Raw genomic sequence first — 72,089 nt, forward strand, 5'->3', positions numbered from 1 at the left:
GAGACTGTGACCTTATTAGCATAACAGAGTGACTGTTAACATCACCATAATTTGACTGAACCAATACCCTAAAATTTAAAATCTTTCATAGAACAAAAGAAACAGTTCATGTTAAAGCAGCAAATGATTTTCTTACCTGCAGTGGGCTTATTATATGTTATGCGTGTGTGGGAAAGACCATCATCCGCCATGGAGATGTCTAAAGGCTGAAGTTCTAAGGAACTGCTCTATATCACATTCTATAGAAGACTGTCCATGATGTGGGCAGAAGCTGTGGGTAAGAATTTGTAACCAGATCCTCTAGTGTGCTGTATTTGGTGCATTTCTTTATTTTTTTCTAAATTAATATGAAACTAATGCTAACTCAATCAATCTCAGTCATTATTGGGTCTGACAGAAATCCTAGCATTTTTAACACTGTTCACAAAAACAAGTAATATGTGTTCTTTGTCCCAGGCTGCATGGGCTCTTCATGACAAGCTCTGTTTCCTTAATCCCATCCTTGGAACAAGGGAATATCTGCCAAGGAATGATGTGCCAAGATACGGCCTGGTAAGCATGCCATGCCATCATCTTTCTGGGGCCTTGCCTTGAATCCAGGGTACTGCTGTAAGGCAGAGTACAGTGTCTCTGAGTGCTATCACTAAGTGGGTACCATGACCTTTGACCTTTTTCCATTATCAGGATTCCCCATTTTCACCTGGCTTTTGGTTGTTCTTCCCTAACTTCTCTCTTTCCCAGGACACCATTCAGTATTAAATAAAAATTTTATCTAATTCTTTTGGAATAAGCTTCAGCCCTAGGCCCCAACAGACCAGACTGAAAATGGAATCACCCATGCTGAAGTTCTATCTCATCAAATCAAAACTATATTGCTGTCTCATCTTCTAAGAAACCAGGAGAACTATACCAGCCAAATTTCCCAAATAGACCAGCTTCAACTACATGATAAGGAAGTTTCCTCTTTTTAAATCCTTACAAAATGGAAGACAGAATACCTTGATATTAACCAATCAGTTATTTTTGTATTGTTCTGTCTCATTGCCTTACAAGGAAAGTAACTCTGACATGACCAATCTGATCTTCATTCTGTGTTTCTGTTTCTTTGGCCCTTTTCTATCTATAAAACCAACCTCTTCTGTTCAGCTTATTAAAACATATTTTGTTTGATGGAATGAGTGTTGCCTGATTCTAGAATCCCAATAAAGCCAATTAAAGTCTTGAAACCAAATTCATTGTAATTTTGTCCTTTGCAATAAGGTTTGATCAAGTAATTCAGGTTGTCAAAGCAAATGTAACTCTGATTTCATTAGCTTCTGTGTTTTTGCCTGCTAGAATTCTTGGGGCAGGGAAATCTAAAACACTCAACTACCTACTTGGAATCAGCAAAGAAAGCAATAGGAAGAAACCAAAAATCTCAAAAAAAATCTTCTTGCTACATCTCTGCTTGGAAATTGTTCTGTCTCAGCCAAGAGTACAAACTTCCTATTCCAATGTCCCCCACTGACAGGATGGATCCTGGGTCTCTGTCCAGGGTTAACAACTCCCTTTCACAGACAAAGATAAAGGAAAAGGATTCCCCCCAAACACAATCACCTTGGCATGGCTAATATTTCCTGTAGGTTCTTTAGTATTAATCAGAACCTCCCAGACCTCCCATCCCAGAAAATTTGAATCTGTTATTGATAAAAGATCTAGAATAATTTTTTTTAAAAAGTAAGACTTTAAATTTTAGAGCAGTTTTGGGTTCCCTGTAAAATTGGGGGAAAATACATAAAATTTCCACATCCCTTCTACCCTTATCCCTACCCACAGCCTCCTCCACAACCAACATCCACTGTGGGAAGCCATCTGTGAATTACATGAGGGACTTCTCGGTAAGGTAGCCAGGGAGATTTAGGTTTAACATTGCAAACTATCTGTGGTCTTCCTGCGGCTATAGGGTACTCGGGCAAGAATTCACCCCTACACAGAGTGGTATAATTGTTAACATTGAATGAACCTACATTGACATCATTGTCACCTGGTCCGTATGTAAGGGTTCACTCTCAAGGTTGTACATTCCATGGGTCTGGACAAATGTGCAATGACACACAGCCACCATTACAGAATCATGGAGAGTAGTTTCTCTGCCCTGAACTTCATCTGTGCTCCACCTAGTCATCCCTCACCCCATTTCCCCCAACCACTGGCAAACAACAATCATTTTACAATCACCATACTTCGGCTTTTTCCATCATGTCATATAGTTGAAATAACACAATCTGTAGATGTTTCAGATTGTCGTCTTCCACTTAGTAATATGCATTTAAGATTCCCTCCCCATGTCCCTTCAGGGGTTGATATGTCATTTCTTTTTGATGTAAGATAGATGAGGCTAGACACCTGAGGTAGGAAGCAGATTTATTTAAGGAAGCAGGTTTATCTCTGCAGAGAGGGGCTAATGCTTAAAAATCTCTGGACCCCAAGTCTGGAAATTCTTTTCAATTTATACTCAGTGGGGTGGTTACATGACAGTGGGTGGGTACAAAACAGTTACTCTTTGTCCCATATTCTTAGGCTAGACAGAAATTTCAAAATTTTTTACAACAGAAAACAGAGCAAGTATCTTTTGCACAGGAACAAGCTTGATTATAGACCTAGCTTTTACAATGAAGAGAAATGTGGCCTTTACAACAAGAGGAAGCTTCAAATCACATTGAGCTCTCTGCTGAACTCCTGTGAAATCCTGTTGACCCCCTTTGTAAAATCTTGGTGATAAGTAGTGTAATTATGGGGAAGGTCTTTGGAAAAGCTTAATTGTGGTATGTCTTTTAGTGGAGGTACCTGGTAGTTGCTTTACTTTCAGTCCTGAAAAATACTCTTATTATCTAGATGTACCAAAATTTATATATCCGTCCACCTACTAAAGGAAATTTTGATTGCTCCCAAGTTTGGGCAATTATGAATAAACCTGTTATAAATACCTATGTGCAGGTTTTCTGAGTGGACATGAGTTTTCAATTTCTGTGGGTAAATACCAAGAAGTACAATTGAAATTGTTAGGTGATATGATAAGGCTATGTTCATTTTTGTAAGCAACTGCCACACTGTCTTCCAACTGTTTGCATTTTGAAACCAGAACAAAATCTACTTAGTCCCAACTAGATTTCCAAGCCTATCTTTCCATCCTCAGAGGTCCTGATGCAGAAATTGAGAGTTAGTTCTCAGGATTTAAGAGGACAAGCAGTTGGGTAGCTGTCTTGTGAATGGTCTGCCTTGTCAGAGCCAGGCATTCATTTCTCACTATTCTTGCCTTGACATTTCCTCTTCCTGATTATTATAAGAAAATTGAAGAAATAAAGAAGCAAACAACCCTTCATGGCTTGCCTGAAGTTGGACAATTAAGGAATTTATGGAAGGAAATTAATGAAATCTAATAAGCAAAGGGCTCTTAATTGCTATTCTAAGTCCCTATGAGCTTTACCTTGAAGCTGGTGCCAAAACTTTAAGGACCAACCATCTTCACTTCTTCCTCATCCTTTATTATCTACTTTAATTGGGCTAAGTTCTCAAATGGGTCATTTTTCAGCAGGGAAAGGATGACACATTTGGGCGGCATGTCATGAGCAAGAACCCTGTGAAGAAAGAAACTGATCTGTGAATGAAAGTCACTCGCCATGTTGAAATTTCATTTGTTACTCCCAAAAGGCTTTGGAAAAGACATGTAAAAATTCAAGGAATTCAGAATTACAGTGTTCAGGATCTAATTTCACCAAATAAAAAGTTTGAGGAGATACAGCTGTGAGCGCCAAGGTTATAATTTAACTGTTTACTCTAATAATTCGCATTCTGTTTTGATTCCATCCTCTGCTTTTTCATGATACTGATTCAAGACAATAGTTGTATTGCAAAATTAAGGGTAGTCTCAATTTCCATATGCTTCTAAAAACTTATATTGGAAACTGTTCTTACAAAATAGAAATTCCCACCTTTTCCCCTTTAATAGTGCAATTTGCAGTTTGGACCATTTCAAATATCGATGATCTTGAAAATTCCATGAGTGATTAGCCCATCAACTAATTTCTTTCTCCAGTAACTTGTCTTTTTAATTTGCTGACATTGTTTTTGTAGGAGTGGATTCACCAATTGTTAATAAAGTCCTGATCACCTGCAAAAGAAGTCCTGACATGTTGTGGAAAAATACATCTTAGGAGACATAAAAAAGTACAATAATTTTTCCCCTTTACTTTGTATTTTCCCCCTTATTTTGTATTACTTACTATGTGTTTTCCCCCTTACTTTGACATCTTTTTGTTTTTTCTTTCTAACTAAAAAACCCAATTAAAGTAAATTCTAGACTTTGCAGTAGCTTCAGAAATTGGATTTTATATAAGTAGTTGCAGCATAATTTTTCAGCCAAAGTAATCTAAATCTATTCTGAAATTTTGATTTCTCCAACTGAATTCTTTTAATTTACAAATTTATCAAGTATTTCTAAATGAGTCCACGTTAAGCAAATACCCCTGGGAAATCTGAACCGGTTGTGAAATTTGGATTTTTAAGTAAAAATTCAAGTGAGAAGTAAACAGTTTACTTGGCTACATGACATTGCCAATAAACCAGAAATACTTCCAATATGATCTGAAATATTTCACAACTTGGTGAACAGGGTGTAACTTTTTAGTAATAGTTTTAACATAAAGGATTAAAAAACCCAAGTTGTTAACTATTTGGGACATGTCATCAGTGTAGCTACAGAACTATCAGAATGAAAGTCACATGAATACAGATTGGATTTTCCACTACTGAATCCAATGTCCAGTAGTGTTTTTCATAGTGAAAGTCGGTGACATCATTGGAAGAAAATCGTAACATAAATAAACAAAACAAAAACCCTGACTGAGAACCCTTATTCACAGACAGTTGCACCACCTTTGCCCATTTGACAAAGCCACCAACCTTCACAAGGTCCTCAAGTTTAAGATACCTGTGCACTGGAAGCGAATAATTCTTATGTGGGACTTATCATTTTGATTACAAAGTATTCTGCTGATCAAACTCAAATTTCAGCTCTAACCCCAAAGATATGTGTCCATCCTGAAGACCATTGAAAAACACCTAGCGATTCTATGATCCTAGAAGAGGTATGAGTATTATTGTCATGTACACAGGACAAAACAGATAAGAAGGAATAACAGGAGTTGAATGGGAGGAGGAGGGTAAGGGGAAATATCAGAATGAGTGATTTCTTAATAGAAAAAGGTGATTTTAAAGAGTGATTCAAAAATTTATAAATAAAAGAGAAATGGAAAATATCAGAAGTTCTTGAAATGACTACTAATTTTATGCAGATACCCTATTATTATTCATCAACTATTCATTTGTCTTTGTGTATTGCAAAACAAATACTTGATTGCACTTTGACTTTATTTTCTATTCACTAGTTATTTTTAGTTATACATGTCAGCAGAATTAATTTTGATATAATTATATAAGCATGGAATAGAGCTTATTCTAGTCAGAGTCCCATTCTTATGGATGTTCATGGTATGGGATTCATTGCACTCTTTTCATATATATGAGAAAATTATGTCAGATTCATTCTACTGTCTTTCCTTTTCCTATACCCCCTTCCTCTCCCTCCATTCCTCATTGTCTAATCTACTGCATTTCTTTTTAAAAAAATATTCTTATTTGTGGATTGTCACAAGCTGTCCATGGGCTGTGTGTGGACTGTTGCTCATAGTAGCCTCCTGAGAAGATAGGTCTAGCATTGAGAACCCCCTGTAGCACCCCCTCAGGGATTGATTCCCTGATGCAGGTGAACCTTCCCCCCACCCCAAGCTCTGCCTAAGATCCCACACAGCACCTAAGATGGGTGTGACTGCCAAGATGTCAATTAATCTAGCTGACACAAGACATCAGGAAGCAAGACTCCACCCTGGAAACCTTATCCCTGCCTTTGATGTCCCCATTAAAAACCAAAGTGGGCTCACTCTCAGAAAGTGTGGAAATGTGGAAGCAGGACCCTTAAGGTCATAGAGCCTCCCGCTCTTGATTCCAAATTTTTTTCTGTGTCATGTGATTTTTTTGTTGTATTTCACAGCCAGCTCACTACACGTAGGGGAACACAGTATATCTTGCCTGGGGGGCGGTAACCGGCAAGAGTGGATGGACATAATACCTTTATTTAATTTATTTATATCTGATGTTGAGGTTCGAACCTAGTGCCTCACATGTGCTAGGCAAGCACTCTAGCACTGCACTACAACCCCAGCCCTAATCTACAGCATTTCTATTCTTCCCTTCACCCCCTTATTGTGGGATTATCTTCCACGTATCAGAGAAAACATTCAATCTTTGGTTTTTTAGGACTGGCTTACTTTATTTAGAATGATAGTCTCCAGATCCATCATTTGCTGGCAAATATCATAAAGTCATTCTTTATGGCTTAGTAATACTACATTGTATGTGTGTGTATATATATATATGTAAATGTGATATATATATCACATTTGCTTTATCTATTCATCTGTTGAAGGGCAACTAGCTTAGTTCCACAGTTTAACTGTTGAGAATTGAGCTGCTATAAACATTGATGTTTCTGCATCACTGTGGTATGATGACTTTAAGTCATTTGGCTATATGCTGAGGAGTGGGAAAACTGGGTCAAATGGTGGTTCCGTTCCAGGTTTTTTAAGGAATCACCATACTACTTTTCAGAGTGGTTGTACCAATTTGTAGTCCCACCAGCAATATATAACTGTACTTTTCCCCACAAATCTTCTCCAATATTTCTTGTTACTTGTATTCGTTTTTTTTTTAATTTTTTATTGTTGGTTGTTCAAAACATTACATAGTTCTTGATATATCATATTTCACACTTTGATTCAAGTGGGTTATGAACTCCCATTTTTACCCTGTGTACAGATTGCAGAATCACATCAGTTACACATCCATTGATTTACGTGTTGCCATACTAGTGTCTGTTGTATTCTGCTGCCTTTCCTATCCTCTACTATCCCCCCTCCCCTCCCCTCCCCTCTTCTCTCTCTACCCTCTCTACTGTCATTCATTTCTCCCCCTTGTATTATTTTTCCCTTTCCCCTCACTTCCTCTTGTATGTAATTTTGTATAACCCTGAGGGTCTCCTTCCATTTCCATGCAATTTCCCTTCTCTCTCCCTTTCCCTCCCACCTCTCATCCCTGTTTAATGTTAATCTTCTTCTCATGTTCTTCGTCCCTACTCTGTTCTTAGTTACTCTCCTTATATCAAAGAAGACATTTGGCATTTGATTTTTAGGGATTGGCTAGCTTCACTTAGCATAATCTTCTCTAATGCCATCCATTTCCCTGCAAATTCTATGATTTTGTCGTTTTTTAATGCAGAGTAATACTCCATTGTGTATAAATGCCACATTTTTTTTATCCATTCGTCTATTGAAGGGCATCTAGGTTGGTTCCACAGTCTTGCTATTGTGAATTGTGCTACTATGAACATCAATGTAGCAGTGTCCCTGTAGCATGCTCTTTTTAGGTCTTTAGGGAATAGACCGAGAAGGGGAATAGCTGGGTCAAATGGTGGCTCCATTCCCAGCTTTGCAAGAAATCTCCATACTGCTTTCCAAATTGGCTGCACCAATTTGCAGTCCCACCAGCAATGTACAAGTGTAGCCTTTTCCCCACATCCTCGCCAGCACTTGTTGTTGTTTGACTTCATAATGGCTGCCAATCTTACTGGAGTGAGATGGTATCTTAGGGTGGTTTTGATTTGCATTTCTCTGACTGCTAGAGATGGTGAGCATTTTTTCATGTACTTGTTGATTGATTGTATGTCCTCCTCTGAGAAGTGTCTGTTCAGGTCCTTGGCCCATTTGTTGATTGGGTTATTTGTTTTCTTATTGTTTAATTTTTTGAGTTCTTTGTATACTCTGGATATTAGGGCTCTATCTGAAGTGTGAGGAGTAAAGATTTGTTCCCAGGATGTAGGCTCCCTATTTACCTCTCTTATTGTTTCTTTTGCTGAGAAAAAACTTTTTAGTTTGAGTAGGTACCATTTGTTGATTCTAGTTATTAACTTTTGTGCTATGGGTGTCCTATTGAGGAATTTGGAGCCCGACCCCACCGACTGTAGATCGTAGCCAACTTTTTCTTCTATCAGACGGCGTGTCTCTGATTCGATATCAAGCTCCTTGATCCATTTTGAATTAACTTTTGTGCATGGCGAGAGAAAGGGATTCAGTTTCATTTTGTTGCATATGGATTTCCAGTTTTCCCAGCACCATTTGTTGAAGATGCTATCCTTCCTCCACTGCATGCTTTTAGCCCCTTTATCAAATATAAGATAGTTGTAATTTTGTGGATTGGTTTCTGTGTCCTCTATTCTGTACCATTGGTCCACCCGCCTGTTTTGGTACCAGTACCATGCTGTTTTTGTTACTATTGCTCTGTAGTATAGTTTGAAGTCTGGTATCGCTATACCGCCTGATTCACACTTCCTGCTTAGCACTGTTTTTGCTATTCTGGGTCTTTTATTTTTTCATACGAATTTCATGATCTTCTTCTATTCTCTCTTTAGGGTTCTGTAGTTTTCATTGTATAAGTCTTTCACCTCTTTTGTTAGGTTGATTCTCAAGTATTTTATTTTTTTTTTTTTGAGGACATTGTGAATGGAGTGGTTGTCCTCATTTCCGTTTCAGAGAATTTGTTGCTGATATACAGGAATGCCTTTGATTTATGCATGTTGATTTTATATCCTGCCACTTTGCTGAATTCATTTATTAGCTCTAATAGTTTCTTTGTAGACCCTTTTGGGTCTGCTAGGTATAGAATCATGTCACCTGCAAATAGTGATAATTTAAGTTCTTCTTTTCCTATTTTGATGCCTTTAATTTCTTTCGTCTGTCTAATTGCTCTGGCCAGTGTTTCGAGAACTATGTTGAACAGAAGTGGTGAGAGAGGGCATCCCCGTCTTGTTCCAGATTTTAGAGGGAATGCCTTCAATTTTTCTCCATTCAGAATGATGCTAGCCTGAGGCTTAGCATAGATTGCTTTTACAATATTGAGGTATGTTCCTGTTATCCCTAGTTTTTCTAGAGTTTTGAACATAAAGGGATGCTGTACTTTGTCGAATGCTTTTTCCGCATCTATCGAGATGATCATATGGTTCTTATTTTTAAGTCTATTGATGTGGTGAATAACATTTATTGATTTCTGTATATTGAACCAGCCTTGCATCCCAGGGATGAATCCTACTGGATCATGGTGCACAATTTTTTTGATATGTTTTTGTATCCGATTTGCCAGAATTTTATTGAGGATTTTTGCATCTAGGTTCATTAGAGATATTGGTCTGTAGTTTTCTTTCTTTGAAGTGTCTTTGTCTGGTTTAGGTATCAGGGTGATGTTGGCCTCGTAGAATGAATTTGGAAGTTCTCCCTCTTTTTCTATTTCCTGAAGTAGCTTGAAAAGTATTGGTATTAGTTCGTCTTTAAAGGTTTTGTAAAACTCTGCTGTATACCTATCTGGTCCTGGGCTTTTCTTAGTTGGTAGTCTTTTGATGGCTTCTTCTATTTCCTCAATTGATATTGGTCTGTTTAGGTTGTCTATATCCTCCTGACTCAATCTGGGCAGATCATATGACTTCAGAAATTTATCGGTGTCTTCACTATATTCTAATTTATTGGAGTATAAGGATTCAAAATAATTTTTGATTATCTTCTGTATTTCTGAAGTGTCTGTTGTAATATTGCCTTTTTCATCCCATATGCTAGTAATTTGAGTTCTCTCTCTTCTTCTCTTCGCTAGCATGGCTAAGGGTCTGTCGATTTTGTTTATTTTTTCAAAGAACAAACTTTTAGTTTTGTCAATTTTTTCAATTGTTTCTTTTGTTTCGATTTCATTAATTTCAGCTCTGATTTTAATTATTTCTTGCCTTCTACTTCTTTTGCTGTTGTTTTGCTCTTCTTTTTCAAGGATGTTGAGATGAAGTATGAGATCATTTATTTGTTGTTTTTTTCTTTTTTTAAGGAATGAACTCCAAGCAATGAATTTTCCTCTTAGAACTGCTTTCGATGTGTCCCATAGATTCCGATATGTTGTGTCTGTGTTTTCATTAATCTCTAAGAATTTTTTAATTTCCTCCTTGATGTCTTCTATAACCCATTGATCATTCAGTAACCTATTGTTCATTCTCCAAGTGATGTATTCTTTTTCCTTCTTTCTTTTTTCGTTGATTTTCAGTTTCATTCCATTATGATCAGATAAGATGCATGGTATTATCTCTACTCCTTTATATTGTCTAAGAGTTGCCCTGTGACATAATATATGATCTATTTTTGAGAAGGATCCATGTGCTGCTGAGAAAAAAGTGTAACTGCTTGATGTTGGGTGGTATATTCTATATATGTCAATTAAGTCTAGGTTATTAATTGTGTTATTGAGTTCTATAGTTCCTTATTCAACTTTTGTTTGGAAGATCTGTCCAGTGGCGAGAGAGGTGTGTTGAAGTCTCCCATGATTATTGTATGGTGGTCTATTAGACTCTTGAACTTGAGAAGAGTTTGTTTGATGAACATAGCTGCACCATTGTTTGGGGCATATATATTTATGATTGTTGTGTTAGTGTATGGTTCCCTTAAGCAGTATGTAGTGTCCCTCTTTATCCCTTTTGATTAACTTTGGCTTGAAATCTATTTTATTTGATATGAGTATGGACACTCCTGCTTGTTTCTGAAGTCCATATGAGTGATATGATTTTTCCCAACCTTTCACCTTCAGCCTATGTATGTCTTTTCCTATCAAATGCATCTCCTGTAGGCAGCATATTGTTGGGTCTTGTTTTGTGATCCATTCTACTAGCCTGTGTCTCTTAATTGGTGAGTTTAAGCCATTAACATTTAGGGTTATTATTGAGATATGGGTTGTTCTTCCAGCCATATTTGTTTATTTCTGTTACTAAACATGGTTTGTTTTCCTCTTTGATTATTTCCCCCCCCCCCCCTTTACTGTCCTAACTCCCACTGTTGGTTTTCATTGTTATTTTCCATTTCCTCTTCCTGTAATGTTTTGCCGAGGATGTTTTGAAGAGATGGTTTTCTAGCTGCAAATTCTTTTAACTTTTGTTTATCGTGGAAGGTTTTAATTTCATCTTCCATCCTGAAGCTTAATTTCGCTGGATACACAATTCTTGGTTGGAACCCATTTTCTTTCAGTGTTTGAAATATGTTATTCCAGGATCTTCTAGCTTTCAGAGTCTGTGTTGAAAGATCAGCTGTTATCCTGATTGGTTTACCCCTAAATGTAATCTGCTTCCTTTCTCTTATAGCTTTTAAAATTCTCTCCTTATTCTGAATGTTGAGCATCTTCATTATAATGTGTCTAGGTGTGGATCTCTTATGATTTTGCACATTCGGCGTCCTGTAGGCTTCTAGGATTTGGGATTCTGTCTCATTCTTCAAGTCTGGGAAGTTTTCTCGTATTATTTCATGGAATAGATTGCTCATTCCTTTGGTTTGGAGCTGTATACCTTCCTGTATCCCAATGACTCTTAAGTTTGGTCTCTTTATGTTATCCCATATTTCTTGGATGTTCTGCTCATGGTTTCTTAACAGTCTTGCTGAGCTGTCTATGTTCTTTTCAAGTTGAAATACTTTGTCTTCATTGTCTGATGTTCTATCTTCTAAGTGTTCTACTCTGATGGTAGTATTCTCAATTGAGTTTTTAAGTTGGTTTATTGCTTCCTACATTTCTAGGATTTCTGTTTGTTTGTTTTTTATAACCTCTATCTCCCTGTATAGTTGATCTTTTGCTTCCTGGATTTGTTTGTGTAATTCATTGTTGAAGTGATCTTTCATTGTCTGATTTTGCTGTCTAATGTCTTCCTTGAGACTCCAGATCATCTGAAGCATGTATATCCTGAATTCTTTATCTGACATTCCATCTGCTGCAGCTGTTACCTCTTCTAAAGTTGAGTTGACCTGCATTGCTTGTGGTCCTTTCTTTCCTTGTCTTTTCATACTGCTTGCGTTTCTTTCTGCTTGGTGAAACTGTTGTGTTTTTGAAAAATTTTTCCCCCTATATATTTATATTGCTCTTGTATAGTTGAAAAGTCTCCCTTGCAGGGTCGGTCGCAGGTCTGCCTCCTTGCAGCCACGGGCGGCCGCTCTGCTCTGCCCTTACTCCAATTGGGGTGTTGTGACTACCACGCCGGCAGGTCACTGGGCCTGTTCCGAGCGCGGACGGCAGCTCTGCTCTGCCCCTACTCCAATTGGGGTGACGTGTGTACCACGCCGGTAGGCCACCGGGCCTGATCTGCAGGTCGGTTGCAGGTCTGCCTACCCTGCAGGCGCGGGCGGCGGCTCTGCTCTGCCCCCCCTCCAATTGGTGTGACTTGTCTACCACACCCGCGGCCCGCTGGGCCTGTTCTGGGCGCGGGCGAAGGCTCTGCTCTGGTCCTACTCCAATTGGGGTGACGTGCCTACCACCCCGGCTGGCCGCTGGGCCTGTCCAGCTGGTCGGTCGCAGGTCTGCCCACCTTTCGGGCACGGGTGGTGGCTCTGCTCTGCCCCTACTCCAATTGGGGTATCGTGACTACCACGCCGGCAGGTTCGCTTGGCCTGTTCCTGGCGCGGGAGGCGGCTCTGCTCTGCCCCTACTCCAGTTGGGGTGACGTGTGTACCACGCCGGCAGGCCGCTGGGCCTGATCCGCCGGTCTGTCGCAGGTCTGCCTACCTTGCAGGCGTGGGCGGCGGCTCTTCCCTGCCCCTCCTACCATGCCCGCGGACCACTGGGCCTGTTCTGCTGGTTGGTCGCAGGTCTGCCCACCTTGCGGGCGCAGGTGGCGGCTCCGCTCCGCCCCCTCTCCAATTGGGGTCACACCACCACCACTCCGGCGAGCCGCTGGTCCTGCTCCGGGCGCTGGAGGCGGCCCGGCTCCTCCCCTCTGGCTCGGCGACAAAGCGAGAGAGACTCGGGTGTCTGTGACTCACCCTCCCTACCAGGAGACCAACTGTTTCTGTCACCGCTGGTATTGATGAAGTTCTCTCCTCTGCCACTTTCTGATGACATCAGATCTCTGCCATGTTGGTATCCTATGTGAATGGCAGCATTTCGTTCCCTTTGCCGGGTGACCAAAGCAATGGGTGAGTCCTGACCGGCCCTCACAGGCCCCGTCTCAGTCCTGTTGATTATTTCCTTTGCTAGAAGAAAGCTTTTTGGTCTGATAGCATCCCATTTATTGATTACTGATTTTACTTCTTATGCTTTTATTAAGAAAAGCATTTTCTGAGCTGATATGTGGGAGTGTTGAGCCTGACTTTTCTTCTAGGTGCAGGGTTTTCTGCTCTAATACATAATTCCTTGATCTACTTTGGGCTGAGTTATGTGCAGGGTGAGAGATATGTTAATTTTTCGTTCTACCACATATGGATTTCCAGTTTTCCCAGCACCATTTGTTGAAGAGGTTATCTTTTCTCCAATGTATGTCAGTGGTGCCTTAGTCTAGTATGAGATTATTTCATTTTGTGGGTTTTTCTGTGTTTCGTCTATTCTGTTCCACTGGTCTTCTTGCCTGTTTTGGCACTCTTTGGGGATGATGGAAAGGTTTGTGATATAGTCTTTCTTAAAGTGGTCAACTCTGAGCTTTTGAGAAATCATCATTGAGTTAACACATGTTGACATAAATGAACAGTGAGGTTGACCTCTGAGAATCAACCACATCCCATTTTCCCTTCAAGGTGAGCCATTCAGGAAATGGTTTTCATTTCCATTTGGGAAATAGTATTCAGTCCTATGGTCTGGAGCAGAACTCAGAAGATATTTTCTGCAAAAGGACCATTAGTGAACCTTTAAGATTCTGGAACATTTGGCTGTTACCCAATTCCTCCAAGTATAGTACAACAGCGGCTACAGATCATATGAAAAGAATGGGTATAGCTGTGTTCCAACAAAACTACCTAAATATCATGTGGCAGGTTGGATTTAGTCTGTAGGTTATAATAATTAGCTATTCTTGGTCTAGAGACCCAGGAACATTGAATACTTCTTTCTCATTAGCTTACCTTCAGAAAGATGAGATTTTTCCCAAAACAGAAGGACAGAGTGTTAAATGCCTTGCATAGGGCAAGAGAAATCAACTATGGCACAGAAAACACAGAGATCTGTATATCACCTATTCCATTTGGCAAAAAAAAAAGAAGAAGAAGAACTTGTTAGTAAGATATATGGAAAGATATAGTATGAAAATGGTAGAATCACAGTGATTATATTCAAATCAGAAAGTTTTTTTTTTTAAAAAAAGAGTAAATCCAAAAAGAATTAAGAGAAAATCCAAAGATAATTAAGAGTAAAAGTTGAAAGCCAGTATCAATATGCATTTAATGCCCAATGTAAAAATAACTATTTTATTTCTGGATAAAAGTCTGGATGTGTACAAACACAACAGAAACTTGAACTCAGACTCTTTAGTAGGGTATGAATTATAGAAATAAGGAAATTCTAGTTACTTGCAAATTTTGATGTAAACATACCAAATATTAGTTATCCTTATTCATTTCACTTCCTTTGTAAATAAAATTTATTCTTAGTCATCATAAAACAAAATTCCATGGCCATAAAATATCCCTCTTCCCTACAGGAACCCAGGAAGGAACATGTTGTTGACAATGTGTTCACAAATAAGGAAACCCCTACCCAAGTTTAAGAGAAAGCAATCTAAAATATTCCCACCTTGATGTCTTTGCTCCATGTTCACTTTGGCTGGAACACCATTCCTTCTCCTCACTCCTCACCCCCAACATCACACAAACTACATACCTTCACCTTCAGGGCCCATGGAAGCCCTCTTTCTTCACAAAGTTTTCCTGGACATTTTTACTTTCTGCTTTTTCTAACTGCAAGTAAAATGCAGGTGCCCATCCTACACACTCCCAAATGTCCACAGAGCTGGGTTTGACCACCATCACCTCATGGCATCTTTGACAATCAACTTTTTATAATAGCTATGTACGTCTATGATTTCCTCCTACGTTCCTTAGAGCAGGTAGGTATGTATTATTGTGCTGCTGAGGATCATTGTGTTTTGAGCAGTTGATTGAGCATAAACAAATAATGAATACATAGATGAATGTCTCCCTGTCAGATGTATAAAGCTGTGTGATCTATCACATCAACATTATATGTCATTCTCCAAAGACTAAGATTAAATCCTAATTGTCCAACTATGCAACTTCATTCCATAGTACATTTACTTATTTAGAAGGTACATATTTGTCACACACATCAAGCAATATTTTTTTCACTGCTGTGATAAAATACCTGAGAAAATCAACTTAAAATAGAAAAGATTTATTTTGGTTCATGTTTTCGGAAGTTTCAGTCTGTAATTGCTTGGCCCCATTGTGGTGAGACAGAACATCACAGTGGGCAGGGCATGGCATAGCAAAGCCCTTCATTTCATGATAGTTAGGAAAAAGAGATCGGGGAAGAGAGGAGAAGGAGGAGGAGGAGGAGGAACTGAGGACAAGATTAGTCCCTAAGGGCTCACTCCCTTCAACTAGGTTCCACCTCCTATAGTTTCCATCACTTCCCAATAGTTCACTCAGTTGAATCCCTTGATAGCTTAATTCATTGATGAAGCTAGAGCCCTCACCATCCAATCATTTCCCAAAGCCCGCCTCTAAAGAGTCTTCAACACATGAACCTGGAACTCATTTCAGTTCCAAACTGTAACACGTGGGTTTTGTTTCATTGCAGACTCGTTTTAAAGCAGAAATTGTCACCATTGTTACAAGAGCAGAAACAGCAGTATTATTGATATTAGAATCAGTAAAGGTCAACACTTATTAACTAAAGCATGTTTTAGGAAGCTTACATGTTTTACCTCACTAAGTTGCCATAGCAACACTATCAAGTAGGTCCCTTATATCGTTATTTTATGAACAAAGAATTGAGTCTTAAGAGTAGAAGTAAGTTATCTTACATAAGGCATTAAAGACAAGAGGGTGAAACATTGAGTCAAATCACTTCCCTCTCCCATCTCCTAATCTCACTATAATAATATTCATCAAATTTAAAACTAATTATTAGCTTTATACAAATAACTGTTATGCATCCTCAAGTTTTTAAGATTTCCCACTTGCTCCTGTGGATTTTCTCAATATTCCCTGTCCTATTAATAAAATATATTCTTCATTTCTTTTGCCCCAACTGACTCTAATATGGGGCTTTATAGCTTTCGCATCCATCTATTACAGTGTATAAAAATGTCGAACTCAAATGGAAAGGATTCTTGGTTTTTATGGATATCAGATATAGTCAAATCTGAAACATGGGGTGAAATAAAGTAGATCTGTAGTGAATATAAAAAGGGGTAAAATAAAAGGGGTAAGGTTCAGTGGTAAGGCATTCCTGAGTTTAATCCCAGTACAAGAAGAAGGAAGGAAGGAAGGAAGGAAGGAAGGAAGGAAGGAAGGAAGGAAGGAAGGAAGGAAGGAAAGAAGGAAGGAAGGAAGGAGGGAAGGAAGGGAGGGAGGGAGGGAGGGAGGAAGGAAAGAAAGAAGGAGGAAGGAAGGAAAGAGATGGGGGAGAAAAGAAGGAAGAAAGGGGAATATAAATATGAATTCAGTGGTTGCCACCTCTAAAATGCTGGTTGTTGGGTGAGTGAATTTTGAGTTTCCTGTGCAGATACTTTAAGGAAACCCACAGTGCAAACACAGGCATCCTCTGCACACAAACTGAACTTTGCTTCCCAAAATGTGACATTTTCTATTTTCTCCACTTGCTCTACAACTTAGAAATACGAACAAGATAGGTTGTTCAGCCTTTCCTTCATCACCAACCTCTTTGTGAGAAGATGACAGGGACTCTGGTTGTCACTGTCGCCTGCAGTGGTTAGGACAGGGTGATTGGACCAGGGACTCCAAACACGGAGCTCTGCTTCATCCTTCAAGATCTTTCCTTTTCTGAGTTCCAAAGCGGCATTACACTTGTTAGGTTCATGAGCTCAGAAATATTTGAGAGTTTTTGTCTTTCGTTGAAGTTGCTCTTTAAGTTTTTAGGAGAAACAGAAATAGTCAAATTTCCCATTTCAGAGGTCTCAGCAAAGTCTGTGACCCAGGGCTCTCTCTCTAAACATGAGCTCTCAAGTTTGTTTTCTTGTAATCTGGCTCTTAGGCAGGTACCAACTATAAACGGCAGTGATGGGTCTGCCTCGGAACATGCTCTCAAAGATTTTCGAACTTTCATCTTGCCATGTCTGTTGGAAGACTTTTGGCTCCACTCGGAAAGCCAGAAACCCCTAAAGCATATCTGAGAAAAATCCACAGCTGCATACATCTGATGACAGTCTTAATCTGATTTTCCAAAGATAGGGAGCTCAGTGTAACCCAAACTCCATGATGTCGACCACACTGGACCTTTACTCTTTAAAACCAGTGGGTATTCCGGAGAAGATTTAATCCATGTGTTCCTGATCTACTTACAGTTATCTCATGAAAATGCTATTTGCATAAGTGTTTCCAAAGTTTCATGAGCTTTTTATTTCTCAGTTCTCTCAAATGACTTCTGGTGGGAGTCAAGCTTTGCCAAGGAAACATTACTCCCAAAGTCTAAGTTCTTTTTAAAAGCAAAACTGTAAACTTCAAGAAGCTACTTCAACTATCACTTAAAGTAGCCCTTATTTTCAGCAACAACATGTTTCATCATTAAAAATGCTGTAGAAAAGAGCCTTTCACCACTTCACCCTAGTTTTTGCCAGTCATCCTACTTCCTGTACTTTCCTGCTTCAGTCCACAAAGTCCCTGATCTCAAGATCTTACGGTCTCATAATGACGTTGGACACAGGCACAAATATTCCTACAGTGGCTGAAGACCTTACATTGGCTCCCTTCTGTATCTAATTACAATTCATCAACTTAATATTCAATATCTCCCAAGCAACCTATCACCTTTCCCCCTTACACACAAGTGATTTTTTTTTTCTTTCAAACTCTTCTTCCAAGTGCATGTGTCTTTTTTATTTCACTTCCCCGGAACACCTGGCATATTCTCTACTTTCCTTTGGCATTCTATTTTCATTTCGCCTCCAAAATTCTATCAGGAATTTTACCAATGCCTTTCCCTTTTATGTATGTATGTATAGCTGGGTAAAGAGGAGTGAAGCTCGTGTGTGTATCTGTATCGGTGTGTTTGCTTCCATACCCAGAATTCTGCCTTATCAGAAAGGAGGTACCTATCTTACCTCTGAGAGAAGGAAAATCAGTATTTCTTGGGTTGCTAAGTAAGATACTTCCAGAATTTTCATCAAGCTTTTCATGGTGGTCTGCCAAACCCTCTGATGAGAGGAGAAAGTACAATGGGCCTTTTAGAGGTAGAAAGACCTAGAGGGAACCCGCAGATCCTTGAGGACAAAGAAGAAGCAAGGTATATGGCTAGCTTACACTTTAAATCTAAAGCACCAATGTGAAACTGTAAGATGAGTCATCTCTATACCCATACCTGAGCATCAACATCACATCTCCTGTCTTTGGACTATCATATCAGGATGTCACCCAGTGACAGTTGGAATAAGAACCCTTGTGCCTATTTTGAGGTTGTCTTTTTTTTACCCCAAGTTGAAACCAAGGTATAGTAGAGATCCCAAAGTATATTTAATATAATTCTTTAATTCCTTCAATAAAAATATATTGAGTGATGCTAGGGATTAACTCTGTACAGCCTAATGGGAAATTTATTTACACACAGTATAAAGCTTGCCCTCAAAAAAATATTCAGGCGTCTTAAATTCAAAAACACAGATCCTCAGAACTAGAAAGAATCCAAAGCATGTTACTGTCTCATCATTTAAATAAGGAAACTAAGGTTTACAGAGTTTTGGGTATGACTAGCTTCAGTTAAAGCTCTGTCTAGGACTCAGGGTTCCTGATTCAATTTTCTGTTTTTTTCCATTATCTGATATTTGGAGAGTTTACCATGTTTTGTACTCCCCACCCCCCTCCGTTCCTAGCTAGATTATAGGTCTCTTGGAGATAGGGAAGTGTCTCGTTTCTTCACATTCAGCCCATCTAAGTATGTTATGTGTAAATGGGGACAGATTTAACTCATCAGTAAATGCTTGTGGATGAACAAGGAAGTTAGTTCAAGGCAAGATTAACATGACTTGCCACGTGAGTGAGAAAGGCTGGAAAACTCATATTTCTTCCTAGTCCTGCTCTGGTTTTTGGCTTAGGAGTTGGAGTGAAAAAGATTGAGAGGCTTAGTTGACTCAATACAACAGTATAAAGTTGTACAACTCAAAATGCTAATGTAAGTTTAATTTCATTAAAGGAATTGCAGTGCCCCATCTTCATGAGGTTGTAGTATTCTGATCTAAACCCGTATAACTGCCCATACCTAGCTATCATATTTTAGGGGAGTTTTGGTAAGAGTTGAGCTTGTATAATTGTCTTTAAGATCTCATATATGTCTTATTCAGTTTTGTATACTTCACCTAAGAAAATGCTTTTCCCCAAATGGAAAGGGAACAAAATATGCCTAAAGGAGAGAGACTGGAACGTGAATTGTTCAAATCTCTGGGGCAGGAAGGATGGCTGAAGGCACTGGGGGAGGCAAGGGCCTTTGACTCTTGAAGGTCTACCATGTAGAAAGGGGTTATTTCACATGTTGTCATAGAGGATAGAACTAGTAACAAACAATGGGTAAATGCTGCAGATGCTACAGGAACATGGATTTTAGATCAACACAAAGTAGAGTTTTTTAGTTTTTGGTTTTTCAATTAGAAAGTTATTGGAAAACAGAACTGGTTGTCTCTGGAGATGTAGCATACCCTATTGCTGAAAATGTTGGAGCAGGTCTGGATGGCCCCTTGTCTGGGATTTGCTGAGCCTGATGTTCTTCCCAGTTCCTTAAACCTTGGAATTTAGTAATGATGATGGTGTGGCTCTACCAGTGGCATATCACAAAGCCTTGCCACCTGTATACCTTATTTCTTCCTTGGCACTCAACTCTGTTGGCGATGTCTTAGCAATCCATAACTGTCAATGGAAACTGAACCTCATCTGGTTATTGAAGCATATATCCTCACTTGCTTATCCTGAAAAAAATGATTTTACTATCAGTGTGTGTTCTTTATCTCTGCCACCCCATGCCAACCCAGGATGGCTTCAAGGCAATGAGGCAGCACCACCACGGAGTGCTTAATATATGTTCAAATCCTTGCTTCAGCACTTACAAATGTGGCCATTTTCTTAGCCTCTCCTGGCTTCTTTTCCTGAACTGTAAAATATCTATCTGAGCAATGCTATTACATCGCATTATCTGTCTCCACAATGCAATTGAGAATTAAAAGACATAGTGCAAGGGAAGTGCTTGTGCTCAGTACCTGAGATTGAGTAGATGATCATGGAGTGTTACAATTATATTCTATTGTTAATAAAGGAGATGATACACTTATTTGAATTGCTTTGATTTAAGAAGACAATGCCATTTCCAGGCACTCCTTTCCTGGGGCTAGATGTATTTAGATCCCACCCTGATGGAAAGAAAGAGACATCATTGGCAATGAATAGCCAATTTAGAAGCTGCAGATGAAGTAAGATGAAATGTGACCCCCTGCCGGCTTTTTGAAATGCAGATTCATCAATCTCTTTGATGTCTCCAAGCCACTTCCAGGGAACATCTTTCAGCATATTATTTGCTTTCTTAACCACATCTCTTTTCACCGAGTTCAACATTCCTGTAGGATTCAAAGGATCTGGGTACATTCTTCCAAAATGAATTCAGAAGGTAAGTCAAAGAGAGGAGAAAACATCTCTGAATAAGATCCAGGTTCAGACTGGGGTTGGGAGGAGGTGGGGGCTACTTTGTGACTCAAAGGGCTAACAGTAAATTCAGCCTCAGGATTTCCATGTGCCAGTCTGCTCTGCCAGTGGCCTGATGACTAACTTGGCCAAGCCACCCACCCAACTCCTTTGTCTGCCTAAGTGGGGATGATGGCACCCTGAGCCTGCTGAAGGGGAAAAGGGAGGGACCACACTGGGAATCAGAGGGTCTCCTTAGGAAAGCAAGAATTGAAGGAGTCATCACTTTTAATGTATCCTTTTGCTGTTTTAGGGAGCTCATATTAACAGTAGAATATTTTTCTCTTAAAAGTTAAGCACTTCAAAGAATGCATTTTCAAATTTATAATCAAGACCCTATGCAAATCAAGTTCACTGTGTTCTGGTTACTTTAGCCCTCCACATCTTGAACCATGGTTTTGCTACTTGCTTGAGTCCAGTGAGAACACACTCGAACAGAAAACACATACACACACACACACACACACATACACACACACAATAGGTGACATAAAACAGGATTTCCTTTGCAAAAGGCAGTAAAGGACAACAAAAGCCTAGCATTCATGTTCAGCTGGTACCTCAAGGCTCTGGAAAGCCATCCAGGGTGGATGGAGTCTCATCTGTTTACCAAGAACCCTGAAAAGAAGCCCCCCACACACATACACCAGTCCTACCCTTGAAGGACAACATGATGCATTATGCTAATGCATTGAGGGACATCCCATTTCTAGGGGGCTGTGACGCTGGAACAAAGCCCATGCTGTTCTGGCCAGCCAATCTGCAGATGTTGCATTCCTAGTACACTCTAGAGATATTCTTGAGAGCTTCAAGAAAGGAGAGAGAACTGAGTTGATTCAGGTCCAAGACCACCTGGAGAACTGTCTCACACTCAGATGCGAAATATCACATACCAATGAAGCTCTCAATACCTTCTCTGCTCTCAATACCTAATACTGTGCTGGCGGCATTTGAAGTATACATCTCTGTTCCTGTGTCTTTTTTACAGCCCTGTAGGCTCCTTAAGGAAAGAAACTGATTCTTATTCATTTCATATCATCAAGGTAGAAATATACTGCTGGGAGCCATTAGCCAAGTAGGTATGACAATTTCCTTGCCAGCATACCCCATGTTGCTGACATGTTGCAGTGACATTGAATGTAGGTGACCTTGCTCAAGGACCAAGGCAGATTAGGGTGTTCCCGGTTTTAAGATAATCCTGTTTAGGGCGTTCCCAGTTTAGGTTCCAGGTTTAAGGTTTAAGATTATTCCTGCTGGGAATAGGGCGTATCCTGCTGCCTGAGTTCCCCTTGAGTTCTCACGGGATTCAGACAGTATATTTTTGGAGATAGAAGCCCAGTGGAGGGGGATTTGGGCAGAGAACGTGGATTTGGGCAGAGAACGTGGATTTCCCCAGAACGTGATTGTAGACGGCTGGTGTGAGTTCGGGAATAAAGAGTTGCTGTTTGAATCTACAAGCTGTGTGGTGGCTCGTGATTGTGTGCCCAGCCAGACTGCGGCATTTGTGCCCAGCCAGACTGTGGCCATATACATCAGATATACATGTTGGATTTCTTGCAGAAAACCATACCCAATACAGGAGACCAGAAAGCTAACATTAGAATTGTATAGATTCTGCAGGACACACACCTGTAATACCAGCGGCTTGGGAAACTGAGGCAGGGGTATCCGGAGTTCAAAGCCAGTCTCAGCAAAATTGAGGTACTAAGCAACTCAGTAAGACCCTGTCTCTAAATAAATACAAAATAGGGCTGGGGATGTGGCTCAGTGATTGAGTACCCTTTATTTTAATCCCTGGTACAAAAAAATATATATATATATATATATATTGTATGGATTCCCTTAGAGTCAAGCTGTATGTTTGAACCAACTTCTACTACATACAGGCACCCAAGTGAGATCTGAAATACACAAATATCTTGAAGCCAAGTCATACTCCTGCTGACAAGCAAGCGCAGTCATGAAGACACGTGGCTTTGCTGAGACAGAGTCTCAGTTCCTGTGGTCTAGCTGTGTGCATGCCAGTCGAGAGCCTGTACTTCCCACACTTCTAAGTTTAAGCACCTAATTCTCTGCATTCAGTAGCTTTCTGATGGAATTAATTCAATGGTTTCTTTTACCTGCAATTGAGCTCTGATCCATCAAATGCTCATCAAATGTTTACAATAAATGCATAGAATAAAAGATTCGACCCACATGATCCACCTTCAATCAGTTACATCTGGGTTCCTAAGATCACTTGTTGGTTTTTCAAAGTAGATGACTCATTAATAAGTAGGGAAAATTTCCCAGAAATATCGCTATTAGAATTTTAGAATGCAGTAAAAAGAAATTGCTATAAAATACCCCTAGGATAGAGATGTGGCTTTTATTCACATAAAAAAAAATAGATGCAGAGGCACATACCTATGTAATCCCTGCTACTCGGGATGCTGAACCAGGAAAATCACAAGTTCAAAACCAACCTACACTAAAAGAAACCCTGTCTCAAAATGAAAATAAAAGCGTGCTGGGGACAGAGCACCTTGAGTTCAGTCCTCAGTACCACACACACACACAAAAGATTACCACTATTTAGAAAACCCGCCTAGTGGCTTATTCTTTTCACTTATTGCCAACAAAAGTTGAGTTGCACTGTATTTTCTAAATGATCATAAAACTGCAGGTGAGAAAAGGTTACTTACTCAAGTTTTACATTCTGAAATAAAGAATTTGTATGGAGTTGGAACTAGAAAAACTGAGTGAGGAATTCTTTCAATCCTCATATTTAGATCAAAGGCTTGACTTTTGAGAATATATATTTAAAATGTTTATTCTTGTGAAGTGAATCACAGAAAAAAAAAAAAAAAACCTCTAGAAAGAACCCTTGAGCTTCACTGGATAATTCTATGGCTTGGACAGTAAACATTGGCCTGAGCCTTTGAGGCAAGCTTGATTCCTCCTTTGGGGATAAGCAAGGAAGCAAAGAGTATTCTTCTGAATTACTCTGGTGCAGAAACAGCTGCTGAACTCCTCAAACTAACATTTCTATAAATTATTGTCTTCTTGAAATTGAAGCTTCTTAACTGGAGACTCCTGCCTCTCTTTTTTTTTTAAAAAAAAAAAAAAATCCTCTCCCTGAGCAAATGCTGTTTTTCAACTCTTAAGGCTAAATGATCAGTGCTGTCTCAATTTATTCAAGGATTAACTTGGCTTGTCAAGATGCTTCTATGATGGATCCGTGTATTGACTGATGAGAAGAGCTGTGGTCTAACAGGGGGCTGGAAGAGGGCTCACTTGCCCTATAGGAGATGGAAGGATTAGTGAGCCCTTTCTGTGATCATGAAACCAAAATCATCAGTGCAGCTTTTAGGTGATCTCACCCTGTTGTAACCAAACATAATGCTATAATGAAAAATATAATAAAGCAGAGTTCTGGGCTTAAAGTAATGCTCCATCTTGTCTAAACTCCTTGGAAGAAGCATTCATTCTTTCTTTCTTTCACTCTTTGCTGCAACAGATATTTAGTGAGCACCTATATTGTTACCAGGCTTTGCACAATTGGTACTGAGTATTCCTGAGTGAACAAAAGATATAGTTATTGCTGTCATGGTGATCAAAATCAGGTACAGCAGAACAGACAAGCTAAACAAATAGGTATAAAATAGCAAATACCAAGAAGTGCTTACAGGAAATAGAGTCCATGGGGAAGGAAGAGGGGATAATTTAACACTTCTCTTCTGAGAGAGAGTTTCCACTGTCACCTGGCTGTTGAGAGATAGTGATGAGAGAAGGAGGAGGGATGAGGGCTTGTTTTGTTCTTGGGTGAAGCAAAGAGAGGGATGGGAAGGAATCTTATCCCCTTCCTATGAAAATGTCACCTTGCTGTGATGTTCCCAAGACTGCCTTGAAATAATTAATAGAACTTGACAGGATTCTTTTTTTGTTTTTATTTTTGCCATTAATTCGCCTTTTTTTCATTTTATTAACATACAATTATACACATTTATGAGATAAAAATACACTGTTTTATGATATGTATACATCACTTAAAATCAAGTGGTATACATAACCCAGGAATAATGTTCAGTCATAAACAAGAATCCTTTTTGATGCCAGAGATAAAAATTCCAACTAAAACGTCTTAATCATTCAGAAATTCGAAAAACGAGATGCAAAGTTGTTTCAAGGGTGACCCAGAGATTCCATGATATCATTAAAGTTCCAGAAATATTCCCTCTTCTTTTTTCTCCATCAATAGTATGTTGGAACTTTCTACTTCAATATCTTTTCATTTTTTTCTTCTGATTTTAAAATAAATTAAAACACTTTTGTGTCCCTTAATAGTATCCTGGGCCGTATTAGTCAGCTTTCCATCACTGTGATAAAATACCTGCGATAGTCAACTTTTAAGAAAGAAATGTTAAATCTTTGTTCACAGTTTCAGTCCATGATAGGTTGCATCATTGCTTCTGGGCCTGTGGCAGTCATCATGGCATGTGGCAGAAGAAGTTACTCACTTCATGGCATTCGAGAAGCAAAGAGAGAGGAAGGGGCTGGAGTCCCAATGTCCCTTTCCAGGGCATATCTTCAATGACTTAAGTTCCTTGTGCTGGACCCTCCCTCCAAAGGTTCCCCAACCTCCAAGTAGTACCATGAACTGGGGTCCAATTATTTAATGCATTAGCCTTTGGAGGACATTCCATACCTAAATTATAGCATGGGCCCTTGGCATTGTACATTTGTGCCTAATTGACATATCTGAACAAGCAGAGAGGATACGTTATAAGTGGACATATCCACGTGGCCTAGTGATTCACTGTCCCATGGAAAGAAGAATGATCAGAGCAGAGATAAGCAGAGACAAGTCTCTTTAAAACATAAGGCCCATATTAGGGGTCCCTCATCCCTTAAGAGTATTACCGTAGCATTATATATCGTATACATTCAAATGAACACTGAATATTTTTATTATGAGGCACATTGAATTGATATCTGATTTGCATTTGTGTTATAAAAGTCTCAATCTTGTTACTCCTTCCTAAAAAAAAATAGCTGATCCTGAAAAATAAACAACTTCTAGGGAATCAAAATAGCTTGCAACTTTTACATAATAGCTTTTCCAGCTTCTTTGCATCAATATTCAAAAGAAAAAAGAACTAAGGCTTTAGTTTCAGATTGGAAACTCTGCTCCACTCTTCTCCTGATAAATTAGACAACACAGCACTGGCAAAGAAGGGCAGGAAGAAACAGGAACAGATGTGGAGCACCTTGAGCATTCTCTCTCACTTTCAGTGTACATAGTACAGTTCAGTTATTTAAGGTCGGTTTCTGTAAGAGCCCTAGTGTGCTTTTCCACCTTCCTTTCAAATACTTTGAATTGCACAGTACTCCTCTCTGGAAAGGGACTGGGAGCATGAACCGGTCAGTTACTAGAGTACCCCAGGCTAGGTGAGCTCATAGCAGGAATGGATCTCTCTGTACCAGGAGCCTCTGAAGTTCCCGCCCTCTCCTACCATCTCTCCATACCCTCCTCATTATAGCCATATCATCCTGAAGCCTCCTCTTTGTTCTCTGCTTTCACCCCACTCTATCCTCTAAATGGATCATTTCCAAAGCCAACTTCCCAGTTAAGGCCCTCTGACTCTCACCTGAACTCTTGCAACAGATTCATTCCCAGGATCTCTTGAGTCCCCTGACTCTACTTCCTCCACTTCTTGCATTTCCATACTGAATAGCAATAAGAGGAATCTCCCATAGAAAGTGTTATCTGTACTGCCAGGTACCCCTCACAAAATGGAGATGGGGACAATATTTCCGTAGATAGTAGCTATATACCACACCTTGTACCTGTTGATACAGTCCTTTCTCCAATTGTTTTTAGGGTGTGCAACACTTCAAAGGTTTTTCTCTCCCTTGGCCAGAAGATACTCTGTATTTTCTCATTGCAGGGTAAAAAGGAGAAAGTACAGAGCCCTCTTTTGTAGTGAGATGCAGAGCCCCATCAAAGAATTTCACTCCCACTTTATTTCCTACCTTAAACATGATGGCAAACAATATTTAGATGTTATCAACACTATGTCGGGTCATCATCTGAACATTTGAAATGCCAGTAGTCACACTTCTACAGCAGACACTCTAGCCTAGCCCAAGCCTTCGGTTCAGTGTCCACTAGGAATTTCTAGACTGTCAGTTTAGAAAACTAAAATACTCTCCCGTTTTCCCACCCTGATCTACAAACAGTTTCACCTTCCATGATTTCAGTTACAGTCAATCATGGTCTAAAGTAATTAAGTGGATCATTTTAGAAATAAATAATTTATAATCTTTAAATTGCCTGCCATTCTGACTGTGGTGATGAAATCTCATCCTGTCTGGGGCCTGAATCATCCTTTGTCCAGTGTAGCCCGGCTTTATGTACTTTCTGATTACTAATCACTTAGTAGACAGATCAGCGATGTCATGGTATTATAGAGCTTGTTCAAGTAACTTTGATTTTACTCAATAATGGCCACAAAGTACGAGAATGGTGATGCTGCAATTGTATTACAGTATATCACCATAATTATGCTTTCATTGGTTATTATTGTTAACCTCTTACTGTACCTGATTTATAAATTTAAACTCCATAGAGACAACTGCAGCATCTGACTATTAGTTTTCTTAAGACAGGGTTTTGGTAAAGCAGTGGGATTAACTATCTTTGGCCATTAAAATGGACCATAACGATATATTTTATTTTATTTGGGACCATGTTCAGAAGTCCCAAATATATATAGGATTTGTCAATATTCTTTATTTCTCTCGTGGAACATGCAAATAACTTACATGAAGGACAAAGAGAAATCTATACCTATATTAAAGAGAAAAAAGTGGTTATGGATCCTTGCCAGATTATCATCAGGACCTCGTACTTGAGAATTTTCCTGGGAATTCCCAAAGAACAATTGTACACAGAATTCTGATCTGTCTGCAAGCATATAAATTGAGGTGAAATTATGCCTACAACAAAAGGATTCCTTACAACACACACAAACAAAATCACAAGAACCTTTTCCATGTCATTTATTCATATGTCATTTCCGGATCATTAAATAAGAGATGAAGAAACTGAAAAGAGAAATATTTGTTCTAAGCCACCACTGATAACATAGTCACCAAAAGTGAAATTATGATGACAAAGGACATTGGTATGTTGGTAGTCGTTGCTTAATTATATTTCACAATTTTTGTTTCTTTTTTCCTGTTTTCACTAGCGCATATACTTATACATATTATGGGATTCATTTTCACATAGTCATCATTGCATGGAATATAATGAGCTCCATTTTGGTCCCTGGTGTTTCCTCTTTCCCTCCCTTATCCTTTCTCCTGCTCTCCTTATTCTTTTCTACTGTTCTTCCTTCTATTTATTTATTGGTTTCTTTTTTAAATGGGTTCTTTATAGATACACATAGAGGTGCTGTTCACTGTGGTATCGTCATATATGTACATAGCATAATTTGGTCAATTTCATTCCACAGTTCCTTTCTTGCCCTGTCCTTCCTCTTCCCTTTCAATCCTCTTTCTCTACCCCATTGACCTCCCTTCTGTTTTCACTGGGTCTCCCTTTCTCCCTTAGTTTGCTCTAGTTTCCATGTATAAGAGAAAGCATTTGATCTTTGACTTTCTTTTTTTTTAAAGGATATTATTTATGAAATACTATCATTCTGGATACATGATATTACCAGTGTACCAAACTCACAGTGATGTTAAACACAGAGTGATTATAACAAAAATCATGGACATCAGTTAATAATCATGTATCAATACTGGTTCATCAATTATAACAAATATACTGTACTATTAGCAAGAATTAATAAATGGGGGGCTGGGGATATGGCGCAAGTGGTAGTGCGCTCGCCTGGTGTGTGTGGGGGCGCTAGGTTCGATCCTCAGCACCACATAAAAATAAAATAAAAGATGTAATATCCACCAAAAACTAAAAAAATAAATATTAAAAAAAGGTGTTCTCTCTCTCTCTCTCTCAAAAAAAAGAATTAATAAATGGGAAACTGACGGGTGGGAATAGTGTGTAATATCTGTTCAATTTTCTGCAAATGTAAAACTACTCTGAAAAATAAAGCCCATTGCTTTAAAAATATAGTGTAAAGAACTATGAAAGTTGTGAATAAAAAATATGACACACTCATTTCAACTATGTAGACATGGTATTTTGTATAATTTGCTTCCAGGTGTACTGATGGTAAATCAGCACCTAAGAAGAACATCTTATGTCATTAGTGAATTACAAATTAAAATTATAAGAGATATCAGCATACGCCTATTAAAAATGATATGACTCAAAATACAACATAAAATACTGGTGAGAATGTGGAGAAACAAGAACTTTTTTAAGTAAAAGAAATATAATATTACAGTTTACATATCCCTTGCCCCTCCCATTTCTATTTCTCTACTCTGTCCCCAAAGGAAACCATTATTATTTGTGTGCATCTTTTCAGTTTCTCCTTTATACTTTTACATTCATATATGTATATGAGCAATTAATCACATCCAAGTGACTTTCTTTTTAAAATTTTTTTTATTAGTTCATTAAAATCTTGCACAATAGTTGGGTTTATTTTGACTATATCATAAATGCAAAGAATTTCATTTCATTCCCCATCCCCACCTCCTCTCCCCCTCCCTCCTCCTCTTCTCCCTCCTCTACTAACTTTCTTTCTTGTATATATGCATAAATGTGAAATTGGTATCTACTTTTGTTAAATTCATTCCACTTTCTTCTCCTTTCCTCCTTCTTCCCTCTTTCTCATTCTTTGTCTTTTACTCCACTCATCTTCCCTGTATCTTAATGATATCTGATCCCCTCCTTCACTGTCTTCTTTCCCTTATTTTGCTCTAGCTTCCATATTTAAGAGAGAAAAAAATCAACTCTTGATATTTCTGAGTCCAGCTTATTTTATTTAGCCTGATTTTCTCTATGCCCATCAATTTGCCAGCAAATGCCATGATTTCTTTCTTCTCTATGGCTGAGTAAAACTCCATTGTGTAAACATACCACATTTTCTTAATCCATTCATCTACTGAAGGTTTCTGGGTTGATTGCATAATTTGGCTATTGTGAATTATACTATTATGAACATTGAAGTAGCTGTATCACAATTGTGTGCTGATTTTAGATGTTCTGGGTAAATACTGAAGAGTAGGATAGCTGTGGCCCTTGACTTTCTGAGTCAGGCTTATTTCATTTAGCATATATTTTTCTTTGGAGACAGAGCTAAGTATCTGATGACCCTATTCATGTTTTTATGTTTGACCTTGCCCACATGGCATGTGAAAGCCTTTATCCTGAACTTTTCTACAATTTAATTTTTTCTTTACTCTTAGACTTTCTCAAACTCTGTTTTACTTTCAAACTCATTTCTGAATGATTTTCTTGCTTGTCTTGTTCTCTGTCCTATTCACACCCAACCTCACTTCATTCTGCCCATTCACCTGAAAAAGTCTTACATCTGCAGGACAGAGATTGGACATCAACTTCTCAGTGTGTACTTTTCTGCTTCCCCCTTGGTTTACTGAACTCCCCTTCTTTCATACCTCCTTTGTACCTTTGCACATGCCTCCATTCAAGCACAGATAACATGGAATGATTGATAACATCTTCACTAGCTTGCAAATTTCTTAAGGACCAGAGTTGTCACCACTTTTAGTAATAAGTATGCAGGTGTTGAACACCACATGGTTGAAAGGATCATTCCATTCCAACCTTTACCTATTCTATGTCACCTGACCTCACCATCCCAGAATTCTCCTTTGTATCCCCATTATCCTATAGCAAATTGACTTCCATAGCATTCACTTATCTTCTGCTTTGTGCATAGTACTTTTCAAGAACATGTACAATAAAAAAAAAAATCTCTTGATTTTCAACCCTTGTAGTAGATATATCACAAATGTCTGGACAATATGGCCATTCCTAGTCTTGTACATTGCTAACCAATGGTTATTTAGCCAATATTTGTTCAACTTAATGCTATTAATGTGATAGAAGGGATAGCAGGGTCTGGTTTTATGGATGTGTATCCTTGGCACAGTATCCTTGCTATTGGGAAAAGTATTTCTATGGATCTAAGGCCCTGTGGATCTTGTGTGGCTCCCCCTTTACCTGATTTCATAAATTGACACATTACCCATATGTGCTGAAACTATTAGGGCTGTATTTGCAATCACAATGGTGAAAGCCATTTGAAAAAGGAAAAAAAGAAGCCAACATACAGAGATAGAGCCAAGAGAGAGAACTGGTGAGTCCTAATAACATCATTGAAACTCTAGATTCTTCTATGAACCAGGTCTACCCTGGGTTTTTAGTTGCAGAAGCCCAAACTATTACCCTTTCCCTTATGTTAAGTCAGCATTCTGTCATATGTATTTTTCTCCATAGACGCCAAGGGAAAGGCAAAAGAAAGCATAGATGAAGGATAATAAAGCTAGGTTTTCAATCTGTCTTTTATCACTTTAGATTTTTCATCTTGGTTATTGTTAAGGTTTCTAAGATATAAGCAAAGAAATCCAACTCTAACTGACTAAGTAAAAGAGAAGTATATTCAAAAGATATTGGAATACAAAAGAATTAAAAATCCCTCTTCACAGATAATATGATTTTGAAAAAGCCAAAAGGCAATAGAAAGGAGGGTAATAGTAGATATTAATGAAACTGGTCTTGACAATAAGGATCAGGTCCTCATTCCCTGGTTGTAGAAGATTAAACACCTGAGGAACACAGAGCCAAGAGCAAAAAAAGTTAATTTTATCTAAGAAACAGAAGAGAGAGAGAGAGAGAGAGAGAGAGAGAGAGAGAGAGAGACAGAAAGAAAGATAGACTCTCTCCTCTGGAGAGGAAGGGGTCCAGAGTTGGTGCCCAAGGGAGTGGGGGTGTCTTGCACCTTTATAGATTTCAGGTTTCCTTTCTCCTCATACCCCGTCCTCCCATTCTGCCTACATGGCGGCCAAAGTGCTAGAGGAGAGCTCAGGGAGTGATTGCTTGTGTTGGAAATTGTGATCCTTCCCCTGTCAGGAGGCTGTTAGCAACTGGGTGATGGGGAGGCTATCTACCCATTTCCTTGTCTTTAATAATCAGCTCCCTGTCCTTTGCCCCAATCTCACTGAGATATATCCTAAAGTTTCTATAATTAAAATGGTATAGTATGGGTGCATGGAGAGATAAACAGACCAACAATATAGAAATGGACTCAAATACAAGTGAAAACAGTATACAGTAAATTATCTCAAATCAATTGAGAAAATTAGGTTTTCAATAAAGCATTTTTTAATAAGTGGACAACCATGTGAATAAATAGATTGTGTCTGTTCTTCCACCATACCAATAAATGAAAAAATTCCAAAATATGCAGATACTTACAAAGTTGGTGTATTTCTCCTACAACCTGGAAGCACATAAATTTTTACTGTTGTTCAAAATTCAGAAGCAACATAAGAGAACATTTATGCATCATTTTACTGCATAAAATTTATAAGGAAAATAAATTTTATAGGACCAAGAGAAACAGCACTAGTAAAGTGAAATGACAAAATAACATCAAATTTCTGCAACTCATACAACAAATAATTACAATGACAGAGAATACCTAGAAAGAGAGGAGAAACACAGCAACTCAATAGAAGAAAGCATGGAAAAATAGGCACATACAGTTCACACATACACACATAAACACACACACACACACACACACACACACACACACATGAGACATGGGGCTCTTAACCATATGAAAAGATGCTAGATGTGATTCATAATAAAAGAGATGAAAATAAACCTACTCTAAGATATGATTTCTTACCTATCAGATTGGCAAAAATTCAAAATCTTGACAATGTACTACATTGTTAGTAGGAATGAAATAAGGTAATATCTCAACAGAGAGAATTTGACAATTCCTAATAAAATTACATATGCTTTTACCCTTTGGCCCAAGAATTTAACTCCTGAAAATCTGTTTTACAGACACACTGGCAAAAATACAAAAATAAATAAGCATGTGGGTGCTCATTGTGGTTCTACTTGTAAATACCAAAGATTCAAAATATTTAACATCTACCACTGAGGTTCTGGTTGACTAAGTTATGGCAAATTCACACAATGCAGTATTATGGACTTTAAAAAAGAATGGGACTATCTCTACAAACTGTTATGAAGTAATCTCCAGAGTGTTCACCAAATGGAAAAAGTAAAATGCACAAAATATGTACTGTATGCTACCACTTATCTAAGACAGAGATGTATTTTTACACACACACACTTTTTAAAAATATATTTTTATTATACACACACTTAAAAAAAAATATGTTTACATATGTTTCAAATTATATATGACATTTAAAAAATTATACATATAAAATTTATATATATACACATATATATACATATGTATATGTATATATATATATGTATATATATATATATATCATTTTTAAATGTAAGATAAACATAAACAAAAATTGTTAAATACAGGGTCAGGTTGAGACAAAGATGAAAGGGTCAAGACTATAACCTAGATTAAATGTGTTTTGTAAATTTGACTTTGGAGTTATCAAATATTTTCATGTACAACCAAATTAAATTTTAAAGAAAAAATTTCCTAAAGAACAAAAGGAAACTAAAACAAGTAAACTCAACTTGATTGGTTTGTGGCATAACTGTACAAAAAGAAACTAGTTTAAATTATTATAAAACACAAAACTCTCTCTCTCTCTCTCTCTCTCTCTCTCTCTCTCTCTCCATTAATCATATTATTGGCAGGATCATTGATACTATTACTCTACGTTTCATAGGAAAAAAGGAAGAAAACATGCAACAGATTGAATTAAGCAAAATTTCAGTGGTCTTAAACTTGAATGACAAGTATTAGTATGATTTCAAATTTATCCTTTGAAAAAAATATATTGACTGCTTCTGCTCACTGAAAATATCTGAAAACAAGTCTCAGCCCATGTTCAACCATTATCCCCTAAATACTATGAAGAAATGACTGACACCAGGTCTGGAAAGAAAATGTAGAAGATGAGCCTGGAACAACTTGTTGTACCATGGAGAAAAGATATACCAGAAATCACTGAGGATGCATCAAGGGGACTGGGGCATCCTGAGGAGGCTCTGGCTGGCCTGTCATGTGCCAATTTAAATATCAATAAAGATAACTGCAGTGGATTGACAGACATGGGCTATGCTCAAGACTTTTAATTCATAATGACTACAGGGAAAAAACAACAATAACTTTTGACTACTGAGTTAACTAATTATGTTGAAAACTGGCAAAGAAAGGGAAAAGATTAAACATTTTTCCTTGTATGGCAGAGCCCTCAAGGCAATCAAACAATTTATGAGAAAAGTTTTCTCTTTATGGAAAGTTCAACTAATAAATTAAAATGGACTGAGAAAATTATAATATCACCCTTTTATTATTCTTAATTAAAGGATCGATCCAATGATCATTAATTGCTCCTATCATCATAAGAAGGGACACATCTTGACATTACAGGTCTTAGCAGAGGCTCCCAACACCACCTATGACATACAGGCACTAAATAAATTAGAACTGATTCTGATTGAGCCACAAGATATAACTAATAATAATTTACAGAAAATGCATGGGACAAAAAAGCATGAGCCCACAAGAATCCAATTGTGAGAAATGCTACAAGGAAACAACTTAATTATTTTGACTGCAAAGAAAAAAGAAAGACCAAGAGGAATGGAATATACACATTAAAAGATACTGAAAAGAACTATTGGCCAGTTGCAATACACGGAACTTATTTTGGTTCTGGCTGGAATGTATTTTTAAAAACTTTTAATGATTATAAGCTAATGAAAAAAATTTGAATATCGATATTCTGTGGTACAAAGGAACTATTATTATTAGGTGGGATAATGATTATGTATTCATTTTTTTAAAAAAATGTTTATACAGTTAGGAAAGAAAGTCAGAATATCAAAGAGAGATCTGCACTCACATGTTTATTGCAATCCTGCTCCCAATAGCTAATAAGCAGAATCAATCGGGGTACAAAAGAAGTATGGAATATTTACACAATGGAATACTAATCAGCCTTGAAGAGAATCGAATCCTGTCATCTGCAGCAACCTGGATGAAACCAGAAGATATTATGTCACATGAAATAAGTCAGTCACAGAAAGACAAATACCACATGTTCACATTCATAGGTAGAAGCAAAAACAGTTGAGAGTAGAATGGTGGTCTGAAGAGACCAGGAAAGGAGAACAGAAAAGGATATATAATGGTTACTGAAATACAGTTACATAGGAAGAATAGGTTCTAAAGCTCTACAGCAAATTAGGGTGCTGTAGTTCACAACAATTCATTATATATTTTATAAAGAACTAGACAAGAAGAGTGTAAAGCTTCCCCGGCAAAGAAATGTTTAAGGAGAGGGAAATGATAATTACCCTGATCATTACACATCGAATACACGTGTTTAATGATCACACTGTACCCATAAGGATGTCTTATGGGTATGTACCAATTTTTAAAAGAATCTATTTTAGAGAGAAAGATTTTAAATTTCCCAGATTAAATAAGATGAGGTATGAGATTTGTTTGAAATACCATGAGTCAGAGTAAAAGTGAGTACACATAAGGCCAGGTGGGCCATGTGTTGATAACTGTTTCCAAAGGTAATGGATCTATGAGGGCTTATTATACTATTCTCCATACTTTTGCATATGCTAACTCATCTGCTGTAAAGCTTTATTGGAAAAAATCCTGGATAGCTAACGGAGTGTTAGAAGGATCATAGAACCAAAGTATAAGATCCAGCTTCCAAAGACAACTGAAAATGAAGTATCAGAAAAACTTCAGTAAGGAATCATAACCTGCAGCTGTCACCAAGCAGCAGAATCTGCTGAGAGAGAGAGAGAAAGAAAGAGATGGAGGAGGGTGGGGAGAGTCAAGGGCAGAGAGGAAAATCACACTCTTTACTCCTCTCCTTCCTTGACAAGGAATACCTGGAGCAAGTGCCTATAGTTACTGGTGTCCCTGACTCAGTCAGGCTAGGTGAGGACCCACAGCAACCCCCTAGCAACCACCAATCAGCATGAGACAGGGAAAATACCTGGGATGCCAGATGACCCCCCAGTAGTTTATGGTGATTGATAACATGTTGGGAAACCATGTAGTTCAGCATGTACTCCCCTCATGGCTTAAAACAATCAGTTCAAACGAATCCCACTCTTGTACTAACCAATCACCCCTACCCAACTTGTTCCCACCAGTGAATGTGCTAATCATGTTTTAGAGTTGTTTTATGATTTTCCCGCCATGTGTGATGATTTGCTAAGAGATGCTATGATGTATGTGAAGTCCCTGCCTTCCCCAAAGAGTGTATAAAACTGCTGCAAACCCTGGGCTCAGGGCCTCTCTGCGTCACCAGTTGCTGTGTGCACGCGAAGGACCGAGCTAGCTCGCAATAAATACCTCTTTGCTGCTTACATCGATCTTGGTCTCTGGTGGTCTTTTGGGGGTCCCGAATTCGAGCATAACACTTCCTTCCTTCCATCTTCTTGTCTTACTTCTTTTATTACTTCGTTTGGTTCCCTAGGATAATATTGTATCTACTTAAGGCACATAGAGTAAAAAAAAAAAAAAAATTGAAACTGAATTGGACGCATATTCTCATGGGAGAAAAAAGTTTTCTTTTCTCTTCTCATACACCTGGCGTTGCAGGAAAAGAAATAAGCATTTGGAAATGCACATCTGTCTCTGCCACAGGTGTGATCTAAAGCATTCCCACATGTAGCAAATCCTCAGCCTTTCATCAGTGTGATTGGGATATTCATCGTCCAATAAACCAATGCACAAACTCCCTGTTTCATTTCAGTCGGTATTTCTAATGAAAACACACCCCAGGATAAAACAGCACTGTGCTTCCAGCAGCCTCCTCTGAGTCAGGTGGCCCTTCATCCTGAAGGCTGTGGGCTGAATTGACTCAACAATGGCGAGCCAGCTTTTATTTCTTTTCTTCTTTCTACCCATTCATACCCTCAGCCAGAGGGAGGGAGTTTTGTGTCTGAAGGTGACCACAGCTGGGCCAATCTCTCCCACTGCCAGTCTGAACAGTAATTTTGGAAGGGCCCTGGGATGTCTGACCTCATGACTATAGGAAAGATTTGTGATTAATGATGAGTTTTATCTTTGGACTTCAAAGATTGACTCATGCAGAGAATGAGCAATCTATAGGTCAGATATCCTACATCCCAGTCATTTTCGCCTTTCAGGCAAGAATGTAGAGAACTCAGCACTGACCAGCTGTAAAAGTCATCTATCCAGTTTAGAGGAAAGCCTGCTTCATGCGCCCCTAAGAGGAACTGTTTAAAATAATTTGGTGCAATTTCCCCATGAGTTTATACTGAAAAAAAATGTATAAATGGAAAATTTAACACCTAAATGATCAAGATTTGTATAGCACAACTTTTCTCTCTCTCTTTTTTTCCTTTTGTAGATCAGTAATTTTGTAACCACTTTAAAAAGTCTACCTATCTTTTATTCAGCAATTTAACAAATATTTGTCAATGGTATGCTGTGCATAAGATACTCCACAAGGCCAGAGGATTTTTAGAATAAAAATACCTGGTGTATCTTTCAAGGATTCTGAAAGTTATAGTTAACATTGCTAATAATAACCTCTAGTGCATTTATGAATCTCTATTTTTGTAGTGCTTTAATATGTTCATTTTAACAATTCTTGTAATTTAATGTGATAACTCCTTTTTTTTTTCAACAGAAGTTCATCACATTATATAATCTTACCTTCCAAAAGAGAAGAATAAGTTCAAGAAATAACAAAACACTCTTCCCACTTCAGACATGTTGTACCATCAGGTAGGATGAATGTAAAATTGCACTGGCACATTGTCATCAGATGTGTGTCACATAGTTGCCTTCTATTTTGTGTAGTCAGAGAATACCATAACTCGAAAAATCCACACACCAATCTTCTGCATAACCTTGGCCTAGTTTTCTGTTTCCTTCATGTGCACAGATAGAGAGGGCTTGGATCACATGCTTGATGTAAAGTTTAAAAATCTCAGTCTTTCCCCAATGATCAGAAATATTTACCTCACTCCTTTCTCCCTCTAGTAGCATTCTTGAATTGACTCTCACACCTGTTCATCCTAGAAGGCAATAAATAAATAAATAAATAAGCAAGCAAGCAAAATGTACTCTAAAACTCCCTCTTCTTAACAAGGTCTTCTGTTTGAAAATTCTGAAATGGTCCCTGTTGTATTGTATCACCAGCTGTGGCCTTTTATCTCCTTATGGAGTAATGCTGACATCTCACCAGGCAAAGCCATTGTGCTTATGGGTACCATAAATATCTCCCCTAAATCCTACATGATAAATTTCCCTCTGATTGGTAAAGCAGATACTGTGCTTTGCAAAGGGAGAGTGGGGAGGCTTTGATGATGCTAAACTAAGCCTCTGGAGCGATCCCATCCATCCCTTCAGAATCTCACTTCTCAACAACTGGAGTCACAAAAAAACCATAGAAAATTCAGTCCGGATTATCCCTTCCCCTTGGTGTCTTTTTTAAACTGGTTTTTAATAAGGGGCAAACTTAACTTTTCTTAGACAGAACACAAAGCAGATGAGTTTGTTAAAGGTCCAAATGGGAACATGCTTCTTATACAAATCACATTATGCTTTTCAGACCACAGCCTGAAAAGAAAAGAAAAAAAAAATCCTGTGAATGAAAAATCAAACAAGGGCTTTCAGTTTTGTACATGAATTTGAAATGACTTTATCCCTGACTCATGTTCTACTTTATTTTCAATTCTTGGGAAGACCTGTCCCTATACTGTGATTTTCTTTTAAAATAACAAGTTTCCATTTGTAACCATTAGTTGGTCTTTCCACAAAATTGAATTGCTGGAAAGGACCAGAAAGGGAAAGAATATTCCTGGATCAGATGGAACTGGTGCGGGTGGAAGTCCTTGGATTTGAACAAGCATTGTCAATTCTCATCTGAACAAACCAACTGGATTATTCTGTGTATTTCTCTTGGTTTTCCCAGTGCATGTTTATTCAAATGGAAAAAAATAAATAAACAGTAGACTGTAGTTTGTTGGGGGGCAGGGGTGAAAATAAAAATTATTTTGGTATTTTATTACTTGGAACTTTATTTAATGCAGGATTTAGATTTAATTTTTGTTGTGTTTGTTATGCATGATCTGCTGAAGAGGGAGTAATAGAGATAATAACCAAATGGTGAGAAAAGAACCATCTCTGTTACACTCAGTCCTTCTGGTACCCACCTTGTAGGCCGCCAAGAAGTATTTAGACAAGGGGAGAAAGCAACCTATACTGGAAGATAAATAAACGAAAGATAATGGCTTGCTGTGGAGCTAATAAAGCAAAGAAGCTGAAAACATCTGCTAAATTTATCTTGTGGTCTGAGTGATCCATTCTGCATGTAACCCAAACCCCATTACCAAATCAACCCCTACCCCTAACTCACTCCCACACTTTAGAGTATGACACATGGGTTGCTATGCATTTCACTAGGCACTTGAATTTGTTAAACTGAGCACTTTGCTCAGATGAAGGGTTTATGGTCTTGTCTCCTACTCATGGCTGGGAGTTCAATTGTGTTGCTTTTAACAACTGGACACTGTTCCCCTTGGCCAGAGGAGCTGAGCTTTTAATCATTGACCTTGGGATTCTACGATATGGCATGGGATATTTTGTGTTTACTGGCTTTTAAGATACTGCTATTGAGGACAGAGGGGAAAAACCATAAGGTACTCATGACCAGTCCAGCCTTGCAGGAAGTGGCGGAATTCCCCAGGAGGATGCTGCCACACTGCTGATTCAATCGTCACTCAGACTGTCATCAGAGGTTACTGGCTGTAGGCAGTAAGTTACAGGAAACCTTTCAGCCTCTACTTGGTTATTTATAGAGGAGTTTATAGGATTCTTCCACAACTCAAGGGAGGAAAATCAAACAAATGTCACCTCCTATTATCGTGGCAACTAAGTTCCACTCTGAAAATAGAAGTTGGAACCTTTGCCCATTAACTAGTAAGCCAGTCCACTGGTGTATTTGGATTTTAGAGACACTTTTACCTTTTTAAAAATTTCTTCCAAATTTTAACCCACTCTTGATTTTTTTTTTCTGATTGGGCCCACCCTTGTTGGCAACCTTTGACACCCATTTGCATTAAACTAATGTTTTAAGAATGAACTCGATATACATAGAATTGGATTATTTGTGATTCTCTCCATACTTTTTTCCTCCCTTTACTTCTTCTTTCTTCATCCCCCCTCATACTAATAGGAAACTTACTATTTGGCATTGTTCTAAGAATTTGAATCCTCATTATAAACCCAGGGTGGAGGCGCTGTTTTGAATCCCATTCTACAAATGAGAAGACTTGATTTATGATACACTGTCATCATTGGTAAAAGCATGACTTTATTTTATTTATTCATTTACCCATTTTTATTCGTTGGCTTATTGTTTTCTTAGTAATTAAAACCAACTACCCAAACCAAGAATTAGGACATGAGCAACAATTACCTCTAATGATACAATTCACCCCTATCCCATTACCTACCCTGCACCACCCTGGCATGCTAAATTTTACATCTAGATTATTTTCTTTTAAAAACAATTTTAGCATACATATGTATTTGGTCAAAACTGTTATTGCTTACTTTTAAGAATCTTTGGTTATAAAGAACCATCATGTGGTGGTCATCTGAGAACTTACCACTCAGCATTATATTATCATAAGTAACTATAATTCATTTCACTGCTATAATATATTCTAGGATGAACAATTTCTGTATCTGTTTCCCTGTTAATAGTTGTTAGCTGCTCTTGTTATTACAGAGTAATTATTAAATGCTATTATAATCATTTTATGCTTCTCTGGGTGCACAAATGTGTGTGTGTGTGTGGTGTGTGTGTGTGTGTGTGTGTATAAAACTGTTGGGTTATAGGGTGTGTGAATGTTTAATTTTAAAAGATAATGTCAGCTGGCCATGTGTCACACACCTGTAATCCCAGTAGCTCAGGAGGATGAGGCAGGAGAATCATGAGTTCAAAGCCAGCATCAGCAAAAGTGTGGCTCTAAGTAACTCAGTAAGACCCTGTCTCTAAATTAAATACAAAATACAAAACAGGGTTGGGGATAATTGGCTCAGTGGTCAAGTGCCCTGAGTTCAATCCCTAGTATCAACAAAACAAAACGTAAATGATAATGTCAAGCAGCTTTCCAAGTTGTTAAGCAGTTTGTACCAGTAAAATATAAGAAATCTTGTATAAACTCTCCCAATTTTTGGTGTAGTTTAAATTCTTAATTCTTGCCAACAAATTGGAAATAAATTGATATTCATATCATCTTGCTATTATGTACCTTGATTTGCTGGTATGTATTGCTGTGAAGCTAGACATCTTTCCATGTGTGTCCTGCTGTTTACATTTCTTTTTGAAATATCTATTGTTATATTTTATTCTTTTTTTCCCCCTTCTTTTCTATTGAGCTGTTTGATTTCTGAGCATTTTATAGGGGTCTTTGCCTATTGTGGACACTAACCCTTTGTCACTTATATGTTGCACATGAGTTTTTCTCAGGTCGCAGATTTGCTTTTTCACCTTCTTTAGGAATTCTTCTCATGGACACAATTTCTTAATTTTAATAAAGTCAAAATCATAAATCTTTTCTTTTATGGTTTGTGCTTTTCGTGCCTGTTTAAGAAATCCTTCTCTACCCGAGATCGGAAAGATACCCACCTATATTTTTCTACTAAGTGTTTTAAAATTTGCTTTTGACATTTAAGTCCCTAATCCATCTGGAGTTGATTTTGGGGTATGGTGTAAGGGTGGGATCCAAATTCATTTTTTTCCAAATAGACAACCAATTTTTCCAGCTCCTTTTATTGAATAATCCCTCTTTTCTCCACTGAAATGCCAAGCCACCTCTGCCCTCATTAAAGTTCCACATATGCATGGCTGTGTTTCTGGGCTTCTTATTCTATTCATTGGTTCATTTGTCTATACATGCCATATAGTGTTTTGGTAACAGTACAATAGAGTCGAAAGAACTCATCATTTATAACCTTGAGCATGTCACCTGACTATTTTGCTCTATTTTCTCATTCATAACGCATGGTTAGCAATTCCCACCTCATAAGGATACTGTGAAGATTAAAGGGATAGTTGTGAAAATGTTTGGTAGGTAACTTTTATAGAAAACTCTATAAAATAGTCTATGCTGCTATTTGTTTTATAAATATTCTCCAAGTGTATTTTTTTATTTTTGTTTGTGGTTGTTTGAGTTTTGTCTTTTTGTTATTGTTCGGGTTTGGAGGATTTTACTTTTGTCTTTTAGAAATCTTCTGGTTATTAGTAACTAGAAATCTGACTTTTACCAGCTTTAAAAATAAAACTTAATGGCCCACGTAACTTAAATATTCCTGTGGTAGAGCTGGCCATAGGTGAGGCTTTAAATAGCACCTCTTTAGAGACCAGAAAGCCACTTTTTTTCCCCCAGTTCTCCCCGACTGCTTCCTGCAGTGCTACCTTCACTCAGAAGCCTTCTTGTCACAACCTGACTGCTGGCAACCCCTGGGGCTGCACGGTTCACATCCAGCCCAGAGACAGCTCTCTCCAAGGGGGTCCCAGAGAAGAAAGAGGAAACTTCTTCTCTAGACCTCCCAAGCAAAGTTCTCTGTCTCACATCTTAGTGTTCTCCTTAGGGCATGTATTCTGTCCTCATCCAAGCTTCCAGCATAAAGATGGGAGCTGAGTGTGGGGCCCCTTCCTCCAAAGCATAGGCATTGTGTGCAGAGGACCAAACATCTGGAGGATGAATATTTCGGCGTTGGGGTTGGGGGAACCCATAGCAAATGATCATTATGTTTTTACTTATTTTTTTAACAAAATAATATGCGTATGAGGTCATAGATTAATTAGTCCAGAAGAGCACTAATAGGAAAAAAAGCAACAGCCACTCTCACCAACCCCAGTCTCACTCCTAAAAGGGAAATGCTTCCAACCCTGTATGCATTAGGTTCTTACGGCGACTGTTGTACTAATTCGGAGCAATATTTTAGACCTTGCTTCTTTATGAAGCCAGCTTTATACATTGCAATGCATTTCTACTTCTCTATCCTTTCTCTTTGATAGCTTGATAGTGATGCTTTTATTTTTAAATGTTGTCTTAAATGTTGTTTACCTTTATGATTTTAAATCAATTTTCCTTTATTTATCTTTACTTTTTTAAATGATACACAAAACATAAAAATTGTACATACTAATAGAGTGCCATGAGATGTTTCGATATACATATACATTGTGCATATTTAATCAGGCTAAATACATCTATCTCCTCAAACAACTATCATTTCCTCATGGTGAAAAAGATTCAATATTCTGTCTTCTAGTGTTTTGAGATACAGGAGACAATTTTCCTATCTTTAAAAACTTGGATCTCAACTTCTTCCTCTGAAGAATGTTACCCACTTTTCCCCTCTTCCCACCACCTCCTGATTTCAATTCCCCTTTCTGTCAGATATACTTAACATTTTTCAATGTTAAGACTGTGGACATTTACCTTCTTCCCTTCAACAATAGATAGGACTTTCCTATTCTCTCTGTACAATAAGCTGAATTTGCAAAAACTGATCATTATCCAGCCAAGTTTTGTGCTGGAATAATATTTCTTTTCCTGTGGGTCCAATATTGCTTAAAGTAAACCCCTACACTACTTACCCAAAGTAAAATGCTCCCCTTCAGTGAAGTTAAGTAGAATCCATTTTATTATATATTTTCAATTTTGCTTTTAATTTCCATTAAAGTCCTAACTTTCTAGGTTGCATTTTTCATGGCGTCTCTAATTATCCTAGTTTTCCATTTTTGTTCTTTCATTTAAGCATTTTTTTTTTTTGCATGAAATTCTTTTTCTTCCTCTCAAGAAATCAACTTCTTGGGTTTTTTATTTTATTTTATTTTTTCTCTTTACACCAAACTAGAATGTTCTGCCTCTAGGATTCCTTTATGGTCGTCATGAGGGGCTCCTTGTCTCTGCTGTCTTGTGTTAGGTCCACCACTTTGAATTTTGTCATCCATTCCTGATTCTTTTCCTCTGGTTGCTTGACTATATCTTCAAGCAACTTAATAAAAAATATGATTAAAACGTAAACATTGCCCTTCTTTGCCTGTTGGAAAGTATTTTTTTTCTGTTCTCATATGTTGACTCAGAATTTGAGGGAACATTGCTTCACTTTATTGTAATATGCAGTTGTTGATGAGATGTCTTATATTGATCTGATCCTTATTCCTTCACATGGAGCTTATTTGGCATTTCAAGATTTTTATGGTCATCCCTTCATCCTATAACTTTATCAGAACACCTTATATTATTGATTTTAAATTCCTCTTGTTATAGTAGTTGGTTATTTTTATAATTGTTATAGAATATTCCATATTCACAATTCACTTACTAGATTTGTTGATGAATACATAGCTTGTTCCTAATTTGGGATTATTATAAAAGATGCAAAAGTGATCATTTGATACATTCCGATGATATTGCTAATTTCTTTTAGGTATGAATGTAGAAATGGAATTGCTGGGTCATGATGATTAACTTTATTTTTTTTTATTTCAAATCTACTTTCTTTTTTTTAAAATTTTTTATTGTTGGTTGTTCAAAACATTACATAGTTCTTGATATATCATATTTCACACTTTGATTCAAGTGGGTTATGAGCTCCCATTTTTACCCTATATACAGATTGCAGAATCACATCAGTTACACATCCATTGATTTACATATTGCCATACTAGTGTCTGTTGTGTTCTGCTGCCTTTCCTATCCTCTACTATCCCCCCTCCCCTCCCCTCCCCTCCCCTCCCCTCTTCTTTGTCAGACGATTTTCCAAAGACGCTGTGCCATCGTATACTCCGATTAGTAATGTCTGAGAATTCCAGTTGTTTCATAGCCTCATCAATATATGTGACTGTCAGTCTTTTTAATTTTATCCTTTCTGGTGGGTGTAAATGGTATTTCATTATGGCTTTAATTTGCATTTATTTGATGAGTAATAATATTGAGCATTTTTTCATATGTGCATGGACCTTTTTTATAAATTCTTTGCTCCAATATTATGCACATTTTCAAATTGAATTATATGTATACTCCCATTGATTGGTAGGTGGTTTTATATATTCTGGACAGAAGTACATGTAGTAGGAATTTTGAATTATGAATCTTTTCTTGCATTCTGTAGCTTGCCTTTTAACTCCCTTAATATTGTCCCATGAACAAAATATTTTAAATTTAAAGATATCCAGGTTTTTAATCTTTTCATGTATGATTAGTGCCTTTTAAAGAAATATTAGGGCTGGGCATATCTCAGGAGTAGAGCACTTTTTTAGCATGTGGGAGGCTCTGCATTCAATCTCAGTATTGAAAAATAAAAGAAATATTAAGCTACTCTCAATTTCTTGAAGGCATTAATCTGTACTTTCATGTAAAAGCATAACTTTTTACCTTTTATACTTATATATTTATATGCCTTTATGTATATTAACATATATATTTATAATCTATGACACATTTATTTTTGTGTATGATGCAAGACAAGAATCAAGGTTTGGTTTTTCTCCATCCTGATATTAAATTGCTCTAACACCGTTTTCATTGAAAAGGCCACATTTCCAATGAATTCCACTGCCAACTTTCCTATAAATCAACTGACTATATATGTGCAGGTCTTTTTTTGGACTCTGTTCTGTTCCATTTATCTATTTGTCTAGACCTGCTCCAAAACCACACTGCTTTAATTGCTGTTTATATTGTGAATCTTAAAATCTGACTAAATGTTGAAATTTTGTCTTTTTTTTAAATTTTTTCCAAAATTGTCTTAGTAATTCTAGATTTTGATATTTTCATACACATTTTGTCAATTTTCACCTAAATTGTCCTGGTATTTAATTAGAATTGTATTGAATCCAAAAGTTCAATTTGGGTAGACTCTAAATCTTAATGAAACTGCTTCCTACTATAAATACAGTATATATTTGAAGTAATCTCTAATTACTTCAGATGCATTTATTTTCTGTCAGTAATATTTTTCTTTTCTATTCTTATAAAAAATTTCATTAGATTTATTCTTAAAATTTAATCATTTGCTTCTATTACCGATGATATTTTAAATTTCACTTCCATATATTTATCTCTAGAATATAGAAATACTTGATTTTTTATATTGACCTCGTATCTGGTGTCCTTGATAGCTTCACCCATTACTATTAATAAGTTCTTTGTAATGTTTTGTTTTATTTTTTTCTGTTTCTTTGATTTTTTAATTTTCTATATTTCTAATTACTTTATCTGTGAATAGTAATGGTCTGTTGTTTTTATTTGTATTTTCTTTCATTATTTTACTTCGTTCAATCTCTTTTTTCTTATTTATTGAGTGATTTCCTTAGTTTTATTTTCCAGAAATCTTTAGCTTTTTTTTTTTTTTAACTTTGAGTCTATATTACTCCTTTTCAAGAGCTCTTTCTTATTCTGTGCTTTAAACAAAAAAGGTAGCTTGCACTTGTTTTGTGGATGCGATAAAATTTCAAGTTATGTTACTTTCATGTCACTTTTGTTTTCTGAATTATTTCCTCATTTCTTTATTATTAGGCTTTCTGCTTTTCTTAAAAAAATATTTCTTTTTCATGTCATTTTTCATCTTACATCTAGTAACCTATTCAAATTTTAAGAAATAACTACTTAGCCAATAAGGATCTCCTCTGCTGCCCCATCTCCGTCTCCTTCAGTCTCTCTTGAATGAGACTGTCTCTGGCAACATGCAGTGAAATGGAATGTGTCAGTTGGTCAATTTCCTTTGTGTGTGTGAAGAGGGGGAGCTGTCAGACTATTGCCCCTTTAGTTATTAAAAATGTAATGAGACAGATTTAAATCTGTGATGCCAACTTCTACACAAAGCATGTTCTAAATGCTTCATTCCACCTCAATAGAGAAGAAGCTTCCATGTTTGAACAAGAAATGGTAGTCTGGGGCTGGGGCTGTAGCTCACTGGCAGAGCACTCGCTTAGCATGTGTGAGGCACTGGGTTCAATCCTCAGCACTACATAAAAATAAACAAATAAAATAAAGGCAGTCTGTCTGTCTAAAACCACAAATAGTAATGATAATAATAATTATAATTATAATAATAAATTTAAAAAAAAAGAAATGGTAGTCTGGCTGCCTGGGCCAGGTGAGAGAGTTTGGGATAACTATTCCTCAAGAACCATTTCTTCAATGAAGTCTCTTGCTTTCTATTCCTTTTTTACAGTGTGTGTGTATAAAATATATATTTTATACCATTGGCTGAGGGTTGTTTTGCTGAATTCAAATAGAATTCATGAATAGGCAAAGTGCCGCTCCCTTAGTGTTAGTAGCTCTGCCTCTGAATGCCAGCAGCTTTCAACTCTTAGTATTGGTGGTCCTTCTCACTGTTTTCCTGGAATCTGGAGCCAGCAGCTACCAGTAATTCTGCATTGCTCTCTGATGCCCCCCACCTAGTCACCCTCAAAGTTACCAGTCCTTGTTGCTGGCCGCCTTCAGTGCCAGCAGTCTCAGTACTACTAATGCTTAGTGAAACCAGCTTTTTAGCCTACTCTACTCAAGATAGAAATCACAAATAGGTAAAATGTGACCATCCAAAAGAGGCTTTATTCGGACATATGCTGCAGCATAAGGGGAAGCTGTGCATGTAGTATTCTGATAAGTGTGTGGAGAAGGCTGCTTATATACACAAAGAAAGAAAGAGAGAGAGAGAAGAAAGAGAGGGAGGAGAGAGAGAGAGAGAGAGAGAGAGAGAGAGAGAGAGAGAGAGAGAGAGAGAAAGGGAGGGAGGGAGGAAGGAAGGAAGGAAGGAAGGAAAATAAAGGAAAAGAAAAGCAAGGCTCATGCATGTGCAGAGTCCTGCCAGGCAACTTCAGACTTTCTATCTAATCATGGGTAGTAGGGGAGAAGTTCTTTGTGAACTATATTGAGCATCTCTGAAGTGGCTACAAAGTCATCCAGAGAGTCTGCTGGGTAGAATTATCTCAGATTGGCCTATATAAGCAAAGAATAATGTCTCTGAGCAGTGGCAGGGCATCTAAAGCAGCCGTGGCTAAGGTGAGACATTTGAGGTTAGCTATATCTGTCAAAGACATAAGAATAAAAATTTCCTTTAGGGAAGCATTGGGCCCTCTCTTGTGCCTCACTGACATGCCTCTGAAATTCCCATGAAGCATATTCTGAGTAGTGGCATTGTGATGCACCATCTTTCCTCAACTTGCATTTATCCACTGTTATGTCTTAAGTACATATATACAATTATACGTAAGTACATATATATAATTACATAATACATAATAAGTGCATATATACAATTATATATGTTTACACACATACATATATACCTATGTGAACACACACAAGTATATTTATGCATGCACATAATAGGCATGTTTTATATACATAAATTCATATGTATTCCAGAAATATGTATGATGTGCAGGTTTTATACATGTGTGTATATGTTTGTATGTATTTATGTGTATATATGCAGCCATGCATCCCTTAAGGATGGTATATGTTCTAAACAATACATTGTTAGGCAATTTTGTCATTGTGTGAACATCATACAGCATGCTCACACACACATAGATGATACACTTAGGCTATATTGTGTAGTCTATTGTCCTAAGGCCATGGAGGGTAAAGCAACACAAGACCAAATTAAGTGCAGAAGAAAATGAATTACTCAAAAGACTCAGTAAAATCCAGATGTATGCAGCTGCCACTGGCATAATACAACACTGTGTTGTGCAGTAAACATTTTTACAAGCAAAATAAGTACGCTCTAAAAATAATAATAAAAATTATAGCATAGTAAATACACAAACCAGTAACATAGTTGTTTACTATCATTATCAGGTATTTGTTACTGTGCACAGTTGTATGTGCTGTACTTTTATATGACTGGCAGTAAAGTAGGTTTGTGTATACCAGTTTCACCATAAATTTGAATAATGTGCAGTATAGGATGTTCTGAGGGGTACAACATCAATTCTATGGAATTTTTCAGTGTTGTTAAAATATTATGGGACCACCATCATATATGGGATCCATCACTGACAGAAATGTGGTTATGTGATGCATAATTGTATATACTTTTTGAAATTGGGGCCTTGAGAAGAACAAAGGGAATACAAGTCTATGGCTTTGAACCATAAACCTGAAAAATTTTTAGATAATATATGGTCAAGCTGTAAGTCTAAATTTCTTAAAATTGAAATCATGTTTCTTTTGAATTACTATTGAATTACATCATTTGTTGAGAGCCGATTCTACATGGACCTTTCATATTTCTATACATTTTGTTGGATTTGTACAGTGAATATCTTTGGATGAATAATGTCTCCTTTGAAGCCACAGACAGATTTGTTTGTCCAAGATAAAGAGAATACATACCTCCAGGGAAAATTTAGGGAAATTGCTAACCATCTGTGTTAAAAGAATAGGGTTTCCTGAATTCAACCCCTCTACTGAGAAGCTAACTCTCAAGTAGATAGCATAAATCTGGACAGCTCTGGATCTCTGAGAAATTTCATGGGCAAGAAGACCTGCATGAACATGAAGCTCCACTCTCTGCTTCTCCAGATGTAAGAAACCCCCTTGTCTCAGACACAAGAGTCTAAGGTCTCCAACCAGAACTCATGAAATTATGATAGCATAACTTATTATCTTACAAATAGAGTAAAATTTCAGAACTATTTATACAGGAAAGGTCTAAAAATGATTTCAAACTAACCAAGATACTAATATTTAACATACTACTAGTTGAAAACATTAGTTCCACTTCCTAAACTTTTGTTGCTATCATTCTGCAAGACCTTCAGAGTTCATGATGTTCATATTCAGTCTCTTTTATAATCATTTAGGAGGATATTTTGAGGGATTAGAGCTAAACAGATCTATCTAATCTGCTATAGTTAATTAAAATCCCACATAAATGCTGTAAAGTTAACATCTTAAGCATCAGAAATACAAAAATAGAATCCATTTAAAAACTATGATCTTGAGCCATGAAGGTTAAAGATGTGTGCATAGAAATGATTTTTTTTTTTTTTGCTATTTTTTCACTTTTCTGCAAATCTTCAATGTTTTTTTTTTCACTAGCAAGTATTACTTTAGTCTATCTGATTATGCTGAAACTGGTTTAGGAAAAAGTTATAGGAAAAAAAGTCTCTGGAATCATAGGGAAAAACCAACTTCTCTCACCATCCACCCAAAACTACATATGCTATAAGGGGAATTATCTGAACAAAAGGAATACTTTGGGCTAATATTTTTATATAGTTTAAATTTCTTATATACCTAGTATTATGGGTTAGATATGAGGGGTCCCCTGGAAGTTCATGTGTAATATGGACTAAATGGGTGATACCTGTGGACAGGTAGGGTGTGCATGGAGGAGATAGGTCACTGGGGCATGCCTTTGGATCTGTATTGTGTTCCTTGTGAGCATAGCTCTCTCTCTCTGCTTCCTCACTGTCATGCTCTGAGCACTTTTCCTCCACCACACCTTTCCACCATGATGTTCAGCCCCACCTTGAACCCAGAGCAATGGAGTCAGCTGTGTATGAACTGAGACTTCTGAAACCACGCATCCCAAATAAGCTTCACAATTTTAAGAGTGGAAAAGTGAGGATAGTGAAGGAGGGACCATCATAAAACATCCACCTGGGATGAAAGATTTATCTCACCATCTCCAAAGAATATATAGTGGCTAGTTCAGACAAAGACTGACTTCCTGCACCATCTTGCCTCCTAAAACTCCAATGAAAATCTGTGTTAGCAATATTGACCTAAAGGCTCTAAAAATTCTCAGACATCAAAGGAAGTTTCAACAATGTTTACTGCATGGACGTTGCTAAAGGCATTTTATAAGGATTATTCAAAAAGTGTTGAAATAAGAATGATATTCTGACTAACCTTCAATTAACTACAACATTAATCCAACCGAAGTATTCCAGTCCCTTAAACTTCTGTGTAATTACAATCTTCTCCGTGTCTCATACTCACCTCCCTGGGATTTCCTGCCAGTGTGCTCTTCTAGATAGTAAAGCACCAAAATATGGCACAGCAATTCCAAGCTGAGGAAGAAAATCCAACTTCTCACTATACTTTAAGAAAAACTATAATGTATGGCTCTATGGGAATCTCATAGGGGACATGTTCCAATGTCCTGAGCTCATTGATATATTGTGGCACAAGGAACTACACTTCCCTTTCCACTATCTTTTCAGAATTCTGATTTTCTTTATTTGAAGTTAATTGATTGTCCCAGTTGCACCAGTAACATTCTTGGGTATCTCTGTCCCATTCAAAAATCCCAATACATTAGCATCACTTTGCAAGACCCAACTGAGGACAGCAGGAGAAAACAAGACCTATCTTTGAGAATGTCATTCAAGAGAGACCCGATATAGACATAGAAAATCATAAAAAAAAGCATATTGACAAGTTGCAATGGAACCCTCAGAAAGGATGAACTGTGTGAAATGGTAGACTATAAATGCTCAAAGGAACCAGAAAACACAGTCAGGAATTTGAATTATACCCAGTTTTTATGCAACTATAATAAAAGGCCCAGCTTGAGACTAAAAGAGATTCAGATGTGTCTGGGGACATCTGGCAAAAGGGCAGTGTCAGCCTCCAGACTCTTGTTTGCCTATACACTGAGATTTCTGGGAAAGAACTAGTCCTCAGAGAGGAAGGATTCAGGCATGATGAGGTTGACTCAGTAAAAAAGCCTTAGTCATGGGATAAAAAAGATGATTCTGAACACAGCAAGTCGGATTCACCCCCAACCTAACCCCACCTGAACTTCATCTGGGTGTTATGGAAAGTTCCAAGTAAAATGTTGAAGTAGTTGTTTTACTTTGTGGCATGACCAACTCTGCTTTGGGATTCCCCTCTAGCAAAACTGAACAGAAAAAAGTAACCCACCACTACCAACACTGTTTTTCTGTAAGGTATAAGTCATCACATAGCTGTGGTGTCCTGAGGGTACCAGCATGGTGCCTGGCAGAACTGGTGATAAAATAAGAAATAAAATCCACTCCAACACCTGGAGACTAAATACTATGCTACTGAATGAACAATGGGTAACAGAAGACATCAAGGAGGAGATTAAAAAATTTTCAGAGGTGAATGAGAACACAGATACAGCATATTGAGATCTCTGGGACACTATGAAAGCAGGTCTAAGAGGAAAGTTCATTGCATGGAGTTCATTCCTTAAAAGAAGGAAAAAGTCAACAAATAAATGACTTAACATTACATCTCAAAGTCCTAGAAAAAGAAGAATAAATGAACTCCAAAAGCAGCAGAAGACAGGAAATAATTAAAATCAGAGCCTTGACAATCTTTAGAGGGTGGTCACTCAAGAGGAAATACCATGCTTTGTGGGTGTAACAGAGACAGGCACTCAACAGGGGAATGATGGCAGTGTGTGGAGCAGGCTTTCATACCCAGCTCAACACGAGCAGCCACTGGTAGGAACTTGTGAACCAGCAGAAATACAAGTGAAATGTTAAGCTTAGCACAGCAGAAATGTATCTGTTATAGTCAGTAGAGCAGAAACAACCTGGACTTGAATGGTTGTTCTCAGCAACCTGAGATTCACATTATTTGTAGCTTTATGAAAATAAAGAGCATGATCTATAGGACAGGCACTTCAGCATAAGAGGGCATGAAATAGTGACATTTGAGTCTGATTTTAGCATATCTCATACTTAGCTAGAGGGAGAAGAGATCTTGAGAAATCTAGACAATGCAATTATTTCTCAAAGTTTACAAATACTGTTAATTGTGATGTTCAATATTGGGTTTAGAATAAAGCCAATGATGACATCAGGTATGTGTAAAGACTAGTGTCTAAATGCCCCGTGCTCATCATCTATTTTTTAGGAGCCTCATAGACTCAAAATACTCAGATGCTACCATGACAGAAATCAAGAAGACAACTCTTTGATGTCCAAGTAAGAGAATGAGACCAGGGAAAAGAAAGCCAAGCACTGACAGATGATGGAAATAGCAACAGAGGTAAAGCTTCTGCCTTCCAATCAAGGGCTCTTTGCATGACATCATGAGGGTCAAGCAAGAAATAATAAGTCTATACATTTGATTTGACACTTTCTAGTGTCAAAAAATAAGTTATCTATAGCCATTCTGACAAATAACAGTGAAGCTGGGAATTTATATAAGAACTGTTTTCACAGTTTGCACTGTCCTTGAATGTGAGTGTGCGTGAGTGTGTGTGTGTTTTCTCTCTATTTTGAAATGTTGATTTTGCTGCTATTGTTGTTGGCACTGGGGATGGAACCTTGGGGTGATTTACCACTGAGCTACCCCTCCAGTTCTTTTTATTTTGACACAAGGTTTAGGTAAATTGTAGAGGCTAGCCTCTAACTTGCAATCCTCCTGCTTCAGCCCCATTCATTGCTGGGCTTATAAGTGTGAATCACAACACACCATGGAAATGTCAATTCTTGAGTTACCTTTTGATACAATTCCTTAAAAACTAGAATCCGTATTAGAATTAGATACCAAATAGAAAAAGTTTGCACAATCTTGTTTATTTTTCTAAAGGATGAATAAATCATAGTGGGAAATGAAGAAGGAAAATATGCAAGCCAAAGCAAGAACAAGACCAAGGAAGAAAAAAAAGAAAGTGGACAGAAGAGAAAAAGTGAAAGGAATGAGGTGGGTGGGTAGAACTCCACCGAAAACATATGGACACGGAGCTCATCCATTTTAACTAGCGTGATTACTTGACATAAATGACAGACTGACATGGGGATAATGATCATCTGTCAAACCATCCATTTGACTGTTCTGGACTGTCCTGGTTGTTGTTTCCTTTTTTTTAGCCTAACTTGCCGGATTCCTTGACCAGTCAAGTCAAGACAGACATCCAACGCCTATCTGTACATGTCAACACAGACTCTGTCTTAAGTTAAAGGCCCACAAGTCTGAGTCATTGCTCTGAGAACTCCAGTGTCTAACTTTTCTCTTCTGCTAAATGAGAATGAGATGGTGTGTGTTTATAGTTTCATTAAATAGAACCACATGATTGTAACCTTTCCACTGGGGGTTTGTACAGAGAATTTATTGCATGAGCTAGTGTCCTTGACCAAAGGGCTGCTTGGGTTGCTGAGGTACATGCGCTCTTCATCTGCTCTTCTTCCTTTATGAGTTCTGGCTTAGTGGGTTTTTCTTAGGAGCCTGTGTCTACAGATAGAAGGAAGGAAGAAAGAGATAAGCATTTTCTCTCCTTGGCCCAGCTTTTCCTGATACCCCACTCACCCTGGCTCCTGGGCTATCGGAGCTTTTATGTGAAGCCCGAAGGATCACAGAGAAAGCTGGGAGATTCTCTTTCTTTAGTCCTGGTTAAAAAAAAAACAAAATTAATGGACATATTTCTGGGAAGTGATCATGTCTCACTAAGTCTGTGATCATTCATTACATGGGATGAACAAGTTGGAAATTTGCTTAAGGGTGTCTTCCTTTAACTTACAAGCTCTGCTCGGCTATGCAGTGCTTGTGTACCATTTAACATCCAGCTTAGATGGCACTCCCTGCATGGGGACCTCCTTGATTTCTCTTACTCCATTAAAAAATTCAATCCCTTTGGAATTCACCTCTCCCTCCTCTGTATTCCCTGCTGTGAATCAATTTTTGTTGCATTACAAATGCCTCAGCTCCCTGATGATAAGAAGCACGTTTTAACCACCATCACATTTCTAGCAGAGTCATGAATATTAATTTCTATTGAACTGGCAAAAGGATAAAATGAGGGAGGCCTGTGGAAGAGGTAGCGGGAGAAAAACAGGAAGAAAAAAGAACACAGAGAGGACAAAATGATTTGGTATTCTCATAGAAGGCGACATTAGGTGTTGGGAGGTGTCTTCAGGAAAAGACTAAGGGGATGCCCAGGCACAGAGGCTAAAGCCTGGTCTTCTCGTGTAACTCCAGAACCACGGTCTGAATTGGTAGTTCCCAAATCTGCTTCTTCTTTTAAGTGTAAATAAAATGTAATTGTCTTTAGATTTTAAAAATGCATATGTGGCCAGGTGTGGTGGCACACACCTGTAATCCCAGTGGCTAGGGAGGCTAGGGAAGGAGGACTGTGAGCTCAGCAGGAGGCCCTAAGCAACTCAGCAAGACCTTGTCTCTAAATAAAATACAAAAAAAAAAAAAAAAAAGGGAGATGTAGCTCAGTGATTAAGTGCACCTGGGTTCCATCCCTGGTACCAAAAATAAAAATAAAAATAAAAAATAAAAGTATATGTGGCCCTATTCCCTATTTTCATCAATGTCTTATGAAAAAAATGTATGTATAGTTGGAAAGGCTAGCAATGAGCCTTTTGTCTTTGTATTTTCCTTCTCTTATGATCAAGCCATCAGACTCATTATGAAACCTCAAGCAGGATGTTAAGTCTCCAATAAAATGGCAATGGAGATCAGTGTGCCATTCAGAAGTAACAGGTGTTGCCCATTAAAATAACAGGTCAGTCCCTGAACACCTTGGAAAAAATTTAGGGGACAAAGAGCAGCCTAGGTCAAGATATAACCTTGGAGCGTTTGCATAGTATAGAAGGTCTTGTCATCCTAGGGAGCCAGCCCCTTGGTGCACCCTCAGTAGTCTCTATTCCACTTTACTGCCTCCCAAACTTCCAATCTCATTCCTCATATGGAAAACACTAAGAAGGGTTTGGGAGGTGTATCCCCTGATCCCCAGGTGTAGCAAGGAAATATGGGTGGAACCCATGATTCCATTATTTCAGAAAAATATGATAGCAATTTAATATACATTATCTTATTTGATTCAACAACAATTCTTATTTTCTTTCAACAACAACCCAGTGAAGACTAAAATCAACTTATATTTCCTGCTCCCTCCTCTTTCGGTTAAAGAAAGTTGGGAATAAAAAGAATTCCAGAAATTGTCCAAGGTCATGCTGTTGGAAACAGCTTCACCTTCTGCCACCAAAGGTCATATTGGTTTCACCATCTGTTCCTATTTCTTGGTTCACAGAGGATAGTTCTGTTATTAAGATGGGAACTTCTTATTGGGTACATTCTGGTTCTGACAGGCTTTTGTGAACTGGGTTGACTTGGGGAACTAACCACCAGGCATGATTTTGTTTCATTGGAAAAGTTTGTTCTGGGTTCTAAACAACTGATTTACATATAATATTTTAGTACATAGCTCATTTTAAATTGAGGACTGCCTGTACTAAGCTTCCAGCTTCTAAGGATAGAAAGATAGTCCCTTTTATTTTTCCTGTTCTGCTTTTGGAAACTACCAACAAGGGTGCCAATTAGCACCAGATGGGACAGGGACTGTGTGATGTGGAACTCCGACCACTGGGAACTGGAACAAGTCCACTAATGTATTAAGCAATTGAAAGAGCCAGAAGTTGGGCAGGCTTCGAGTTTGGCACAATGTAAAGTTCTGATCTGTGAAGGCTCAGTGTTAAACACGGAATCTGCCCCTGCTCTACCCATTGCCTATGAGAAACAGGAAGGGAACCAGGAATTTGGAACTCTAACATCCTTGTGGCTGTAGACTTTCATTTGTATATTGGCTTTCACTCTTATAGCCTCTCTCCATATTGAACTTGAGTGAATCTATGGAATAGTTAAGCAGAGCTATAAATGCTAGTGGGCCTTGAAACTTGAATTTTAAGTATATGATTTTTACTTCTTTGTCTTTACATTTCTGAATATCCTGATTTTTGCAATTTAACTCCTTCCTATGTACAAAGTCAAGTATGGAACTGAAACATCAGATACATTAATTGAGACTTCAATAGCACATGTTTACTAAAAACAGAGATAAGTGAAACAACATAGGAATTGCTGTTGATAATATCTTAGTATCGATTTTTTCCTCATTTTGGTAGCTATGTACCTTCAATGCAAATTTAGCTTTCTGAGTTCTGTTATCTATGATTCATGATAGGAATTCATTCATCAGCTTTTCTCTGGCAGTGATTTAAGACTTCTTGAAGATATCTGAACACAAGACCTATTGGAACACAGTTTTGCCTCAGTTTGATACAAGCCCGAATTTAATAGAAATTATCTAAGTTGGGTTTCATCCATAACATCAGGGTTTAGACTTGCATAGTACTTCGCAGTTTATTTCTCATTATGGCACACATGGAAAATGATACTACTTTGTAGAGCTTCCTGGGCTAAAGATGTTGATAAGATAATTGACCACCAGAGCAAAATGACTGAGGGCTGAAGGCATCCCAGGTCCTGCTCAGTCAACTCAGGAGCTGAGGGAATCAATTCCTCATCACATTCGGATCTCATCATACATAGCACACCAGTGTCAACACCTACCCTTGGGCATACCCATTTGGAAGCTCTGGAGTAAAGGATATTTCAGGACCATTGGAGGAGTTTGTGACAACATTTTAGAATAAATTTACTGGGATTTGATCCCTGATGTGTGATTTTTGAGTGTTACGATCCAAAGCTTAAATCACAAATTGATCCCAAATTATTTGTTTCTGATAAGGCACCTAATGCTGGGGTGACCCACAGTCCAAAACTGATCTGGACTAAGGGGTTTCCCGTGACTTGAGACTCCCAGTGTTGAAACTGGGACAGACCTGGGTGAACCAGGACAGTTGATCTTCCATCTCCCAGGGACTAAAATCTTCTGTTAAGGTGCCGCAGCCCGGCTGGCTGGGCAAAATAACCAGGGGGTGACGAACAACTTGTGTACATTGATACAGCTGGAGTGGGAGCCATTTATTGTAGGACAACAGAGGTATTTATATACATTCCCCGCAGCTTATCTAATTAACATAAACTAGATACAGCAGTCAACCAATAAGGAATCTCCACACTTAATGGCTCGCTGGCTTTACTTCATAAACCACTCCCTCTGGCAAAATGCCAGGCGCCATCCAGACTTGTTTACAGACCCTAACATTAAGGCAGAAAAGAGGAGACAAAGTTTCTGCTTTTATGGGGTCAAGTGTTGGCTGTGGTGTTCCCCAGCCATTGGAACCTGAGACATTGCCCCCAGGAACTGGTCAGAGTCTAGGTGGTCTACAATTTGTAAAGTAGAAGTCCATAACCTTTCTGATGAAATGTTTTCCTTTGTGAAGTTGCTTTTGCCAGTTCCAAGGGAAAATAGTGGGTTGAAAGCAAGTGGCATGACTGAACGTCGAGTGCTAGGCAAATGGCTCTTGCAAAGGCTTCATTGGGAACATGCAGACTCATAACAATTGTACTTCTGACAGGACTGCCTCTCGCCTGAGAAACTCATAAACATGGCTCTAGGCTGTACTTCTTTTTTTTTTTTTTTTTTGTTCCAGGTCCTTTAATTTAATTACAAGCTACAAGTAAGTTTCTTAAAGGAGCAACGTGTGAACCAAATGGTGTCCAGAGGACACTCTGTTCATAAATTTTCAGAAAGTCAGCACTATTGGAATTACATGTTCTAATATGAGATGGGTGGACGAGTGTGGGAGAAATAAAAGCCACCCTCCCCCTCCTTCCCCACCCAGAGTTAAACCAAAATTGGTTTTGAGGTTCAAAAATATTCACATGATCGCTTTCTATGTTTGGCTGGAGCAGACTAAACTGTAATGCCAAGAAAATGGTTTCTTCTATCTGTCATGCTAATGCAGATGTCACAGGATCTCAGAGACGCCACAGCCCTGGCTCCTTCCCCTCATGCAGGGCTACAATTTCATTGCTAACACTTATTGTGCACCTACTCTGTGCGCAGAGCCAGGCTTTGCACTGAAGAAATGAGAAACGTGTAAGAGAAAAATCTTGCCGCCAAGATGCAGACCACATCTAGAGGAGAAAGCCATCTAAGCAAGTCACTTTCACAGAAAGCAGAATAAAATCAACACAATTGAGATACGGAAGGAAGAAGGGAATGCTGTTAGCACTGGTAGTGTCTGGCAAGGTACATATGCAAATTTCATCATGCCAGTGAGAGGTGTAAAACTTGGAGGTCTATAAAAACAATCAGAAATCTTTTCTCTTGTCATCACCCACCAAGACCAATGTGCCCATACTTCCCAGGCATCCATGTCAGACAGGTGCTGTCTGAATGTCACACTGACACTGACCTGGCAGGGAGACAGACTTGAGTTTGAATTCCATTTCACACATGAGCTTAACCTCTCTCAACTAATTTCCTATACTATAAAAGGAAATTAATAACAAGAGCTTTATTAATATCGAAAAGGTAAAATGAGGTAATACATGCAAACTTCATTCATGAAGATCTTACACAAATTAGGAAATTTGTACAATGGGAAGAAGACTGAGGAAAAATTTAAATCTTTAGGCTCACCTACCCATCTCTTTCTGGTTTCTAATGAGACTTACTATGTATATTTCAAACTTAAAGTTCCTTACAGCAGCACAACTTGTACCATACTCTAGTGCATAACAGTCCACACTTCTCTTATTATTGGAAACATGAAAACCAAACCGGATGTTTTCTCTAATAAGCTGATGCTTATTCATAGTTGGGTAGGGGGATAGAGAAGAACAAAGGAACTTTGGTTTGTGTAGAGGGGAGTGAGGGGCAGGGTGGCTGTGGGGATGCGAAAAACAGTAGAATGAGACAGACATTATTACCCTATATACATGGATAATTACACTACTAGAGTGACTCTGCCCTGTGTACAGCCAGAGGAATGAGATGTTGTGCTCCATTTGTGTACAATATGTCAAAATGCATCCACTGTCATGTGTAACTAATTAGAACAACTTTAAAATATAAAAGAAACATCAACAAGTATTTTTCAAATTGAGGGCAAGTCCAATTAGATTCATAATTTTAGTAAAAGTGCATTGTTACATGAAGCCAAAGATCGGTAAAGGTGATGCTGGAAGAAAGGAGGGTAGAAGATAGGTAAAGCACATAGATTACCAAATTTCAAGAAGGAAACATTTGAATATTATTCAGAAGAGATTGCATTTTTAACACTCTGGACTCCATAGAAAGCTGTTTCTCTTTTACATGTCTTTAATTGCCTCCTTGGATACTGATATTTGACCCAATGTCAGCAGAATATTTGGTGATCATGCCAAGCACCCCTTAGTATGACACAATTCTGTTCTGGCGAATTGTTGTAGGGATTGCAACATGTTTTGTGCAATATGTGCAATATTTTGGAACATTCTAGTGCTGTGATTGCACTGAATTTTTTCCCATCCTACAAAAATTCCAGATCCTAGTCTGAAATTTTCATATGTGGAGACAGGTAGTCTAGCACTTCAGGGATGGTAGGTTGGATGTGACATCTCAGTAGTCAAGTATCCATTCCCCATTCCTATAGCCATCTTTTCCACCACTTATTTTCTCTTACTATTAATAGCATTATTTTCCTAGTGCTTATTTTAGCCTTTTTCTTCCTTAGTAAATATCCATCTTCAGCAAAGAAAAACACTGACTCTTCTTTAAAACTAAACACTATTATGTTTTCCCTTTTAGACTCAAATATAAAGGGCAGCCACAGCATAAGTAGAATTTATAGAGAAAAAAGCACAGAAAAAAAAAGGTCAAGTATTATCTGTTTTCTTCCTACCTTTTTCTTTCCTGCCCCACATACCATTTCTCTTTCAAGTCTCCCACCAATTACAAATCCATTGTGGATAGCCATGGTGCTTTCAACCTACCTTTTCATTGGAAGATGAGTGCCCAAAATACATTCCAAGGTGTGACCTAGAAACTTCAGGGGTTGAAACACCCACCCCATTGAGTGATAAGTAGGTAAATAACAAGTTGCATCACTATCAAGTCATTTTTTTTAAGTATCCACATCAATTTCCTTGTACTGGATGAGTCAAATATAACTCTTTAGTTCTGTCATACTTGGCAGAATAACACTACATTTATTGATTTTTTGGGGTTAAGAAATATTTTATGATCTTCAGCAACTTTGCCTCATTCTATTACTGGCCCCATTTCTTGGGGGATTTTTCCTCTAAAGTATCACAACATGCCTGGTCATCAATTTAAGTGTTGGTGATAGTAAGGCTACTATTTTTAAGAAATGCTTAAATTCCTTTTAAAAGCCTTCTTAAAGGAATTAATGAATACAACCAATGTGTGGAGAAAGTCACCTGCACCCATTCCTCCATTTGTTTATTCGTTTATATAATACTTTAGTTCCTACGAGGTACCAGCACCAGATAGGCAATGTGGATACTACAGCTTTTTAAAAAAATTTTAAAAAGACCCAGGCTCAACTGTGCATACCTGTAATCCCAGCGGCTGAGGGAGGCTGAGGCAGGAGGATCAGGAGTTCAAAGCCAGCCTCAGCTAAAGCGAGGCACCAAGAAACTCAGTGAGACACTGTCTCTAAATAAAATACAAAATAGGACTGGGGATGTGGCTCAGTGGTTGTATGCCCCTGAGTTCAATCCCCCTCCCCCACCACAAAAATAAAATAAAATAAAAAAGACAACATCTCCTTATCATGGATTTTACAATCTGCTGTGAGGAGAGAGATCACAGATATAATAGGCAATTTGATTATATAGCATTTCAGAGAAAAATGACTTTAAGATAAAAGAGATGGGAGATCCGGGTGAAAAGAGCACAATTTTAAGCCAGGTGAACATAGGAATCTGAGAATATGATATTGAACAGAGAATGAGCAGAGGTAAATAAGCAAGCCAAATAGATATTGGAAGAGATAGGACTCAAGTCAAAGACCCAGAGTAGGAGGCATGTGGTGCACTTGTCATGAGATGATATGAGCTGAATAGGGTGAGCTGAGCTGGCTCAGCCTATTTTTTCAGACTGTATAGAGAATCAAGATCATGATTTTAGCACAGTTCTTGAAAATCAAGCTTAAAAACTTCCTAAGAAAATATTACTTTGTTTCCTTCAAATTAGGCACAGAAAGATGTTGTGCTAAGTGTGATGAATGTTCCCATTTTGTAGACTTATCAGTTGGCATAAAACATCACCACATCACCACATGACTACAGAGCGATTGTTTCCATCTTTCAAAAACAGTGGTTTTCTTTTCCATTGTAATATAATGAAAGAGAGAGAGAGAGAGAGAGAGAGAGAGAGAGGTTTGCTTTTGGGAAAAAGTAAATGTTGAAATATATTCTATAAACATTGTGTAAGTTATGATATAAAGTTACATTTTATAGGCAATTTTACTGGTCCTATATCCATCAGCCAAAAATTTCAGGTGCTTAGGTTGGTGGAAAAATAAGCTACTGTCTGTAGAATTTTCAATAAAACAGTCAAAAAAAAGAGGTTGATGTTAAAGAAAAATTGACATAAAAACTAATATTATTTTAGAGGCCAATTTTTCTTTCCTGCTTTATATTATGCACATTAGACTACTTTAGAGGTTTATTTCTCTCAAAGGATTTTAATTTTTTCCAAAATATCAATTTGGTCTTTAAAGTTAGATTTAAATTAAGATTGAAAAAAATATATATTTTAAGCTCCTGTAATTTCTAATTAATTTTTAATCACATTTTTACTGGAAATTTTTCTTATCTGCATAGAAAATCTCAAAAAAGACATTAATGATTATAGAAAGTGATTCTTGATTTACCAACAGAAGGAAAACTCACATTTTCAAAGGTGGCTGGCTGTAAGTAAAACTCATACAGTCATCTTTTTCCAAAACATAGTAGAAGAATAAATTGCAAATAATTAAATTGGGCTTCTAGGCTGAATGATAACTTTTGAAAGCTGACATCGGATCACTGAGCTCACCTATCCAAATAAACGTGGTATTAGTTGGTCTGTTTTTCTTTCATTATATTTGAAGCTAGCAAAATCTAGATGAAATAACCAGTCTGTCACTGACAACTTTGTTTTTTTCCACTGCCAATGAGCTAATTTTCTGTACTGTTTCTGCTAGGTTTAAATAAAATGGTATATACATTTTATATTTTTAAATATCTACATACACATACCCATACACACCTAACCCAGGAGTAGGTAAGGTTTAACTTCATTAACCTCACAGCCTGAAGCCAGCTCACAGTACTTCCTTCCCCCATAGCAAGGTCACATCAAGATTCAAGGTCTACCCCTTCCTAAGCCTTACTCCTCCTCTCAGTACCATGTTCTTAATGTTGCCCTGAGTAGTTGGCTTCTTTGCTGAAGCAACTCATGTAAACATGACAAGAGCATGTAACTTTTGATGTGATGATCATCCTTAGGGCTTCTCTGAGATGATTACCAAAGTGCTCTGTGTGAATAAAGTGAGGCAGGAGGTTTGTGATACCATGATTGGAGAATGATTGTCTGAACCAGTAACATCTTATTAGAGAAAGAGGGCTACCTGAGCATCACCAGTAATATTCTCATCCATGTTGATCAAATATTCTAGAGACTGAATATTCTCAGGACTAGAGAAAAACTAAGGTTGGCATGTACATGTTTTAGTAAACAAGTTAATACAAATTTGTGAAAAATGTTAGAGCAAAAAACATGAGCCTTCCTTTATCTCAACCTCCAGACCCCATTCATAGAAATAACTACAGTTAAAGCTGATTATACTGTGATTACACTAATAGAGTACAGGAACTCTATGCCTATATAAAGAGGGTATTTGTGTGAGATGTGTGTGTGCATGTGTATGTACATATAACACACAATATACAGAATGATAGATAAATGACTCAGAAAGAATTATGTGTGTGTGTGTACACACACACACATACATATGTAATTAATATATGAAGATTAAAATTGGGGATCTCAAACTTTGGAAATTTCTTACATGAGTTATTTGGTCCTCTTGATTGCATTAGGGGAGGTGATGCAGGAGAAGGATTCTAAGATAAGACCAATTGAAGAAGTAGGATTTTCCTCCATGGAAAGGGGACAAAGAGAAATCAATATGGAGCATAATTTTAGAGGCTAGGATTTCTTAAAGGATAGAAAGTAAAAGCAACTATCAGTGAGAAGAACAAAGCTAACCACTGTGACTTAGATGCAAAGTTGTGGCCTTTCCTCATGGCTCTGCTGCCAGGGATGCAGGCACACCATCAAGGAAAAGAGTCTCAAAGTGACAGGAGCTGAAGCAGAGCAAAAATGGCAGTGGTCCCCAGCAACACCAGGCATTACTGTGAAGAACAGAATAGTGAGAGTCAGCCATCAATGGATGAGCATGGGAAGGTACTTGGGCAATTGTCCAATTTCCTGATTATGCTAGAGGAAAGCCACCATTGGGGATGGGCTGATACTAAGGTTTTACATGCAGTATAGAATTATTTGGAGTCCATCTGGCATTATATTGTAAGATATAAGGACAATAATTCTTTCTGGTTCTCTCTCTCTTTTTTTTTTTTTTTTGTCCTGGGGATGGAACTCAGGGGCACTCAACCACTGAGCCACATCCCCAGCCTTATTTTGTATTTTATGTAGAGACAGAGTCCCACTGAGTTTCTTAGTGCCTCACTTTTCCTGAGGCTGGCTTTGAACTCACGATGTTCCTGCCTCAGCCTTCCAAGTCACTGGGATTACAGGCATGTGCCACCAGACCCAACTCTTTTCTTCACTTGACTATAAGGTGGGTATGTTGCAGATAACTCACATTGATACATGAGAATAGGTTGTTTGGTTTTCAGAAATTTTATAAATCAGTTGTTATTAAAAGTCATTATTAAAAATAGTTATAAACATGCAAGGAAATAAATTATATTGAATGTAGAGAAATTACAGCAAATTATTATTATTTTACCATTACTGATGCCCTTGATGTGATGCACAGCTATTATATGCATATTGTGGAAACACCTCATGCACTTGTCTTCCCAACTGTGCTTTCCATTGCATTACCCTGTCATCTTGAAGTCAGCAAACATGGAAGTATTTACACCATGAAAACTGGCAAATACTGCAAATCACAACTTGATTCATTTGTTGGTTATCTAGACCCTTGGTTCTCAAGCAGGAGCAAATTTTCCTCTCAAATGCCAAACACTTAGAAATGTCTGAATAAATTTTGAGTTATTACAACCGGAGGGAGGTACTGCTGGTATCTACTGGGTAGAGACTGCAGATATGGCCAAATATCCCATAATATACAGAACAGCCTCCCATGACAAAAAATATTCATCATAAAATAGCAATAGTGCCAAGACTGAGTAAGCCCAGTCTAGAACTAATAGACTGATGTGCAAAATATTAATAATGCAGATTAAATTTAAAGTGTCATATGTGCTATATTGACCTACACCTGACCTCTCTCCTTCTCTGTCATCACATGCAACTTTTATTAGATTTCTGTCCTTAAAATTCTCTAGGCAAAAGCAGTCATTAGCCCTCTGTTCTCAAAACTCCCCAAACTTGAAAGGACCCACACAAAGCACTTAGCGATCTCTCATTGTGTTCCACTCCAGTGCCCTGGCAGTATCCAACCCATGACTCACAGGTCACTCTTGGGGCCCACTTGACTTCATTTATTGAAGAGAACAACAGCAACATTCCTTTCTTCTCTGAATTACCTCCAGAGGTATCTTTCACCAGTACATATCTATCTCCAATCACAAAGACTGGGGTTATTTCAAAGGAGATAGCTTTGCTATCTCATTATAAGTCTTTATAGATTATATTTAGAATGTGTGTACTTATAACTCTTTGCTCTCAGCTTTGGGGTATCCAATGAAACTTTAAGTAATAGAAACAATCCTAGGCCACATTCTCTTATTATATACTTTCAGGGTTCCATGGCAGGAGCTGGACAAAAGGAGACTGTTTATGCATAAACATCTAACAAAGCTGAAACAAGTCTGATGGTCAGTGTGAAACTGAAGAATGAACCACAAATAGTCTCTAAGTTTGTACAATTCACCCTGGGAGTGGCCAATGTGACTAAACCAATCAAGCCTCCTTAACGATTTTCTGGGTTTTAGTGTTTGGAAAGAAGGATTGTATACAGATGGAAGACCTATAGATAGGAGCCAACCTTAGCACTGTAGATTGGTGACACTTAGGGGAAAATTTAGGTCAACAGATTCAGTGGTTATCATAGGCTGCTAACTCACCCTCCTGAGTGCAACCTTCACACTGTAGCAGCAACTGAGTTTAGACAGCAGAGCCCAAGTGGTCACCTTCCCTTAGCCTCTCCTGGGGCTTGCCATGGAGGCCCAGGCATAGCCCTGTGTCCTACCTCCGTCTGCACAGAGGTGTCCAACCTCAGACAATGTTAGCTTTCATGGAGGAAGCCAAATAAATGGTTATTTGCACAAACTTCTTAAAAGCCAACAAAATCAAATAATCAAAAGACTAGAGAACAAAATGAATAGATTTGAAATACCCACATTCAAAAAAGAAAGAAATGTTGTGAGTCAACAATCTGAGAAAATGAAAACCAGAGCTAAACAAGGAAAGATGTTCTTCTCCCTTGTATCCAAAATGTGAAGTAGTTTGTTATTTTCTTCCACAAGGCAATCCAGGAAGTAGGCTTTGTAACTGCCGATTTGAGAGTGAGACTTGTTAGAAACAGAAAAACTCTACCAAGCTTTTATCAGGGACTCATCCAGGATTTACTTTCCATAACAATTTGCTTACATATTTTTTAAAAAAAAAATAGTTCAGGAAGAACATACCCTCTATGAAAATGGCTGTTTGAGATCTTAAAAGGGACCACATATTGAAAACTGAAATATTTTCCAAAATTTTCAGACATGGTGGAACTGTACAACCACAAGTCATTATAACTTAAACATTGCTTTACTGCTTCCCATGATGACCAGTAGGGTCCCAACAGGCATATCAGTCTTTTCTTAAATCGTGATTGCCTGACTCACCCCTTTCTATATAAATGCTTTCCTTTGCCCTCCTCTGAACGTGTAAGAAGACCAGATCAATAAGTGGAAGCTACAAGGAGTCATGTTTAAAATGCACATAAGAAATAAGATTCGATTCGAGTTATTCGAATACAGATGAGAGTGGAATATTATTCAGCCATGCAAAGGAATGAAGTACTAACAGCTACCCTGCAAATAAGCAACCAAGAGAAAGAAGCCAGATGCCAAAGGTCATGTTGTCTGATTCCACTAATATGAAATATCCAGAGCAGATAAATAAAAACCTAGAGACAGAATGCAGATTGGTTGTTGTGGGGAGTGGGAGGCGATGGGGATAAACTGCTTAATGGGTAAGTGGTTTTATTTTGAAGTGGTGGAAGTGAGTTGGAACTAGATAGCGATGGTGATTTCACAACACTATGAATGGACCACACTTCACTAAATCATTCATTTTTAAATGGCTAATTTAGAAATAAAAGAGGTAACACAACCAAAAAAAAGTGGAATGAGTAGTCCTGGGATTGCTGAGTTCCCCATTCCTAAAGTTGTTTGCTCTAGTGTAGACAGGTACAGGATCACTTGTAGAGGCATAAGTAACAAGAATGCAGTCAAGGTTTGTACTAGGTAAACTCAAGGTTCCTTCTCATTTGAGACTGTGATCATCTGTGCCGATTAGACCTAATCGCCAGAGCACATAAAGACCAAATCTTCTATAAAACCTGCCTATCATGATCTTCCTGTACAGTCCAGTCCCCAGGCTCTTCTTACCAGCTTCCCCTGGTTCTAACTGTGCAGCTTTCTTTCAGTCCCTCAAAAGCACCACGCTTCCTCCTTTCTCCAGACATTTGCACAAGAGTTTCAGTTCCCTAAAATACCCTCACCTCTAATTCCTACCCATCCCTTAGGCAATGTTCCCTTAAAGAGGACTTTTCTTAGTCAATGCACCAAGACAAAGAAGATCAAGTACAGCAGAACCAGGAGAGAAAAAGAATATAAAAGTAAGAAGTTATTGCAAAGGCAAAGCAGACAAGACCTGATGATATCAGGAATTAAGATTGGTTGATCAAGAGGCTGGGAGTGTAGCTCAATGATATACCTCCTGTTTAGCATAAGGAGGCCCTGGGTTCAATCTCCAGCACCCAAAAAGAAAAAGAAAAGGGAAAAAAAATTCATTGATTTAATCAGACAGGATTTCCCAAAGACCAAATTTATTTTATTTGACTACTCACCATATTTTGCATAATTTACAAGCATATTTTACATACAAGGTAGTAAAATGCATTATGTTCGACACTCTAATGACCTTTTCTCACCTAACTGCATGTTGCTTAACAAATCACATTTATTTTTCTATGGTAAATGTTTTTCTAGCTCAATGACTTGTTCAGCATTCTTTCTAAATCAATATACATTGAATGAATGAATGAATGAATGAATTGTTGCATAAGTTTCCAGGTATCCCAGGTATGTTTGCAATCCTCAAGCTTGTAAAATGCTTGAAGATTGGTGTGATTCTTTGTATCTTTCTTTATACATTACCAAATCCAAAGCATATGATAGGGCTCAGATTATTTTGAAGGAAGAGATGAATGAGGAGTGAGCACATGATTTTCGGGATAGCTCCCCAAGAGAATTCAAAGTTTATTCAAGTCACCATCAATTTCTAGGAGCATAGAATGTATTCAAATGTAAGTCTACACAAAACCTGTTTAGGGAAGGCAAACAGCCACCCCAGGTGGGAAGCATGCTGGGTAGGGATGGTTATTGCTTTGTCATGACTAATACATCCTTACAACTGTGAATTTATATGCAGGGTAGTTCTGTGACCATGGGGAAACTGTCTGCTGTGGGCCCTGAGACTGTTCTGCCACCAACAGTGCCTTCCTTGCCTTCCTTGTGTAGTTACTGGTGCCAGTTTCTGCCGTGGTGGTGGTCAGGGATTGTCACACATCTCTGCTTTTCATTCCATCTCCCCAACATACGCCCTAGTGAGAAACAGCAGCTATTTCACTAGGTAATTTCTCAATAAATCTCAGCAAGAAGCAGTTGAGTGTAATGGGAAGAATGCAGAACTTGGAGCCAGGAATCTCTGGACTCTAGTCTATAAAGACTTAAAGGAATGGAGATATACATGACTCAAGATCTACATAATTTATATGCGCATTCTTAAGCTTGTCCCTGATTTATAATCATCACTCCAAGAAGTAACTACAGTGGCAGGAAGTTAAACAGAAATTGGTAAAAAGGAAAAAAAAGCTATGCAGCACACTAAATTGAGTTAATCTCTTTGAATATTGCATTATGCCCAAGGTAGGAAATCTTCATATATATGCCCTGTGTATCACATAAAGATATTTTAATAGGTTCAAATGTAACATTCTGCTAATTCAACACATTGTTTTCGTTTTCTAAAATGTTATGCTCTTATCATTTCATTGGCCCCAAAGACTTACATTTCAACGCAGCTATTAGTGCACCACCATCTTATTTTGGTGCATGAATTAAAACTTTAAGAAAAAAAAATTGAGGACTGAACACGTTTCAACTCACATCATTGGTGCAGAGTAATAGAACCTTCTGCTCTGTCTTGTTCACTCCTAGGTAAGTCAGTCTAAGTAGAGGGAGATTAATGTCTTTCTCAGATGAAGGAGCGAGACAGCCTGGTAAGCTTGTTTTACTGGCACATAATAAAAAAACTTTGAAGTCAAGGACCAGGCTGCTGTGCCTCCCTAGGCCAGAGAGGTATCCCCTTCTCCATCTGCTGCTTCACCAAGTACAGGGAGGACGAGGGCCTCCTCCATCACTGGTACCTATCTTGGGATCTCAAGCCAAGGTTAGCTAGTTGGGTACTCACAGGAGAATTAAGGTAACTTGAGACATACATGTAATAAAAAGAAGAGAAAAAAACGAAGTTGGAAGGGCATCAAAGACACAAGAGAGGGCATTCTGTGGCCAGGCAGAAAATGATAAAGGATCCTGGGTTTTATGTTCTTGAGAGAACTGAACCACACTGTTATTACAAAGCCATAATGAAACCCTGGCTCAAGTGCCATTCTGGCTGTAAGTATGATTTCTAAGAGGGAGAGTGGATTCACAGGAAGATTATGATTTGTTTGGGATTTTGCCCCCAAAGTGTAAGAATAGCTTAGGCATTAGGTATTCCTAATTTGTTATAACTTGTGAGCAACTGGTGAAGTTGGCAACTGTAAAGAGGCTGGGACTGCATCGGAGTCTAATAAAAACCCTAATAAAAGTTTTAAACTAGTTCACACATCTGCAGTCTAACGGGGGGTATTACCTAATATGTGCCATTGCCACAGCAGCCCCACCCCGCCCCGCTGGAAGCTTGCTGGAGAATGAAGGTGGGGAGGGGTATGGGTGCAACAGTCCCCCCAGGCAGAATTTACTGCTTTTTAGAGAACCACAACCATCTTCAGATGAACCTGAAGGGGATTTATTTAAAGAAATTTAACTAATTCTCGTGGGTTCTCATAATTTGCACATGCAAAAATTCTTTGAAAGGGGCTGAAGCATGCCTCTTTGATGTATAGATATCTTCACCAGGAGACAAAAAGAAAAAAAAAATTGATGTCTGGCATTTTAATGCCCCTGTGCAAAAATAATCAACTCGGCTCCCAGGGCCCCTGTACGGCTTCAAAGAGCCTCCCCTCCAAGCGCTGGGATTGTATGATTTCACTACAGAGTGGAAGAAGCAGGGAGCCTGTGACAGGAGGTGGAAAGCCCAAGATTTCTTTCCACACTTTGAAAATTAATCAAGAAGCTTGGGAAAATACAAAGGATTTTTTAATAAAAATGTTAAAGCTTTGTAAATTGTTGATATTCAATGGAAAAAAAAAACTCTTGCTCCATTCTAGAATAAGTATTTTATTTTTCTAAGAAAAAGTGTTGCGCTGTGAGCTGACATTATAATATGTTTAATTAGGTGATTGTAAAGGTTACTCTAGCACCAGGCATAAACCTGTCCAACATAAGGCCACATCGTTGGCTCCATCCCAAGAGAGGGTGCTCATGGCCTTAGCTAACAGTAGCAGCCTTCAAGGCCTGTACCCACCAGGAGCACATAGATCAAGTCAGCTCTTAGAGTCTAGTCACACATTTATATTAAAAGGGAGAAAAGCCACCTTCTGGGATTTTTCCAGAGCTTCAAATAGTCTCCCTTCTCTCAGCTCATCAAGCTAAAAATGGTTTCCTTTGTTAGCTTTCAGCCACCCTTGCCTTCCAGACTAAGGAGATTTGAAACCCCTCTCCCCAGGTTACGGAAGACACAAAGGACTTTTCAGTTCACTATATTTTCCTGAAAGAAAATCTCTCTGTCTCATAAAAGCAGCCCCAAGACACACAAAAGCATGGGGGCGCTGGGAAGGAGAGTCCAACCCATGCTCCCTTCAATCACTTGAAAGTGCTGCAGAGAACAGCCAGGTGTCCTGTATCAGATGATTAGCATCAGGTGATTCCAGGGTACAATTAGCAAAATAACCCACCTTATTCTAACAAGGAAACTGGCTGCAATAGATTCATTATCCTAAAGGTTAATGCATTGAACAGGATGTTGCATTGGTGTACCGCTTTAAAAACAAAGAAAGGCTGTTTAGTAGAGGGTACCATCTTCCTGCTCAAGGCCAGGGCCACTCCTCATAGAAAAGCACAATCAAATGTTCAATCCACTAAGGAACAGACAACCAAAATTGGCAATTCTGCTTTACAATCTCTGTTCTATTGTTGTTGTAATCTCCTTTTCTGTTCTCCAGTCCAGAACAACTAGAATTATCTGAATTTGAGCTTACAATTTCATAAAATCACAAAGCATTTCTTCTTCTGTGATGTTTTCATTTGTCCTGTTTGCATGGGTAGCCTGCTGTCTCATTCAGCTCTAACTTGTTTTGAGAATCTTTGAGGTACTGGCTTCAGGCTGCCTAAAGGAGTCCTCATGGAGGAGTGGGTAGAAGGGACAGGTCCGCAGCTGAACTACATCTGGGCTCTTCTGGATTCGAACATGTATATATATATATATATTTGGGTTAAGATATCTTCAAAAGAGAGTAGGAGTCACATTGTAGTGAGCATTAGCCCCATCAAATGAGGTAGTTGGGGTAGAGGGAGGGTCATTCACACAGGTAATGGAAGAGCTAAGTTTTAGATTCAAGTTTGTCTGTTTCTAGAATTCAGTCCTTCATGATGCTCTCACCTATAGCAATATGTTACAGACCCAGAGGTTCTGACTCGATGCTTCAAAAAGTTGGGTAACTGGTAAGAGTGTCACTTTGCCTTCCCTAAGGGCAACTTGGAACAACCAA

This window comes from Marmota monax, unplaced genomic scaffold (assembly GCF_021218885.2).
Source record: "Marmota monax isolate L192 unplaced genomic scaffold, Marmota_monax_Labrador192_F-V1.1 WCK01_AAM20220418_F8-fsc00118, whole genome shotgun sequence".
In the NCBI taxonomy this organism is placed as follows: Eukaryota; Metazoa; Chordata; class Mammalia; order Rodentia; family Sciuridae; genus Marmota; species Marmota monax.